The sequence below is a fragment of the Gobius niger genome (assembly GCF_951799975.1).
Source record: "Gobius niger genome assembly, chromosome: 24".
Taxonomy (NCBI): domain Eukaryota; kingdom Metazoa; phylum Chordata; class Actinopteri; order Gobiiformes; family Gobiidae; genus Gobius; species Gobius niger.
In genome coordinates this window covers 15329319-15400688 of record NC_136875.1, presented here as the reverse complement: position 1 = coordinate 15400688, position 71370 = coordinate 15329319, and the positions used below count along the sequence as shown (strand labels likewise).

The 71370-nt window shown below is 41.4% G+C and overlaps 1 protein-coding gene across 1 annotated transcript; it reads right to left on the bottom strand.

Moving 5' to 3' along the window:
* Positions 1 to 40786: 40786 nt before the first annotated feature.
* maml1 (mastermind-like transcriptional coactivator 1) lies at positions 40787 to 64517 on the bottom strand. Its single transcript, XM_079582300.1, has 8 exons — positions 64240 to 64517; positions 52195 to 52507; positions 50116 to 50679; positions 48076 to 48504; positions 45437 to 45841; positions 44146 to 44397; positions 42587 to 42713; positions 40787 to 41592 (listed from the first exon to the last, which is right to left on the bottom strand). Exons 2-8 carry the CDS (start codon positions 52495 to 52497, stop codon positions 40790 to 40792), a joined length of 2883 nt encoding a protein of 960 aa, XP_079438426.1. The 5' UTR covers positions 52498 to 52507; positions 64240 to 64517; the 3' UTR covers positions 40787 to 40789.
* Positions 64518 to 71370: the final 6853 nt, after the last annotated feature.

Below are 71370 nucleotides of genomic sequence, written 5' to 3'. Positions count from 1 at the left end.
AATCTTCTTTTAGACAAAGAATATTTTTCTCATTTTAAGAAAAACTCAGATCAACAACTCTTAATGTAAGAACTGCTTCTCACAGAGATAAAACATTCCATTCTTTAAAGTGGGCGGCTCGGTGGCACAGCGGTTAGAGCCTCAGCTTCACAGCTCGAAGGTCCCGGGTTCGATTCCCACCAGGACGGGGCCTTTCTGTGTGGAGCATGTTCTCCCCGTGTCTACCACTAAAAACATGTACAATAGGTGAATCCTCCAGCAGGTGATTCTGACCATCAGCCTGGCTCCACATCATGGAGACGGGTCTCCGGGCAATACTTTCCTTAAATATTAGTATTTATTAAGAACATTTTACTTAAATCAAGCAACATTTAAGTCAAATATCCACAATTTTTCACTAAATAAGAATGTTTTCCTTAAATTATTCCATTTTGCTTAATTCTAGTTATTTTTTTGCTTAAGTTTAGTGTTTCTTTCTTGTTTTATGATCAGAAAAATATTCTAGAAATAACAATTCTTAGCAAGAAAAAAACACTGACCCCGTTGGCAGAATTTTTTCCTTAAAACAAAATGTCTTATTTTAAGATTTTTGTCCTTGTTTTTAGTCGGGCACTTTTTGTAGTGTGTTATTATTTATCCAGGAGAGACAGAGATTAAGGCGAGACGCTGCAGGTGAACAGGGAAAAAAAACTAAATGTAGAGACGTCAATTTGAAGCTTTTGCTGAACATCACAGATATAAACATGAGAAAAAAATGTATTGCACTTTTTCTGTCATTTGATGTTTTAAAAATAAGGCATTTTGAGCATTAAAATGACCAAAATTGCCTATATTTTGGGCAACGAAATCAAAATAATGAATTGATCCAGATTAAATGGTTTTATTTTATTGACATATTAGTGACTAAGATTTTTTCAGAGGGATTTTGGATATTTTGTTTAGTTTTTCAATAAACTAATCATCAGTGAAAAACTCTGTAAAAATTCCGCCTGTTTTGTTTTGGTTTAAAGCTGAATAAATCAGGCTAGGAATTAGATATTAAAAAATCCCTCTGAAAATGAAGTCCAAGCTACTTCCGGGTCGCCCCCACCTCGCAGACAAAACATCATCAAATAAACATCATCATTTTTATATCTGACATGAAAACTAAGATGTAAAGGGAGGAAAACAGATACAAATCTCCACTTCCACCACTGCGGGAAACATCAATACTTTCACCTAAAGTGTCTCGCCTTAAGAACCTCTTTCTCAAAATGACCCTGATAAAAAAATATATATATCGAAAAATGAGAATATGGTTGAGAAGATTGAGCTGCTTTACCTTCAGATGATGAACAGAACCTTCTCCACAGACGCAGAGCTTCACTCAGGCTAAAGGGAAACAGTGTGAACGTTTGCAGTTTTCATTAGGATTTCAAAAGAGCAAACTCAAAAATCTCTCATATTCTTAGTTCTTATTAATAGTCAAAGATTCTGCCAGAGTGTGTGAACTTTTGAACTGTTTCACAGGTTCTTCAGGTGGAGGAAAGATCCACTTGTCCTTAAACTGTAGATGAGAAAGACCAGGTTTAGTCCAGGTTTAGTCCCTCAGCTCTGACCCTGAGACGAGCCCGGGCTTTGAGTCGATGCATCTGAGCTTGTCCACAGTTTCCTGGTGTTCACGTTCTTCTCTCTGGTCTCCACAGAGAACATGCGTCTCCTGTGTTAACGTTCTTCTCTCTGGTCTCCACAGAGAACATGCGTCTCCTGTGTTAACGTTCTTCTCTCTGGTCTCCACAGAGAACATGCGTCTCCTGGTGTTCACGTTCTTCTCTCTGGTCTCCACAGAGAACATGCGTCTCCTGGTGTTAACGTTCTTCTCTCTGGTCTCCACAGTGAACATGCGTCTCCTGGTGTTAACGTTCTTCTCTCTGGTCTCCACAGTGAACATGCGTCTCCTGGTGTTCACGTTCTTCTCTCTGGTCTCCACAGAGAACATGCCTCTCCTGTGTTCACGTTCTTCTCTCTGGTCTCCACAGAGAACATGCGTCTCCTGTGTTCACGTTCTTCTCTCTGGTCTCCACACAGAACATGCGTCTCCTGGTGTTAACGTTCTTCTCTCTGGTCTCCTCAGAGAACATGCGTCTCCTGTGTTCACGTTCTTCTCTCTGGTCTCCACAGAGAACATGCGTCTCCTGTGTTCACGTTCTTCTCTCTGGTCTCCACAGAGAACATGCGTCTCCTGGTGTTCACGTTCTTCTCTCTGGTCTCCACAGTGAACATGCGTCTGTGTTCACGTTCTTCTCTCTGGTCTCCACAGAGAACATGCGTCTGTGTTCACGTTCTTCTCTCTGGTCTCCACAGAGAACATGCGTCTCCTGTGTTAACGTTCTTCTCTCTGGTCTCCACAGAGAACATGCGTCTCCTGTGTTAACGTTCTTCTCTCTGGTCTCCACAGAGAACATGCGTCTGTGTTCACGTTCTTCTCTCTGGTCTCCACAGAGAACATGCGTCTCCTGTGTTCACGTTCTTCTCTCTGGTCTCCACAGAGAACATGAGTCTCCTGTGTTAACGTTCTTCTCTCTGGTCTCCACAGAGAACATGCGTCTCCTGTGTTCACGTTCTTCTCTCTGGTCTCCACAGAGAACATGCGTCTCCTGGTGTTAACGTTCTTCTCTCTGGTCTCCACAGAGAACATGCGTCTCCTGTGTTCACGTTCTTCTCTCTGGTCTCCTCAGAGAACATGCGTCTCCTGTGTTCACGTTCTTCTCTCTGGTCTCCACAGAGAACATGCGTCTCCTGTGTTCACGTTCTTCTCTCTGGTCTCCACAGTGAACATGCGTCTCCTGTGTTAACGTTCTTCTCTCTGGTCTCCACAGAGAACATGCGTCTCCTGTGTAACGTTCTTCTCTCTGGTCTCCACAGTGAACATGCGTCTCCTGTGTAACGTTCTTCTCTCTGGTCTCCACAGAGAACATGCGTCTCCTGGTCTTAACGTTCTTCTCTCTGGTCTCCACAGAGAACATGCGTCTCCTGTGTAACGTTCTTCTCTCTGGTCTCCACAGAGAACATGCGTCTCCTGGTCTTAACGTTCTTCTCTCTGGTCTCCACAGTGAACATGCGTCTGTGTTCACGTTCTTCTCTCTGGTCTCCACAGAGAACATGCGTCTGTGTTCACGTTCTTCTCTCTGGTCTCCACAGAGAACATGCGTCTCCTGTGTTAACGTTCTTCTCTCTGGTCTCCACAGAGAACATGCGTCTCCTGTGTTAACGTTCTTCTCTCTGGTCTCCACAGAGAACATGCGTCTGTGTTCACGTTCTTCTCTCTGGTCTCCACAGAGAACATGAGTCTCCTGTGTTAACGTTCTTCTCTCTGGTCTCCACAGAGAACATGCGTCTCCTGTGTTCACGTTCTTCTCTCTGGTCTCCACAGTGAACATGCGTCTGTGTTAACGTTCTTCTCTCTGGTCTCCTCAGAGAACATGCGTCTCCTGTGTTCACGTTCTTCTCTCTGGTCTCCACAGAGAACATGCGTCTCCTGTGTTAACGTTCTTCTCTCTGGTCTCCACAGAGAACATGCGTCTCCTGCTGCTCCTCCTGCTGGTGGCGTCTCTGGCCGTTCCTCCAGTGTTCTCCCAGACCTACCAGAAGTTTGTGAAGCAGCACACCTACAGCGGGAACACCTTAGTGGACTGCACCCGCGAGCTGAATCCCATCCTAAAGTCTCTCAAGAAGCCGTGCAAGCCCTGCAACAGCTTCATCCTGGGAGACAAGAGCTTTAAGACCAACATGAACGACGTGGTGAAGGTACAGTCACCAAACACTCCCAAAGTCATGCTCTGAATCATCTGGCATGTTCAGTTTACCAGAAAACAGCTTTGTTCACCTTGTGGAAGTTCTAAAAATGACACCATGGAGACGAGCGCTGTCACATTTTTGTCATTTTTTTTGTCTTTTTTGTCATATTTTATGTCATTTGTCTTTTTTTGTCATTTTTTTATCATGTTTTTGTCATATTTTTGTCAAATTTGTGTCATTTTTTGTCATTTTTTTGTCATTTTTTTGTCATATTTTTGTCATATGTCATATTTTTGTCATATTTTTGTCATATTTTTGTCATATTTTTGTCATATTTTTGTCATATTTTTGTCATTTTTTTGTCATTTTTTTGTCATTTTTTTGTCATTTTTTTGTCATATTTTTGTCATTTTTTTGTCATGTTTTTATCATATTTTTGTCATTTTTTTGTCAAATTTGTATCATTTTTTTGTCCTTTTTTTTGTCAAATTTTGGTCACATTTTTGTCATTTTTTGTCACACTTTTGCCACTTTTTTGTCACATTTCCATCATTGTTTTCGTCTCAGTTCTGTCGCTATTTTCACACCTTTTTTCCAGAAGCTTTTGGATTGGGGTAAAGCCAAACTGGAGAAAATGTGCTCGGTTCAGGCGGGAGTTAAGGGGTTAAATGATTCTATGGACACAGACATTTATATGGTTAGTCTGGTGTTATAAGTTCAGTTTATCAGAAAACAGCTTTGTTCACCTTGTGGAAGTTCTAAAAATGACACCATGGAGACGAGCGCTGTCACATTTTTATCATATTTTTGTCAAATTTTTATCATATTTTTTGTCATTTTTGTCTTTTTTTGTCATTTTTTTATCATGTTTTTGTCATATTTTTGTCATATTTTTGTCAAATTTGTGTCATTTTTTGTCATTTTTTTGTCATATTTTTGTCATATTTTTTGTCATTTTTGTCTTTTTTTGTCATTTTTTTTATCATATTTTTGTCATATTTTTGTCAAATTTGTGTCATTTTTTTGTCATATTTTTGTCATGTTTTTATCATGTTTTTGTCATTTTTTTGTCATATTTTTGTCATTTTTTTGGTCATTTTTGTCTTTTTGTCATTTTTTTCATGTTTGTCATATTTTTGTCATATTTTTGTCAAATTTGTGTTATTTTTTGTCATATTTTTGTCATATTTTTGTCATATTTTTATCATGTTTTTGTCATATTTTTGTCATATTTTTGTCATATTTTTGTCATATTTGTGTCATTTTTTGTCATTTTTTGGTCATATTTTTGTCATTTTTTTGTCATGTTTTTATCATATTTTTGTCATTTTTTGTCAAATTTTTGTCAAATTTTTGTCATTTTTTGTCACACTTTTGCCACTTTTTTGTCACATTTCCATCATTGTTTTCGTCTCAGTTCTGTCGCCATTTTCACACCTTTTTTCCAGAAGCTTTTGGATTGGGGTAAAGCCAAACTGGATAAAATGTGCTCGGTTCAGGCGGGAGTTAAGGGGTTAAATGATTCTATGGACACAGACATTTATATGGTTAGTCTGGTGTTATAAGTTCAGTTTATCAGAAAACAGCTTTGTTCACCTTGTCAGAGTCAGTGACGCCGAGCAGAAGCTCCAGGTTCAGAGAGGCCACGTTCTTCTGTCCCGAGCTCAGAGCTTACAGAGCCTCATACAGGTGGCATAGTCGTGTAGATCAACAAAAACACATACTAAGTCCTTCACTCAGAACGGGACAAAGTCTGGGTCACTGTAACGTGTGACTGAGAGAATGACTCTGTTTTTTGTCATATTTTTGTCATATTTTTTGTCATTTTTGTCTTTTTTTTGTCATATTTTTTTTGTCATTTTTGTCTTTTTTTTGTCATTTTTTATCATATTTTTGTCATATTTTTGTCATATTTTTGTCATATTTTTGTCATATTTTTGTCATATTTTTGTCAAATTTGTGTCATTTTTTGTCATTTTTGTCTTTGTCATATTTTTGTCATATTTTTGTCATATTTTTGTCAAATTTGTGTCATTTTTAGTCATTTTTTTGTCATATTTTTGTCATATTTTTGGTCATTTTTGTCTTTTTTTATCATGTTTGTCATTTTTTTGTCATTTTTTTATCATATTTTTGTCATATTTGTCATATTTTTGTCATATTTTTGTCATATTTTTGTCATATTTTTGTCATATTTTTGTCATATTTTTGTCATATTTTTGTCATATTTTTGTCATTTTTTTGTCATATTTTTATCATTTTTTTGTCATGTTTTTGTCATTTTTTTGTCATATTTTTATCATTTTTTTGTCATGTTTTTGTCATGTTTTTGTCATATTTTTATCATGTTTTTGTCATATTTTTGTCATATTTTTGTCATATTTTTGTCATATTTGTGTCATTTTTTGTCATTTTTTGGTCATATTTTTGTCATTTTTTTGTCATGTTTTTATCATGTTTTTGTCATTTTTTGTCAAATTTTTGTCAAATTTTTGTCATTTTTTGTCACACTTTTGCCACTTTTTTGTCACATTTCCATCATTGTTTTCGTCTCAGTTCTGTCGCCATTTTCACACCTTTTTTCCAGAAGCTTTTGGATTGGGGTAAAGCCAAACTGGATAAAATGTGCTCGGTTCAGGCGGGAGTTAAGGGGTTAAATGATTCTATGGACACAGACATTTATATGGTTAGTCTGGTGTTATAAGTTCAGTTTATCAGAAAACAGCTTTGTTCACCTTGTCAGAGTCAGTGACGCCGAGCAGAAGCTCCAGGTTCTTCTGTCCCGAGCTCAGAGCTTACAGAGCCTCATACAGGTGGCATAGTCGTGTAGATCAACAAAAACACATACTAAGTCCTTCACTCAGAACGGGACAAAGTCTGGGTCACTGTAACGTGTGACTGAGAGAATGACTCTGTTTTTTGTCATATTTTTGTCATATTTTTTGTCATTTTTGTCTTTTTTTTGTCATATTTTTTTTGTCATTTTTGTCTTTTTTTTGTCATTTTTTATCATATTTTTGTCATATTTTTGTCATATTTTTGTCATATTTTTGTCATATTTTTGTCAAATTTGTGTCATTTTTAGTCATTTTTTTGTCATATTTTTGTCATATTTTTGGTCATTTTTGTCTTTTTTTATCATGTTTGTCATTTTTTTGTCATTTTTTTATCATATTTTTGTCATATTTGTCATATTTTTGTCATATTTTTGTCATATTTTTGTCATATTTTTGTCATATTTTTGTCATATTTTTGTCATATTTTTGTCATATTTTTGTCATATTTTTTGTCAAATTTGTGTCATTTTTTGTCATTTTTTCGTCATTTTTTTGTCATATTTTTGTCATATTTTTTGTCATTTTTGTCATTTTTTTGTCATATTTTTTGTCATTTTTGTCTTTTTTTGTCATTTTTTTATCATGTTTTTGTCATTTTTTTGTCATTTTTTTGTCATATTTTTGTCATATTTTTGTCATATTTTTGTCATATTTTTATCATTTTTTTGTCATGTTTTTGTCATTTTTTTGTCATATTTTTATCATTTTTTTGTCATGTTTTTGTCATATTTTTGTCATATTTTTGTCAAATTTGTGTCATTTTTTGTCATTTTTTTGTCATTTTTTTGTCATTTTTGTCTTGTCATTTTTTTATCATGTTTTTGTCATATTTTTGTCAAATTTGTGTCATTTTTTTGTCATATTTTTTGTCATTTTTGTCTTTTTTTGTCATATTTTTTGTCATTTTAGTCTTTTTTTTGTCATTTTTTTGTGTCCAGATCTGCGACGGCGGCGGCACCAGGAAGCCCAACACCAACCTGTACGTGAGCAACAAGCGCTTTCGTGTGGTGAAATGCAAACGTGACAACAACAAGTCTGGAGCTCGGCCGCCGAAGTGCGTCTACTGGAAGGTGGGGAAGAGAGACGTCCAGACCATGAAGATCACTGTGGGCTGCAAAAACAAGCTCCCCGTGCACTTTCAAGGCTGCTAAAGCAAACCCTCTACAAAGATCTGAACGACCGTGTTTGGAGCAGCACTCAGTAACTGTAGTTGCATTTTCTGCTATCAGAGCGCCCCCTGTAGGTCAAAGTGTAGCCCGAAACTGGACGGGCCACTCAAGAGGGTTTCTGAAAGTCTCCAGTTACAAAGTTTGGTTTGGTTTTAACCCCTTAACTCCCGCCTGAACCGAGCACATTTTCTCCAGTTTGGCTTTACCCCAATCCAAAAGCTTCTGGGAAAAAGCTGTGAAAATAGCGACAAAACTGAGACGGAAATGTGACCAAAAAAGTGACAAAAAATTGACAAAAAAATGACAAATTTGATAAAAATGTGACAAAAAAATGACAAAAATGTGATAAATTGACAAAAAAGACAAAAATTTGATAAAAAGTTGACAAAAATTTGATAAAAAAATTCACAAAAAAGACAAACATTTAATAAAAAATTGACAAAATAATGACAAACAATTGATTAAAAATTGACAAAAAAAGGACAAAAAGTTGACAAAAAAAAGGACAAAAATTTGATAAAAAGTTGACGAAAAAATGACAAAAATTTGACAAAATTTGACAAAAAAAATGACACAAATTTGATACAAATCTGACCAAAAAATGACAAAAATGTGACAAAATGTGATAAAAAATTGACGAAAAAATGACAAAAATGTGAATGCGTTAAATACCCAACAAAAAAATGATGGAAAAAAAAATCAGATGACGTGAGGACAAAGCTCCTCTTGGTTCAGGCGGGGGTTAAGAGGTTAAGGGAAACACTTCAATTCCAGGTTTGGGGCCAAATTGCTTTAACATAACATAAATTTGGAAGTAAAAAAAAAATCAATGAAAAGTATTGGATTCCATTTGGATGAAGAAACTCCTGAAGGTTTAGTGAAGATCTGATGACCTGATCTTAAACCCGCCCCTAATCTCTTCCATTAGTTACCGACTCCTGCTTTAAACTCACAGCTCTGGTCTGGAGGATTTCTCTCCTTTTTCACGTCTTTCTTCTTCTGCCTGATCTGAATCCTGATGAATAAAGCAAACAGCATGAAAACGTGTCCGACTCGTTCTGAAACCAACAGGAAGTCCGGTTCTGTTTATGACTCACTGACCCACATGAAGAAGAAGTCACAAAGAAGCCCTTTAAAACCTGCAGTAAATGTTTCACATGTTCATTGTTCATTCACAAATATAAGATGAAAACGTTTAAGAAGCTGTGTTATATTTTACAGATCTTTTGACATTTACATATGAGGCTCTTTAAAAACGCTCTGAGTTTAAGTCGACTTATTTAACTTTAAGATCAACATTTGAAGCGACTTTGACGGTGATTTTAAAACACCAGTTGTGGAAAAGCTGGCCAATGTCGTTAAGTAGGAGGCAGAATCAAAACGTCCGTAGTAGCCCAATTTATTGCACCGTGGGGAAAAAATCAAACTGCACATATTTACAAAAAAGAACTGTAAAAAAAAACTCAACAAAATCAAACAGAACTTCACTGACCTCTTGCCTGATTGCACGACCCTTTTATAGCAGGAAGCCCCTCCCCTGGTAGGTACATTCTACCTGGAGGTAAGTTTACATGGTTCACAGGTTCGGTTTCTTTTACAGACACTTTCTCACTCGTGGCGTTCATCCCCTAACGTGTCTCGGCTTTGCCCCCCAACACACAATACTGAGCAGAAGCAAACAAATGTTAAAGAAACACAAAACTCAAAACCAATCCCCCCCCTGCACATGGACTGGTCTATGGGATGACCCAAGATTTTAAAATGGCTGCCCAACGAGGCCACACCTCCTCTTTGTGACCAGGTGGTAAGTGTTACCCATTTGATGTGTTGCTTTACAAACTAAACATTTTGCACAAAATAAAGATTTTAAACTAGATAGAGTGTGTGATGCTTAGGGCTGGGCACCGTTAAACCGACCGAAAAGCTCCAGTAGGGGGCGGTATCGAAAAATTTTTTTTTTTCGGTGCTAATTTTCGGTACTTTTTCTCTCCAAACGTCAGTAAATGATCCGCAGTGAGTCTAAAAAAGCCTGAAATCATGAGCAGCTTCAGCACAAATGCAGGAGCAAAGCTGTGACTTACTCACACTTCAGTCATTATCAGAGATGGCAGAGCCGCGGACTGAGCCAGGACTAAACCAGGACTAAACCAGGACTAAACCAGGACTAAACCAGGACTAAACCAGGACTAAACCAGGACTAAACCAGGACTAAACCAGGACTAAACCAGGACTAAACCAGGACTAAAGCAGGACTAAACCAGGACTAAACCAGGACTAAACCAGGACTAAACCAGGACTGAATAAGAATCGAGAGCTCTTAGACCAGGGGTCCTCAGACTTTTTTCTCTGGGGGCCACATTATTGTTCCTGACTGTGATGGAGGGCCGGACCGGGTTGGCTATAATATAGAATTGTATGACTCAGACCAAAATGCCTCTTTGTGAAGTAGAGATGACTCGCCTGCACAGTCGTCCCCACGACTATATCCACAAGATCAACACTTGAGGCAGGCACATATTTGTTTCAATGTGGTTTGCAAAAATAGTAATCAAGTCTTCACACTTTGTTTTAATTTCCATTTATTTTTATTTTCAAATAAAACATCAGTATGTAATGTGACCAAAGTAATAACTTCTTACACTTGTATTGTGCTTTACAAGCCTGTTCACAAGTTTCTCAAAGTACTGTCGTCATTATTCTCTCCACACTCTGTGGTGGTTAAGCTTCATTTACCATGTGGCTTTAATGTGTTATTCTGATCTCTTATGCAAGTGCCCTCTGCTGGACACCTGTGGAATTATTTTTTATTTATTCAAATTGCCCCCTAGTGGCTTGAATGAGTAAACTGGTTATTTAGTTAAAACATCCTAACTCCGCACAGGAATGGGCTAGAAACTTACTTTTTTTTTTGACATACTCAGGGATTTGTGCTCTTCAAGTCGGGGGCCGGATTAAATCATCTCGCGGGCCGGATTTGGCCCGCGGGCCGTAGTTTGAGGACCCCTGTCTTAGACAAATAGAAAAGCAGTGACAACATGGTATGACAACAAGAAACACATCGGCTTTAGCTTTAGCCCCGCAGAATCTGAAGTTACTGCTGTTGTTTAAACTCCAGCTGCACAAAGATTGTCTCTGTAAAAGGTGAGGCTCACTCTGCATTAGCCATGTTTGGAACAGTTATGGTGCTTTGTCAGTGACAGAGTGAGCGCTCTCACTATGTAACAGATCTGTGACGTGTGAGGAGCTTTCACTGTGGAACAGCTCAGTGAGTTTAGAAACGTTTATCTTCAGTAAACGGTCCTGATGTGGATCTGGTCTGTTCCTGCAGCTCAGGAGGGAATAATGTCCCAACTCTCTTTTTATCACGGCTTTAGTGGGAATTCTGAGAAAAACATGAAGTTCCAGGCGACGCTGCTGCTCCTGTTTTCTGATGTTTGGACTTCCTCCTGAACCAGACTTTTCCTGCACATGATTTTAACTCAATTAAAATAACACAGGTATCGAAAAAAGTACCGTTAAGGCACCGGTACCGAAAAGCAGGAATCGTTAAAGTAGTGGTATCGAAAAAAAACGAACGGTGCCCAGTGATGCTTAAATGAAAATGTCAACCAAACAAATAAACAAAACAAACCCGGGATAGTTTAGCTAAACTGTTTAGTGTGTTATTGCAAACAAAGGACAAATGTGAAACAATGAAAACCTGAACATAAGTAAATAACGCGACAAAATAAACTAAGGGAACAAAGCGACCTCCTACTTTGTCACACCGGTTCTCGTTTTCAAACATTAAAACACAAGTTCACATAATTCAAACAATTCTGTGACATAAATGTAGTGCTGGAGAAGGCTTAGCACAGTGCTCACACTCTCCCCTCATCAGTGTAATATAAACTCTGAAACAGCGTGACAGAATGAGCTGGAATCAAAACTAAAAGACTTTTATTCATCACCAAAAACATTCTGAAAACATATTGTACTTTATAAAAAAACAAAGCAAACTTAATCTGTTCACATTCAGTTTAAAATATACACTTTTATTCATGCAGGTTAGATTAGAAATAAAGGTTTCCTCTACCACAAAAAACATGTACAATAGCTGAGTCAGATGCAAAGGACACATGCGCTTGTACAGTGTTGTATAATGACAAAGCAGACAGATATAAAATACATACATTTAGTCTGGATTATAAAAGAAAACAGAGAAAGAGAGAAAACCAGAGAAAAACAAATCTTTTTAAAGACGTCAGTGATGAGCCTTTTGCAACTTCAGCCTCTGTCTCAGAACAAACTGCTCTGGATGGACCGACTTTGGCAAATACTTTGACGTTTGTAATGATGGACCTGAGGCTTTAAAGTCAAACCTAAAGTGCTCTTTAAAACGCTCTGACTTAAAGGGAGGTTTTTGACATTGGATAACGAGGAAATGAGGCTCAGAGTGTTGCTGATTTCTGGAGATATTGTTTTTGTAATTCAAGCAGTTCTTATGTTTGAAGAGTTTCGTGGTGCTAGGCTAGTGCATGTCTATGGTATCAGCTAGCCTGCATTAAAAACGGTCTGATTTATAACACCAGACTAACCATATAAATGTCTGTGTCCATAGAGTCATGTCTGGAATATAACTGACCTGCATCACATGAATGAGGGACTATTTTCTAGCAGATCACTCCGCCGCCGCGTAGCTTATACAACCATGAAGCTGATGCTGCTCAGATATAAGTTGTTATAACCTCTTAACTCCCACCTGAACCGAGAGGATTTTTTTCCTCACGTCAGATTTTTTTCCATCATTTTTATGTTGGGCGTTCAACTCATTTTTGTAACTGTCATTTTTTTTGGTCATTTTTTGTCACATTTTTCTCATTTTTTTTGTAATTTTTTCATCAATTTTTGCCATTTTTTTGGGTCAAATTTTTATCACATTTTTGTATCAATTTTGTCCTTTTGTCATTTTTTCCCCCAATTTTTTTTGTCACATTTGTCATTTTGTTGTCATTTTTATCATATTTTTGCATTTTTTGTAACATTGTCACATTTTTGTATCAATTTTTTGTCATTTTTTGGTCAATTTTCTTGTGACATTTTTGCCACTTTTTCATAAATTTTTCATCACTTTTTTGTCACATTTCCATCCTTGTTTTCGTCAGTTTTGTTGCTATTTTCACACCTTGTTTTCCAGAAGCTTTTGGACTGGGGTAAAGCTGGAGAAAAAGTGCTCGGTTCAGGTGGGAGTTAGGGGGTTAATCTTGTTCCTCTGCTCCACATGATGAAGCTCAGAGCGGCTCCTATAGCAGAGAATTTTCATGATCTGAGGCTCTTTCAGACGCTCATTTGTAGTTTAGTAGATGATTTTAGTCTCTCCTTTTCATTTGTATTTAGTCTTATTTTAGTCACAGTTTTAGTCTCATGAGAAACTTTTTATTTAGTTTTAGTCCAATTTTAGTCGTCAAAAATATCACTAACTAAAATTAAGACCAGCGGCTACAGACAGGAGAAATATCCACAGGGACTAAACTTAAACAGCATCTGCACTTCAGTGGCTCCATCAGACTCCACTCTACATGAGGAAGTTTCTTACTGATCTGATTCCTTACAGATTTGTTTCCCCAGTAAAGAGTTTCTTCACAAACTAAACACATTTAAACCTGGCTCTGTCCGTTATTTCGATTATGTGGCAGAAAACACAGAGTTAAAGTCACTTCCCAACCTCTAAAAAACAAGGACTTTTAATAAGTGACGGTGTTATAGAGGGACGCCTGCTGCCCTCTGGTGGTCGCTCTGTGTTGATGCAGCCGTGGCCGGAGCTGGTTGGATGTGACTTATTGATCGTCGAGGTGTTTTTGTTGGCTCTTAAACTGTACAAACGTTATTTATGAAAGTTTGGAGCCGTGATATTCCTGATTCTGTCCACGTGAAGCAAAAACAGGCCCAGAGTTCAGAATCAGAAACATTTTATTGCTTTTGTCAGTGAGAGGTTTTACTGACCAGACATTTGCTTCAGTGCAATAACGTGAAACATAAAACAACCACAGGGGCAGATTTTCAAAGTAAAACTCAATCCAAAACGGTAAATCTCAGACCTGGATTTCTATGTAGGTTAAAGACCAGGTTTTAGCCCCTCCCTCCCTCCCCAAAAAATGAATTTACAAAAAAAGAAAATCAACTTTATCTTGCCCACTTTGACCCTCGTGCCCCCGTGGCCCCTCCCCTTAGATACTACAATCTAATGGATTCATATAAGACACTTCGGAGCTGGAAATGTCTGGTGAAAACATTAACGCTCATTTGGTGCACGGAAAACTGTTTACTTTTACAAAAACAAGCAGCAGAAACATGTTTATAATCTTGTTTATCACGGGGGTTATGTTCGAAAAACAACCCGCAATAAACGAAACCCGTGAAGTCGTCAACTTTACGTTTTACAACTATTATACATGTTTTAGGGCAGTAAAACCCCCCAGCACACACTTTATACACTCGTTCACTGGGGTTCTCATGCCTGGAGTCACTGTGGGATTTGTAGTTTATATGTAGTTAAATATGTCCTCGTAAATGGGAGGTAAGAGGTTATTTAGTGTTCATGAGTCTGAGAGCAGAGGGGGCAAAGCTGTTCATGAGGCGGGAGGTTCTTCTGGACCATAGGGGGGAGGGTCAAACAGTGTCCAGGGGTGAGAGAGGGTCTAACAGTGTCCAGGGTGGGAGAGGGTCTAACAGTGTCCGGGGTGAGAGAGGGTCTAACAGTGTCCGGGGCGGGAGAGGGTCTAACAGTGTCCGGGGCGGGAGAGGGTCTAACAGTGTCCGGGGTGGGAGAGGGTCTAACAGTGTCCAGGGTGGGAGAGGGTCTAACAGTGTCCGGGGTGAGAGAGGGTCTAACAGTGTCCGGGGAGGGAGAGGGTCTAACAGTGTCCGGGGTGAGAGAGGGTCTAACAGTGTCCGGGGTGAGAGAGGGTCTAACAGTGTCCGGGGAGGGAGAGGGTCTAACAGTGTCCGGGGAGGGAGAGGGTCAAACAGTGTCCAGGGAGGGAGAGGGTCTAACAGTGTCCGGGGCGAGAGAGGGTCTAACAGTGTCCAGGGTGAGAGAGGGTCTAACAGTGTCCGGGGAGGGAGAGGGTCTAACAGTGTCTGGGGTGAGAGAGGGTCTAACAGTGTCCAGGGTGAGAGAGGGTCTAACAGTGTCCGGGGTGGGAGAGGGTCTAACAGTGTCCGGGGTGAGAGAGGGTCTAACAGTGTCCGGGGAGGGAGAGGGTCTAACAGTGTCCGGGGTGGGAGAGGGTCTAACAGTGTCCGGGGAGGGAGAGGGTCTAACAGTGTCCGGGGAGGGAGAGGGTCTAACAGTGTCCGGGGAGGGAGAGGGTCTAACAGTGTCCGGGGTGGGAGAGGGTCTAACAGTGTCCGGGGAGGGAGAGGGTCTAACAGTGTCCGGGGTGGGAGAGGGTCTAACAGTGTCCGGGGTGAGAGAGGGTCTAACAGTGTCCGGGGTGAGAGAGGGTCTAACAGTGTCCGGGGTGAGAGAGGGTCTAACAGTGTCCGGGGTGGGAGAGGGTCTAACAGTGTCCGGGGCGAGAGAGGGTCTAACAGTGTCCGGGGTGAGAGAGGGTCTAACAGTGTCCGGGGTGGGAGAGGGTCTAACAGTGTCCGGGGAGGGAGAGGGTCTAACAGTGTCCGGGGTGAGAGAGGGTCTAACAGTGTCCAGGGTGAGAGAGGGTCTAACAGTGTCCAGGGAGGGAGAGGGTCTAACAGTGTCCGGGGTGAGAGAGGGTCTAACAGTGTCCGGGGCGGGAGAGGGTCTAACAGTGTCCAGGGTGAGAGAGGGTCTAACAGTGTCCGGGGCGGGAGAGGGTCTAACAGTGTCCGGGGTGGGAGAGGGTCTAACAGTGTCCGGGGTGGGAGAGGGTCTAACAGTGTCCGGGGTGGGAGAGGGTCTAACAGTGTCCGGGGTGGGAGAGGGTCTAACAGTGTCCGGGGTGGGAGAGGGTCTAACAGTGTCCGGGGTGGGAGAGGGTCTAACAGTGTCCAGGGAGGGAGAGGGTCTAACAGTGTCCAGGGAGGGAGAGGGTCTAACAGTGTCCAGGGTGAGAGAGGGTCTAACAGTGTCCAGGGTGAGAGAGGGTCTAACAGTGTCCAGGGAGGGAGAGGGTCTAACAGTGTCCAGGGTGGGAGAGGGTCTAACAGTGTCCAGGGTGAGAGAGGGTCTAACAGTGTCCGGGGTGGGAGAGGGTCTAACAGTGTCCGGGGTGAGAGAGGGTCTAACAGTGTCCAGGGAGGGAGAGGGTCTAACAGTGTCCAGGGTGAGAGAGGGTCTAACAGTGTCCGGGGTGGGAGAGGGTCTAACAGTGTCCGGGGAGGGAGAGGGTCTAACAGTGTCCAGGGTGGGAGAGGGTCTAACAGTGTCCGGGGTGGGAGAGGGTCTAACAGTGTCCGGGGTGAGAGAGGGTCTAACAGTGTCCAGGGTGAGAGAGGGTCTAACAGTGTCCGGGGTGGGAGAGGGTCTAACAGTGTCCGGGGTGAGAGAGGGTCTAACAGTGTCCGGGGTGAGAGAGGGTCTAACAGTGTCCGGGGTGAGAGAGGGTCTAACAGTGTCCGGGGTGAGAGAGGGTCTAACAGTGTCCGGGGTGAGAGAGGGTCTAACAGTGTCCGGGGTGAGAGAGGGTCTAACAGTGTCCGGGGTGAGAGAGGGTCTAACAGTGTCCGGGGTGAGAGAGGGTCTAACAGTGTCCGGGGTGAGAGAGGGTCTAACAGTGTCCGGGGTGGGAGAGGGTCTAACAGTGTCCGGGGTGAGAGAGGGTCTAACAGTGTCCGGGGTGAGAGAGGGTCTAACAGTGTCCGGGGTGAGAGAGGGTCTAACAGTGTCCGGGGTGAGAGAGGGTCTAACAGTGTCCGGGGTGAGAGAGGGTCTAACAGTGTCCGGGGTGAGAGAGGGTCTAACAGTGTCCGGGGTGGGAGAGGGTCTAACAGTGTCCGGGGTGAGAGAGGGTCTAACAGTGTCCGGGGTGAGAGAGGGTCTAACAGTGTCCGGGGTGAGAGACGGTCTAACAGTGTCCGGGGTGAGAGAGGGTCTAACAGTGTCCGGGGTGGGAGAGGGTCTAACAGTGTCCGGGGTGAGAGAGGGTCTAACAGTGTCCGGGGTGAGAGAGGGTCTAACAGTGTCCGGGGTGAGAGAGGGTCTAACAGTGTCCGGGGTGAGAGAGGGTCTAACAGTGTCCAGGGTGAGAGAGGGTCTAACAGTGTCCGGGGTGGGAGAGGGTCTAACAGTGTCCAGGGAGGGAGAGGGTCTAACAGTGTCCGGGGTGAGAGAGGGTCTAACAGTGTCCGGGGAGGGAGAGGGTCTAACAGTGTCCGGGGCGGGAGAGGGTCTAACAGTGTCCGGGGTGAGAGAGGGTCTAACAGTGTCCAGGGCGGGAGAGGGTCTAACAGTGTCCAGGGCGGGAGAGGGTCTAACAGTGTCCGGGGTGGGAGAGGGTCTAACAGTGTCCGGGGTGGGAGAGGGTCTAACAGTGTCCGGGGAGGGAGAGGGTCTAACAGTGTCCAGGGAGGGAGAGGGTCTAACAGTGTCCGGGGTGGGAGAGGGTCTAACAGTGTCCAGGGAGGGAGAGGGTCTAACAGTGTCCAGGGAGGGAGAGGGTCTAACAGTGTCCGGGGTGGGAGAGGGTCTAACAGTGTCCGGGGAGGGAGAGGGTCTAACAGTGTCCGGGGTGAGAGAGGGTCTAACAGTGTCCGGGGTGGGAGAGGGTCTAACAGTGTCCAGGGTGGGAGAGGGTCTAACAGTGTCCGGGGTGGGAGAGGGTCTAACAGTGTCCAGGGAGGGAGAGGGTCTAACAGTGTCCGGGGTGGGAGAGGGTCTAACAGTGTCCGGGGTGAGAGAGGGTCTAACAGTGTCCAGGGAGGGAGAGGGTCTAACAGTGTCCGGGGTGAGAGAGGGTCTAACAGTGTCCAGGGTGAGAGAGGGTCTAACAGTGTCCGGGGTGGGAGAGGGTCTAACAGTGTCCGGGGTGGGAGAGGGTCTAACAGTGTCCGGGGGGGGAGAGGGTCTAACAGTGTCCGGGGTGAGAGAGGGTCTAACAGTGTCCGGGGTGGGAGAGGGTCTAACAGTGTCCGGGGGGGGAGAGGGTCTAACAGTGTCCGGGGGGGGAGAGGGTCTAACAGTGTCCGGGGCGGGAGGGGCCAGCGGCTGTACAGAGAGATGCTGCAGTCGGGGTCCAGGGTTATGGTGGCGCTCGGGGCACAAAGGACGTCCACGATGAAGATGGGGCAGGGGTGAGGCCGAAGATGATGGGGCTGTGACCTTCCTGAAGTTCACAATCATCAGCTCCGGGTTATTTCCGACCCACCAGCCGACCCACCGCTCTCCTGTCAACAGAACCATCACGTCTCCATATGAGCCTGATGATTACGGTCCATCATGCCCCGCCCCACCTCATTTTGAATACCTTTGAAGCAAACGGGGGCGACGGTGGTGCAGAGAGTGGAGCGGGTCGTCCCTGAGCAAGACACTTCACCCTCCTGGCCTCCAGTGTCTGCCTACAGGTGTATGAAGGAGTGAGAGAATGGGTGACTCAACACAAATGAAGGATGAATCTTAACTTCACTCATTCTAACTTTTTGGCAGTGTACATACATGCCTTTCAGTCATGTGACCTTTGTTATGGCAGCCATTTTGAATACCGAAGTAGCATTATGTAGCACTACCACATTTAACAACATCTCTACTCAGTCTGAAGACGACTGATGAGGCATTTTTATGAACTCAATCATTGCTCAGGAAGAGAAGAGTAAAAACACGGCCCCAGAGACGCACGTTTATGTGAAGAACCCGGTGAGTCAGTGTTTAAGATGCTAGCACGCTATCGGCTAGCATTTATAGCTCACACCTCTCCAAGAGAAAGCCCTGAACCACACTCCAAACCTTTGCTACACCATGTGACAGAGGTCAGAGCTGTTACTGTAGTATTTCCTCAGTGTTCATAGATGTGAGCCACACGTGTTTGTCATGTTGAAGCCATTGGCAGTTGATTGATGATGATTGACAGTTGCTAACCACTACCATGCTAATGCCTTGAACAGCTAAAACACTGACTCAGACTGTTGACATGACAAACTGTACAAATCACTGAGAAAGGTAGTCCGCTTCCTCTTCCATGAGTTCAGCCTGCATAGTGATACTTCAGTATTCAAAATGGCTGCCAGAACTATGCGTGTGCACAGTGGAGAGTTAGCAATAATTTGTTTTTGCTATTTTATTGTGACAACGCTAGAACCAGGGTTAACTGACCTGCGACTCGCATTCGGTTTAGTGGAGAAGTTACGGAGGAACGTCACATGCAGGTGAGAGGCGGGACTCCGGGCGGGACCCCGGCACCAGCAGGACCCTGGGGAACACAAACAGCACATTAAGCAAGAAAATCTGGGCACCTCGCTCAGAACTGGCATGTCTCACCTTTAAGAGGTTCAATAGGTGATCCAGAAGACTCGAACAGGTTCAACTTCGTCAGTCCAGTAAGTGTTGGGCTCGATCAGACTCACCTTTAGTCGTGCAGTAGATGTTGGGCTTGATCAGACTCACCTTTAGTCGTACAGTAGGTGTTGGGCTTAGACTCACCTTTAGTCGTGCAGTAGATGTTGGGCTCGATAAGACTCACCTTTAGTCGTGCAGTAGATGTTGGGCTCAGACTCACCTTTAGTCGTGCAGTAGATGTTGGGCTCGATAAGACTCACCTTTAGTCGTGCAGTAGGTGATGGGCTTGATCAGACTCACCTTTAGTCGTGCAGTAGGTGTTGGGCTTAGACTCACCTTTAGTCGTGCAGTAGGTGTTGGGCTTGAACAGACTCACCTTTAGTCGTGCAGTAGGTGTTGGGCTTGAAGAGACTCACCTTTAGTCGTGCAGTAGGTGTTGGGCTTGATCAGACTCACCTTTAGTACATGTTGGGCTTGAACAGACTCACCTTTAGTCGTGCAGTAGATGTTGGGCTTGATCAGACTCACCTTTAGTCGTGCAGTAGGTGTTGGGCTCGATCAGACTCACCTTTAGTCGTGCAGTAGATGTTGGGCTTGAACAGACTCACCTTTAGTCGTACAGTAGATGTTGCTCGATCAGACTCACCTTTAGTCGTGCAGTAGGTGTTGGGCTTGAACAGACTCACCTTTAATCGTGCAGTAGATGTTGGGCTCGATCAGACTCACCTTTAGTCGTGCAGTAGATGTTGGGCTTGATCAGACTCACCTTTAGTCGTGCAGTAGATGTTGGGCTTGAACAGACTCACCTTTAATCGTGCAGTAGATGTTGGGCTTGATCAGACTCACCTTTAATCGTGCAGTAGGTGTTGGGCTTGATCAGACTCAGTGTCGGACGGGTCTGAAAAGGTGCCAACTGTCAGACTCACATAGCTTACAGACCGAGTGTAGAAATCACAGAGACCGAGTGTAGCAATCGCGGAGACCGAGTGTAGCAATAGCGGAAACCGAGTGTAGCAATAGCGGAGACCGAGTGTAGCAATAGCGGAAACCGAGTGTAGCAATAGCGGAGACCGAGTGTAGCCAATAGCGGAGACCGAGTGTAGCAATCACGCAGACCGAGTGTAGCAATCGCGGAGACCGAGTGTAGCAATCGCGGAGACCGAGTGTAGCAATAGCGGAGACCGAGTGTAGCAATCGCGGAGACCGAGTGTGGAAATCACGCAGACCAAGTGCCCCTCAGCAACTCCACAACAAACACTAACATTAGCAACTCCACAACATTAAACATTAGCAACTCCACAGCAAACATGAACATTAGCAACTCCACAGCAAACATGAACATTAGCAACTCCACAGCAAACACTAACATTAGCAACTCCACAGCAAACACTAACATTAGCAACTCCACAGCAAACACTAACATTAGCAACTCCACAGCAAACATTAACATTAGCAACTCCACAACATTAAACATTAGCAACTCCACAACATTAAACATTAGCAACTCCACAACATTAAACATTAGCAACTCGGCAACATTAAACATTAGCAACTCCGCAACATTAAACATTAGCAACTCCACAACATTAAACATTAGCAACTCCGCAACATTAAACATTAGCAACTCGGCAACATTAAACATTAGCAACTCGGCAACATTAAACATTAGCAACTCCGCAGCAAACATTAAACATTAGCAACTCCGCAGCAAACATTAACATTTGCAACTCCACAACATTAAACATTAGCAACTCCGCAACATTAAACATTAGCAACTCCGCAACATTAAACATTAGCAACTCCGCAGCAAAAATTACATTAGCAACTCCGCAGGAAAAATTACATTAGCAACTCCGCAGCAAACATTAAACATTAGCAACTCCACAACATTAAACATTAGCAACTCCACAACATTAAACATTAGCAACTCCACAACATTAAACATTAGCAACTCCACAACATTAAACATTAGCAACTCCACAACATTAAACATTAGCAACTCCACAACATTAAACATTAGCAACTCCACAACATTAAACATTAGCAACTCCACAACATTAAACATTAGCAACTCCACAACATTAAACATTAGCAACTCCACAACACTAAACATTAGCAACTCCACAACACTAAACATTAGCAACTCCACAACATTAAACATTAGCAACTCCACAACATTAAACATTAGCAACTCCACAACATTAAACATTAGCAACTCCACAACATTAAACATTAGCAACTCCACAACATTAAACATTAGCAACTCCGCAACATTAAACATTAGCAACTCCGCAACATTAAACATTAGCAACTCCGCAACATTAAACATTAGCAACTCCGCAACATTAAACATTAGCAACTCCGCAACATTAAACATTAGCAACTCCGCAGCAAACATTAAACATTAGCAACTCCACAGCAAACATTAACATTTGCAACTCCACAACATTAAACATTAGCAACTCCGCAACATTAAACATTAGCAACTCCGCAACATTAAACATTAGCAACTCCGCAGCAAAAATTACATTAGCAACTCCGCAGCAAAAATTACATTAGCAACTCCGCAGCAAACATTAACATTAGCAACTCCACAACATTAAACATTAGCAACTCCACAACATTAAACATTAGCAACTCCACAACATTAAACATTAGCAACTCCACAACATTAAACATTAGCAACTCCACAACATTAAACATTAGCAACTCCACAACATTAAACATTAGCAACTCCACAACATTAAACATTAGCAACTCCACAACATTAAACATTAGCAACTCCACAACATTAAACATTAGCAACTCCACAACATTAAACATTAGCAACTCCACAACATTAAACATTAGCAACTCCACAACATTAAACATTAGCAACTCCACAACATTAAACATTAGCAACTCCACAACATTAAACATTAGCAACTCCACAACATTAAACATTAGCAACTCCACAACATTAAACATTAGCAACTCCACAACATTAAACATTAGCAACTCCACAACATTAAACATTAGCAACTCCACAACATTAAACATTAGCAACTCCACAACATTAAACATTAGCAACTCCGCAACATTAAACATTAGCAACTCCGCAGCAAACATTAACATTAGCAACTCCGCAGCAAACATTAACATTAGCAACTCCGCAGCAAACATTAGCAACTCCGCAGCAAACATTAGCAACTCCGCAGCAAACATTAGCAACTCCGCAGCAAACATTAACATTAGCAACTCCACAGCAAACATTAACATTAGCAACTCCACAGCAAACATTAACATTAGCAACTCCACAACATTAAACATTAGCAACTCCGCAACATTAAACATTAGCAACTCCGCAACATTAAACATTAGCAACTCCGCAGCAAACATTAACATTAGCAACTCCACAGCAAACATTAACATTAGCAACTCCACAGCAAACATTAACATTAGCAACTCCACAGCAAACATTAACATTAGCAACTCCACAGCAAACATTAACATTAGCAACTCCACAACATTAAACATTAGCAACTCCACAACATTAAACATTAGCAACTCCACAACATTAAACATTAGCAACTCCGCAGCAAACATTAACATTAGCAACTCCACAGCAAACATTAACATTAGCAACTCCGCAGCAAACATTAACATTAGCAACTCCGCAGCAAACACTAACATTAGCAACTCCGCAGCAAACACTAACATTAGCAACTCCGCAGCAAACACTAACATTAGCAACTCCGCAGCAAACATTAACATTAGCAACTCCGCAGCAAACATTAACATTAGCAACTCCACAGCAAACACTAACATTAGCAACTCCGCAGCAAACACTAACATTAGCAACTCCGCAGCAAACATTAACATTAGCAACTCCGCAGCAAACATTAACATTAGCAACTCCGCAGCAAACATTAACATTAGCAACTCCGCAACAAACAATATTTGCAACTCAACAGCAAACATTAACATTAGCAACTCCACAGCAAACATTAACATTAGCAACTCCGCAGTAAACATTAACATTAGCAACTCCGCAGTAAACATTAACATTAGCAACTCCGCAGCAAACATTAACATTAGCAACTCCGCAGCAAACAACATTAGCAACTCCGTAAACATTAGCAACTCCGCAGCAAACATTAACATTAGCAACTCAACAGTAAACATTAACATTAGCAACTCCACAACAAACAATATTTGCAACTCAACAGTAAACACTAACATTAGCAACACAGTAAACATAGCGGCTCACACAGACCGAGGTGAGTCAGTGCTATGTCATTGTACACGTGTGTCATGCTGTGTCAACCTCACCCGCATGACCCTGGAGATCAGGGAAACTGTAGCTCTGGTAGAAACCGGCTGCTCCGTCTCCTCTGATCCTCAAACAGTGCAGCTCCTCCTGGTCCCGTCCCCGTCTCAGAGCATGGCGTCCTGCACTGGTCAGCTTCCCCACCTCCTCCTTCCTCCATTAGCATCAGCGGCTAACACAGTAAGAGTTTAGCATTAGCGGCTAACACAGAGTTTAGCATTAGCGGCTAACACAGAGTTTAGCATTAGCGGCTAACACAGAGTTTAGCATTAGCGGCTAACAGTTTAGCATTAGCGGCTAACAGTTTAGCATTAGCGGCTAACAGTTTAGCATTAGCGGCTAACAGTTTAGCATTAGCGGCTAACAGTTTAGCATTAGCGGCTAACAGTTTAGCATTAGCGGCTAACAGTTTAGCATTAGCGGCTAACAGTTTAGCATTAGCGGCTAACAGAGTCAGAGTTTAGCATTAGCTGCTAACACAGAGTTTAGCATTAGCGGCTAACAGAGTCAGAGTTTAGCATTAGCAGCTAACAGAGTTTAGCATTAGCAGCTACAACAGAGTTTAGCATTACTACAGAGTTTTACAACAGAACCATGTGACACACCTGCTGTGATGAAGCTGAAATCCTCAGGTCGTTTGTTTAATAATCCAGTATCTTCAGGAGCCGTGAGGGGGGGGGGGTTTGGGGGGGGCGTCGCTGTGGCAGCTTTAATATTTAGTTTAAACTAGCGCTTTAAGGTCTCAGTATCTTCATTACAGTTCAGACGTGGCCGCTCAGACTCGGTTTGGGATTTTCCGCTCGGGTTCAGCCGGTTTTCTCGTTGTCAGACATTGTTTTGTGGGCGGAGCCAGAGTTACAAACGATGCGGAAACTGAGCCGCGCGGAGGCGTCGAGTATAATCCTGCCTTTGCCCCGCCCACATTCAGAATGAGACAAATGCGCCTCAGGAGGCGTTTCCCAGAGGCGCTGGGGCCATGTGGGGGCGGGGCCACGTGGGGGCGGAGCCGTTTACCTGTGCCGCCGCCTGGGGGGTTCTGGATTTATCCAGTGCAGATAGAACATTTTAATGGATAAATACTATGTTTTTAATAAAGTAAAATGTGTGAAACATCAGACTGAGCTACGATTTATTCTCGACATAAATCAAACTATGACACTGACCCTAAAGCTCAGAGACGACAGCCCAACCTGGCAACACAGTTTTGTAACACTGCAGCTCTACATGGAGTAAATGTGTTCATGTAGGTGGAGGTTAAAGAGAGAAGGATCAGAGTCTGAGGTAAAGGTTTAATATGAACGTATCACTCACCAGAGACGTCTTCATCAGACCCTCGTCTTCATCAGACGCTCGTCTTCATCAGACGCTCGTCCAGCAGAGGTGACACAGCATAAACATCCATAATGGGGGAGGACAGAGGTGAGAGGAGGAAAGTGAGTGTGTTAGGGAGACAGTGTGGATGTGCCTAAGTCTGCAGAGCGAGAGCCTGAACCCTAACCTGACCCTCAGCATCAGCAGAACCAGCAGAACCAGCAGAACCAGCAGCAGAACCAGCAGAACCAGCAGAACCAGCAGCAGAACCAGCAGCAGAACCATGAGTAAACCAGCAGCACTCACCGGTGACGTCTTCATCAGATGTTTCCAGCAGAGTTCACTCACCCTGAGCTCCTCTGGTCAGAAGGTCCTCAGTCCTGATCCAGCGCTGGATTCACTGAAACAGAAGCGGAGGTGAGTCAGTGCTACGTCATTGTACACGTGTGTCACGCGGTGTCAACCTCACCCGCATGACCCTAGAGATCAGGGAAACTGTAGCTCTGGTAGAAACCTGGCTGCTCCGTCTCCTCTGATTCTCTAAAACCGTGCAGCTCCTCCTGGTCCCGTCCCTGTCTCAGAGCGTGGCGTCCTGCACTGGTCAGCTTCCCCACCTCCTCCTTCCTCCTCCTGCTCCTCCATTAACATCAGCGGCTAACAGTCAGAGTTTAGCATCAGCGGCTAACACAGAGTTTAGCATCAGCGGCTAACAGTCAGATTTTAGCATTAGCGGCTAACAGAGTTTAGCATTAGCGGCTAACAGAGCTTAGCATTAGCGGCTAACATAGTTTAGCATTAGCGGCTAACAGTCAGATTTTAGCATTAGCGGCTAACATAGTTTAGCACCAGCGGCTAACAGTCAGATTTTAGCATTAGCGGCTAACATAGTTTAGCACCAGCGGCTAACACAGTCAGAGTTTAGCATCAGCGGCTAACATAGTTTAGCATTAGCAGCTAACACAGTCAGAGTTTAACATTATGACAGTTCTACAACAGAACCATGTGACACACCTGCTGTGATGAAGCTCGTTTGTTTAATAATCCAGTATCTTCAGGAGCCGTGAGGGGGGGGGGGGTTTGGGGGGGGCGTCGCTGTGGCAGCTTTAATATTTAGTTGAAACTAGCGCTTTAAGGTCTCAGTATCTTCATTATAGTTCAGACGTGGCCGCTCAGACTCGGTTTGGGATTTCCCGCTCGGGTTCAGCCGGTTTTCTCGTTGTCAGACATTGTTTTGTGGGCGGAGCCAGAGTTACAAACGATGCGGAAACTGAGCCGCGCGGAGGCGTCGAGTATAATCCTGCCTTTGCCCCGCCCACATTCAGAATGAGACAAATGCGCCTCAGGAGGCGTTTCCCAGAGGCGCTGGGGCCATGTGGGGGCGGGGCCACGTGGGGGCGGGGCCTTGTGGGCAGAGCCGTTTACCTGTGCTGCCGCCTGGGGGGTTCTGGATTTATCCAGCGCAGAAAGAACATTTTAATGGACAAATACTATGTTTTTAATAAACTAGAGCTGAAACGATTAATCGATTATTGAAATAGTCGACAATTATTTTAGTAATCGAATCGTTTTCTGGTTCACACAGACTAAAATGGAGCAAAAATGATTAAAAAATGTAGTATTTTTGATGAAAACCTACTTTGATTTTATATTTAGGGTCTGTAGTGTTTTGTACATTGTAAATTTCATTAGTAGAGCCTCAAAAAACATTTCCCTTTAGTTTTCTCCATCAACAAATCCTCAAACGGCGCCACTAAAGCAATAATGTGATAAAAAAATTGAAAAAATAAAATGTTCCTGCACCATTCAGAGCCAAGCGATTAGTCGATTAATCGCAAAAATAATAATCGTTAGTTGCAGCCCTATAATAAACAAGTAAAATGTGTGAAACATCAGATGCTACGGTTTATTCTCTACATAAATCAAACTATGACACTGACCCTAAAGCTCAGAGACGACAGCCCAACCTGGCAACACACTTTCCCTCAACACCGCAGCAAAAACATGTACATTAGCAACTCAACACCGGCCTCAGTGATCCTGGATCAACGTCGGGCTGAACAAAGTATTACAGAAAATATATGTCAGGATTATTTCTCAATCACAAACGACTTAAACTCTTGTCACACTGCAGCTCTACATGGAGTAAATGTGTTCATGAAGGTGGAGGTTAGAGAGAGAAGGATCAGAGTCTGAGGTAAAGGTTTAATATGAACGTATCACTCACCAGAGACGTCTTCATCAGACCCTCGTCTTCATCAGACGCTCGTCCAGCAAAGGTGACACAGCATAAACATCCATAATGGGGGAGGACAGAGGTGAGAGGGGGAGGAGGAGGAAAGTGAGTGTGTTAGAAAGACAGTGTGGATGTGCCTATGTTTGCAGAGCGAGAGCCTGAACCCTAACCTGACCCTCAGCACCAGCAGAACCAGCAGCAGAACCAGCAGAACCAGCAGAACCAGCAGAACCAGCAGAACCAGCAGAACCAGCAGCAGAACCAGCAGCAGAACCATGAGTAAACCAGCAGCACTCACCGGGGACGTCTTCATCAGATGTTTCCAGCAGAGTTTACTCACCCTGAGCTCCTCTGGTCAGAAGGTCCTCAGTCCTGATCCAGCGCTGGATTCTCTGAAACAAAAAGACTTAATAAATCTGGACCAGGAAGTGTTTTTCTATAGGTCAGACTTAACCTCTTAACCTCCACCTGAACCCAGCACATTTCCTCCAGTTTGGCTTTACCCGAATCTAAAAACTTCGGGGAAAAAGCATCAAAATCTCGACAAAAACAAGAATGAAAACGCACCAAAAATGTGACAAAAACACAGCGGAAAAGTGAGAGCGGTTTAGTGGGTCTTAGCTTTCAAATAAGGTGATGCTCTGGCCTGTAGACTGTGAGATCCAGTCAAGAAGATCTAGTTTTGGGTAAAGCCGTGAGGGCAGTGAGGGCAGTGTGGGCAGTGTGGGCAGTGTGGGCAGTGTGGGCAGTGTGGGCAGTGTGGGCAGTGTGGGCAGTGTGGGGCAGGGGGTTTATGCAGAGCCGTGGGAGGATGTTTTAGTGAGGGGGCGCTGAGGGACAAAATTTACCCCCAAAATACTTTTTCTGTGAATAAATCCTGTTTATTAACCTCTTAACTCCCGCCTGAACCGAGAGCATTTTCTCCAGTTCAGCTTTACCCAAATCCTGTAGGCCAGTGTAACGCCTCATTTGAAAGACCTACAAAACTAAATTGATCTTTTTCCTCACGTCAGATTTTTATTCATCACTTTTTTTGTCGGGCAGTCGTCTCATTTATGTCAAATTTACGTGACTTTTTGTCACTTTTTTGTCAAATTATTTGCATTTTTCTGTCAAATTCTTATCACTTTTTTGTCAATTTTTCGTCACTTTTTGGTCCAATTTTTGTCAGTTTTTCTTCCATTTTTTCGCAATTTTGTCAATTTTTTCTCTTTTTTTTGTCAAATTTTTATCACTTTTTCGTCCATTTTATCCTCAAATTTTTATCACATTTTGTCAAATTTTTGGTCCATTTTTGTCACTTTTTCCGTCCATTTTTTCACAATTTTTCGTCAAAATTTTCTTTTTTTTTGTCAAATTTTTCTCACTTTTTTGTCAATTTTTGTCATTTTTCCTCAATGTTTTCTCACTTTTTTCACATTTTCGTCTCAGTTTTGTCGCTATTTTCACACCTTTTTCCCAGAAGCTTTTGGATTGGGGTAAAGCTGGAGAAAATGTGCTCGGTTCAGGTGGGAGTTAAGGGGTTAATATTGCCTGCAGTTCACAAACTGTCCACCACGGGGTGCTGCAGCGCCCTCAGCACCCTGGGTTCCCACGGCCTTGTGTTTATGGGTGGTTCCAGCTGCAGGTTTAGTTTGGTTTAATGTTTTCAGTCGTGTCAGTGAAGTAAACAACACTGATGTGACAGAAAACAAACAAACAAAAACAAACAAACAAACATGTGGAGCTGAGCAGCTGAATGGTTCTTTGAGAGGTCACTAAACTTTGAGCAGAAGTTTTTGATCCGGGAGTAAATGATCCTAACCACGTGACTTCCCTTCTCTGATCAGGGGAACCCGTCACAGACACTCACACATATAGTTTAATCTCATAATAATCTCATGAAGCTCCTGATAAAAGTGTTTGTTTGCCTGAAGTGTGAATGTTTGGCTCTTACCTTCAGTCCCGCGTGCGGCTCGTGCGCGGCTCGTGCGCAGGTGTCCCGCATCTGCACTAATGAGCCTCACCTGGTTCCTTCCTTCCCGCCTTCAGAATAAGAGTGCACTTCCGGTCTGACTTTCACAACAAAAGGCCAGTGTTGGGAGTTACTCGGAGAGTTGGAAGATCAACCAGTCACAAGTCACGAGAGGGAAACGTCATACGTGGATCAACCAATCAGCTGAAGCCTGACCCCGCCCCCACTAACCTCTTAACCTCCTTACATTCTCTGTCACATTTTTGTCGCTCTTCTGATTCATTTTCATCCTCGTTTTCGTCGCTTTTCAGAAGCTTTTTTTCCCTGAAGCTTTGTCAATTTTTAGTCAAATTTTTATCAATTTTTTGTCACTTTTTTGTCATTTTTTTGTCAATTTTTTGTCAATTTTTTATCAATTTTTTGTCATTTTTTTGTCAATTTTTTTATCAATTTTTTGTCATTTTTTTGTCATTTTTTTGTCAATTTTTTATAAATTTTTTGTAAATTTTTAATCAATTTTTTATCAATTTTTTGTCAATTTTTTGTCAAATTTTTATCAATTTTTTATCAATTTTTTATCAATTTTTTAATCAATTTTGTGTCACTTTTTTGTCCGATTTTTATCCATTTTTTGAAAAATGTTTGTTAATTTTTTTGTCAATTTTTTGTCAATTTTTTGTCACTTTTTTGTCAATTTTTTGTCATTTTTTTGTCAATTTTTTATCCATTTTTTGAAAAAATTTTGTCACTTTTTTGTCAAATGTTTGTCAATTTTTTGTCGTTTTTTTCTTCATTTCTTGTCATTTTTTTGTCAATTTTTTGTCGTTTTTTTGTCACTTTTTTGCCATTTTTTTGTCATTTTTTGTCAATTTTTTGTCAATTTTTTGTCAATTTTTTGTCAAATTTTTATCAATTTTTTGTCACTTTTTTGGTCAAATTTTTGTCAGATTTTTATCAATTTATTGTCATTTTTTGTCATTTTTTTTGTCATTTTTTGTCATTTTTTTGTCATTTTTTTGTCACATTTTTGTCAATTTTTGTCAATTTTTTGCCTTGAGGAAAAAGATCGTCTCGCTTCAGGCGGGAGTTAAGAGGTTAATCTGTAACTATGGAGGGCCGAGGCTGCCAAAACAATAAATATATCTATGAATAAATCAAATAAAGATCACATTTGCAAAGAAACGCGTGCATTTATTATAAACGCATTCATTTATTTATATATTTATTTATTTATGGATTTATTTCTGTATTTCTCGTAACGTTTGCAAACCAGTGGCGCGCCGTCCAAACGAGCAGAGCGAGCAGTGGTGCCCAATCAAAAAGAAAAAGTAACTTCGAGTCAAAACCGTATAAACAGGCATTAACTTTACTATCGACTGGTCTCAAACGCCTCCGTGACCGAGGCGGCTGGAGCGCCTTGGGTCGGCGAGCGAAGTTGCTTTTCTCCGCCTCGCTCGGCTGCCTGAACTACAAAGGCCAAAGGGATTGTGGGAAATGAAGTGCCGTAAACACGTTTGCTGACAGAGGACTGACAGATGATGGATCTGAGTTGTGTTTAGATCAGAAACGTGTTGCCCTGACGCTCCTACTTAAACAGATCTACTTAAATCTGCAGAAATGCTTCATATTTGACAGAAAGTGCCGTGTGTTCAACATATGGCCTACATTTAAATAAGCATAAGTTTATTATTCTAATCCTAAACTGTAAGAGGAGAGTCTGTTATTGTAGCTGTAGTGATGGGTCTGTCTGGTGTGTGGGAGAAGCACAAATGTGTCACAAACTTTAACAATAGTTTTATTCCCAAACTCTTTCTAACAAGAGACCAGGCTTAAACACACCTAATATGACCATTATCATCACATTCTAAATCATGAGCGCCACCTACTGACTTTCGTATGAACTCACCGTGTCCTGGTTTTCTGACACTTTGGTCTTTGGTCCATCGTCTTTACCCAAATCTAACAGCGTCTCCCTTCAAAGGTTCGTAATAAAGACTCAGACTCGGTTTGTTTCTACATTTCTATATTTACACAAGTTGTCACATTTTTTGTATAATTTTTGTAATTTTTTTGTTGAATTTTTGTCACTTTTTTCTTGAATTTTTGTCACTTTTTTCTTGAATTTTTGTATTTTTTTTTGTTGAATTTTTGTCATTTTTTCTTGAATTTTTGTATTTTTTTTTTTGTTGAATTTTTGTCACATTTTTGGTTGAATTTTGGTTGAATTTTTGTCACATTTTTGTCATTTTTTGGTTGAGTTGTCACTTTTTTGTCAAATTTTTATCCAATTTTTGTAATTTTTTTGTGATTTTTTTGTCAATTTTTGTCAATTTTTGTCATTTTTTGGTCAAATTTTTGTCAATTTTTGTCATTTTTTGGTCAAATTTGTCAATTTTTTGTCAAAGTTTTGTCAATTTTTGTAATTTTTTGGGCAATTTTTTGTCAATTTTTTGTCACTTTTTTGTCTTGAATGAAACTTTTTCTTGAATTTTTGTCTTTTTTTTGTTGAATTTTTGTTGAATTTTTGTCACTTTTTTGTCAAATTTTTATCCAATTTTTGTAATTTTTTTGTGATTTTTTTGTGATTTTTTTTGTCAATTTTTGTCAAATTTTTTGTCAATTTTTGTCATTTTTTTGTCCATTTTTTGTCAATTTTTGTCAAATTTTTGTAAAAATGTTTTGTCAATTTTTGGGCAATTTTTGTCAAGACGCTGCGTGACCTGAGGCTCCTCCCTGTTCTCGGGGCTGAGACGCTGCGTGACCTGAGGCTCCTCCTCTGTTCTCGGGGCTGAGACGCTGCGTGACCTGAGGCTCCTCCCTGTTCTCGGGGCTGAGACGCTGCGTGACCTGAGGCTCCTCCCTGTTCTCGGCCTGAGACGCTGCGTGACCTGAGGCTCCTCCCTGTTCTCGGGGCTGAGATGTGTCTGACTTGACCATTATCATCACATTCTAAATCATGAGCGCCACCTACTGACTTTCGTATGAACTGACCTACAAATGAACTCACCGTGTCCTGGTTTTCTGACACTTTGGTCTTTGGTCCATCGTCTTTACCCAAATCTAACAGCGTCTCCCTTCAAAGGTTCGTAATAAAGACTCAGACTCGGTTTGTTTCTACATTTCTATATTTACACAAGTTGTCACCATTTTTTGTATAATTTTTGTAATTTTTTTGTTGAATTTTTGTCACAATTTCTTGAATTTTTGTCACTTTTTTCTTGAATTTTTGTATTTTTTTTGTTGAATTTTTGTCACATTTTTGGTTGAATTTTTGTCACATTTTTGTTGAATTTTTGTCACATTTTTGTCATTTTTTGGTTGAGTTTTTGTCACTTTTTTGTCAAATTTTTATCCAATTTTTGTAATTTTTTTGTGATTTTTTTGTCAATTTTTTTTGTCAAATTTTTGTCAATTTTTGGTCAATTTTTGTCAATTTTTTGTCACATTTTTGTCACATTTTTGTTGAATTTTTGTCAAATTTTGTTGAATTTTTGTCACTTTTTTGTTGAATTTTTTTTTTTTTTTTGTTGAATTTTTTTCACTTTTTTCTTGAATTTTTGTATTTTTTTTTGTTGAATTTTTGTCACATTTTTGTCATTTTTTGGTTGAGTTTTTGTCAATTTTTTGTCAAATTTTTATCCAATTTTTGTAATTTTTTTTCCCATTTTTTGTCAAATTTTTGTAAAAATCTTTTGTCAATTTTTGTCATTTTTTGGGCAATTTTTGTCAAGACGCTGCGTGACCTGAGGCTCCTCCCTGTTCTCGGGGCTGAGATGTGTCTGACTTGATTAGAGGCGCCTTTCTCCGCCCTCGGCGCCACCGCCTGGTCTCGTCTGGAATCGAGGCGAGGCCACTTCATCTTAAACATAATATGACCATTATCATCACATTCTAAATCATGAGCGCCACCTACTGACTTTCGTATGAACTGACCTACAAATGAACTCACCGTGTCCTGGTTTTCTGACACTTTGGTCTTTGGTCCTTCGTCTTTACCCAAATCTAACAGCGTCTCCCTTCAAAGGTTTGTAATAAAGACTCAGACTCGGTTTGTTTCTACATTTCTATATTTACACAAGTTGTCACATTTTTTGTAAAAAATTTTTGTTGAATTTTTGTCACATTTTGTTGAATTTTTGTCACTTTTTTCTTGAATTTTTGTATTTTTTTTTGTTGAATTTTTGTCATTTTTTTGTTGAATTTTTGTCACATTTTTGGTTGAATTTTGGTTGAATTTTTGTCACATTTTTGTGATTTTTTTGTCACTTTTTTGTCAATTTTTTGTCAAATTTTTGTCAAATTTTTGTCATTTTTTGGGCGATTTTTGTCAATTTTTTGTCAATTTTTTGTCACATTTTTGTCACATTTTTGTTGAATTTTTGTCACTTTTTTCTTGAATTTTTGGCAAATTTTGTCGAATTTTTATCACTTTTTTCTTGAATTTTTGTCACTTTTTTCTTGAATTTTTGTATTTTTTTTTGTTGAATTTTTGTCACTTTTTTTGTGATTTTTTTGTCACTTTTTTGTCAATTTTTTGTCAAATTTTTGTCAAATTTTTGTCACTTTTTTGGGCGATTTTTGTCAATTTTTTGTCACATTTTTGTCACATTTTTGTTGAATTTTTGTCACTTTTTTCTTGAATTTTTGTCAAATTTTGTCGAATTTTTATCACTTTTTTCTTGAATTTTTGTCACTTTTTTCTTGAATTTTTGTATTTTTTTTTGTTGAATTTTTGTCACATTTTTGGTTGAATTTTGGTTGAATTTTTGTCACATTTTTGTGATTTTTTTGTCACTTTTTTGTCAATTTTTTGTCAAATTTGTCAAATTTTTGTCAAATTTTTGTCATTTTTTGGGCGATTTTTGTCAATTTTTTGTCACATTTTTGTTGAATTTTTGTCAAATTTTGTTGAATTTTTGTCACTTTTTTCTAGAATTTTTTTCACTTTTTTCTAGAATTTTTGTTTTTTTTTTGTTGAATTTTTGTCAAATTTTTATCCAATTTTTGTCATTTTTTTGTCATTTTTTTGTCAATTTTTTGTCAATTTCTTTTGTCCATTTTTTTTCAAATTTTTGTCAAATTTTTGTAAAAATCTTTTGTCAATTTTTGTCATTTTTTTGGGCAATTTTTGTCAAGACGCTGCGTGACCTGAGGCTCCTCCCTGTTCTCGGGGCTGAGACGCTGCGTGACCTGAGGCTCCTCCCTGTTCTCGGGGCTGAGACGCTGCGTGACCTGAGGCTCCTCCCTGTTCTCGGGGCTGAGACGCTGCGTGACCTGAGGCTCCTCCCTGTTCTCGGGGCTGAGATGTGTCTGACTTGACCATTATCATCACATTCTAAATCATGAGCGCCACCTACTGACTTTCGTATGAACTGACCTACAAATGAACTCACCGTGTCCTGGTTTTACCGCCTTAAAGGTTAAAGGTTAAAGGTTTACCCAAATCTAACAGCGTCTCCCTTCAAAGGTTCGTAATAAAGACTCAGACTCGGTTTGTTTCTACATTTCTATATTTACACAAGTTTCTTTTACAGCGAACAGTTTTTAGAAAAGTACAAATTTTTTTTTACAAAAAAAAACGATATAAAAATACATCTATGATCTGCAAATTTTTAGGAAAAGTTCTGCAAAGAAAAGATTCCACATTTACAGAGAAACGGCAGTAGTACGACACTCTCCGGGAACAGGAACCGCCCCACGCTGAGACCTTCACAATAAAACCCCAGGGAACACAAAACAAAAGCCCCGCCACGGAGGACACGGGTTTGGATTTCACAATAAAGCCAAACCTGTGGACATTTTTAAAGCATCATTGATGAAGATTTCCAAAATAAAAGCCCGGTGAGGAAGATGAAGGCGGGACAAAACAACAGCTACAGAAATCAAACTTTAACTGAGCTTTACTGAGGGTGATGGACTGTTTAAAGGGTTAAATGTGTGCTTTTATTTTGTGATAAATGATTAGATTTACTCAGAGGGAAAAGAATAAATTGATCATAAGTGAAAAATCCAGAGCCGTGGGAAGATGTTTTAGTTAGGGGGCGCTGAGGGACAAAATCTACCCCCAAAATACTTTTTCTGTGCATAAATCCTATTTATTAACCTCTTAACTCCCGCCTGAACCGAGAGCATTTTCTCCAGTTCAGCTTTACCCAAATCCTGTAGGCCAGTGTGACGCCTCATTTGAAAGACCTACAAAAGTGAATTGATCTTTTTCCTCACGTCAGTTTTTTTTTCCATCGCTTTTGTTGTTGGGCAGTCGTCTCATTTTTGTCAAATTTTCGCGACTTTTTTGTCACTTTTTTGTCAAATTATTCACATTTTTTGGTCAAATTCTTATCACTTTTTAGTCCATTTTTTGTCACTTTTCCGTCCATTTTATCTCAATTTTTTCGTAAAATTTTTCAATTTTTTTTTCAAATTCTTATCACTTTTTTGTCCATTTTTTCTCACTTTTTGGTCAAATTTTTCTCATTTTTTTGTCAAATTTTGGTCAATTTTTTGTCAGTTTTTCTTTTTTTCGTCAGATTTTTTTTCATCACTTTTGTTGTCGGGCAGTCGGCTCATTTTTGTCAAATTTTCGCGACTTTTTTGTTACTTTTTCGTCAAATTATTCGCATTTTTTGGTCAAATTCTTATCACTTTTTTGTCCATTTTTCCCTCACTTTTTTGTCACTTTTTTGTCACTTTTTGTAAATTTTTTGTCAATTTTTCGTCAATGTTTTCTCACTTTTTCCACATTTTCATCATTGTTTTCGTCTCAGTTTTGTCGCTATTTTCACACCTTTGTTCCAGAAGCTTTTGGATTGGGGTAAAGCTGGGGAAAATGTGCTCGGTTCAGGTGGGAGTTAAGGGGTTAATATTGCCTGCTGTTCACAAACTATCCACCAGAGGGTGCTGCGGCGCCCTCAGCACCCTGGGTTCCCGCGGCCTTGGAAAAATCGGTGAAAATGTTTCTTATTGGTTTGATTTGGTTGGGACGGTGAACTGGATTGTAGCCTAAAGGTCAGCACAGACGACACCACTTTATATAGACTGGGGGGGGTCCACACCACATGACTGTCTGAGGGGGGGGGGGTCACACCACACGACGGTCTGGGGGGGGGGGTCACACAGGAAACAGCTGATGTTTTATAACACTGTCCTCTTCTTCTCCTGCGGCTTCAAACTGACCCCAGATCAGCAAAGACAGGCCTGTGTTTGTGCGTCAATGATGTCACAACACCGCAGCGCTATAGGCTAATGCTAATGCTAATGCTAATAATGCTACTGCCAGGCTTCAGCTTTTCTCCAGTTCAGCTTTACCCAAATCCTGTAGGCCAGTGTAACACCTCATTTGAAAGCTAAGACCTACAGAACTCATGTAAATGGATCTTTTTCCTCACATTTTTTCCCATCATTTTTTGGGGGGGTTTCAACTCATTTTTGGAACTTTTTTGTCATTTTTTAATTTATTTTTTGTCACATTTTTGTCGGTTTTTTTGGTCATTTTAGCAGCAGTTTTTTGTCACTTTTTGTCACACTTTTGTCGTCATTTTTTGTCAAATTTTTATCAAATTTTCGTGACATTTTTTGTCACTTTTTCATCATTTTTTGGTCAAACTTTTATACATTTTTTGTCACTTTTTCATCATTTTTTGGTCAATTTTTTATACATTTTTTGTCAATTCTTGTCAATTTTTGTGTGACATTTTTTGTCAATTTTTTGCCACTTTTTCATCAATTTTTTTTCATTTTTGGTCAAATTTTTGCACATGTTTTCGTCACTTTTTTGTCACATTTCCATCATTGTTTTCGTCTCAGTTTTGTTGCTATTTTCTCAGCTTTTTCCCAGAAGCTTTTGGATTGGGGTAAAGCCAAACTGGAGAAAATGCTCTCGGTTCAGGCGGGAGTTATTTTAGTCTCAGATCTTGGATCTTGGCGTTTGGTCACATTTGAGCCCCGCCCACTCTGAGTCACTGTGATCTGATTGGCTGCAGAGTTACACTGTAGGTCACACACCGTGAGTGACAGTAACATGACGCTAAACACAGTGAGCTCTTTGTTTTCAGTAAAAAGGCTGAGGCCTCATTGCTCTTCAGTCACAGACTGAGAAGAGAAGAAGAAAGTCATGGAGCTTCTGCTTTAGAACATTTCTCTTCTGCTGGACGTAACATTAAAAGATTGACATTCAAGTATTCCTTAGTGATGGGTGTGAAAATCCTGAATTTATGTGTTTAAAAAGTCAGTTAATTATTTATGACTCTCACTCTAAACATATATATATCATATCTGCTGTAGAGTCAGCAGATGGACAGATGTTACAGAAGAAGCTTGTGAGGTTCATTTCTTCAACAGTTTCTATAGTAACTTTTCTCCAAAGTAAAAGTAGATCTACCACAGTGCTGTCCACATCTGTCATGGTCCACATCTGTCATGACCCACCACGACTCAGAGGAACTGGGACAAACATGACTCTCCAGCAGATACAAAAGACAAGTTTTTTTTTTTAAAGAGTGATAGGACATACAACTATTTTTTTAATTAGATACAGGATTTTCACACTTTTGTATAATTGGAATGATAATTTTCATAACATTATGTTTTTACTCCATATTTGAGTTTCAGAATATGATATGACTCTTATATGCTGCAGAAGTCTGAAGTTCTGTCTAAAGCAGAAGCTCCATGACTTCCTTCTTCACTTCTCAGTTTGTGACTGAAGAGCAATGAGGCCTCAGCCTTTTTACTGCAAACAAAGAGCTCACTGTGTTTAGCCTCATGTTACTGTCACTCATGTCTGACCTAAAGTCTCACTCTGAAGAAAGTCAACTCACATTTACACTGAGAAGGTTGAAAGGGCGCCCCCTGGTGTCCAGTGGCGTCCAACTGCCCGGAGCAAAACTGGCCGAGCCCTAAGAGGTTATGGGGTTAAACTACTAACAGGACGATTCTTTTTTTGCACAGGCTCGTTCAAAACTTTGCGCTAGATTTAACCTGCTCCATCACATCCGAACTTTTACTCTCTGTCCTTTACCAGATCATGAGCTATCGCTTCATTTCTGTGGGACCTGCTCATTTTTAATGGGAAGAGATAACGGACAGGAAGGACAGCGTCTGGTTTACTGTCCAGGCGGAAACCACGTGGGGTCACTGTGCCCAGAGCCCAGAGTTCTGTCACATGGAGAGAAAAGAAGAAGCAGGACGTATTTTAGTGGATTCAATAAGAAAAGGAGACGAGACAGAGGAGACGCGAGCCGCCATTAGCAGCGAGGAGAAGCTGAACAGTTCGTCTCCAAACTCAGTGAGAGCCCTGAACTGTGTCGAACTTTCGTGAGTGTCTGCCTTCGACGAGACGGGCATAAGTCGTGTGCGCCGACCTTAAGGCTGTCGTCTCACTCATTCATCCTGGCCTATTGTACATGTTTTGAGTGGTAGGGGAAACCGGAGAACAGGCCCGGTCCTGGTGGGGTTAAATCAGGAAACACCGTTTTCATGGGGAAATTCATCTTCACGTGGGAATAAAAAACACTTCTGAATCATCTCGTGTAACTGAACCTTTTTCTTTAAGTTTTTATGGTGAAAATTCCCCAAAACAACAGGATTTTTCAAACACTTTAAAGGATTTCTTACACTAGTGTTGCCAGGGCCGTCCACAGACTCAGTGGGGCCCGGGGTAAGAAGGTTTCACATACCCCCCCCCCTCCTCTTTGTTCTATTATTTCAGTTTTTAATACTCGGATGTGATTGTGTCCCAGGGCGGTGGAACAAAACGTCGGATTATGTTCAGGTTTTGGTCGTTTTCCTGTTTGACGGTCGAGGCGAGACGCTGCAGGTGGAGAAAAGTGAGATCGATGTGGAATAAGGAGCCAGTGTTTCCGAATGATAAAGGAGTCGGGCTTGACTGGACTCTCAGAGAGGCCGACACGATACAAGGCTGAGAATTCCCCTTCAGGAAATACAACATTACTTTAAGACTGGAGGTCGACCCACGTGTTTCTCCGATATTTGTCAAGAGTTCATTTTCCAAACTCTTCTAAATTGACTCCTTCAAAAGAAACTTTGGACTGGAGTCAAACTTGTCCAAACTGTTCCATGAATTTGATTTGTTTAAAAAAAAAAAAAAAAATATCTAAAAAAAAAAAAATCTTCAATGAACGGTTCATATATTTCCACCCCAAAAAAACAAACCAAAAAAAAATTCCAAAAAATTTCACCCAATTTTTTTTTCCAAAAAATTCAACCAGAATTTGACTCTGGATCACAGCGTCAAACACATTTTCACAACTGTTCCAAAAAAATGATTTGAAAAAAAAAAAAAAAAATCTTCCCAAAATTGTTCATATAGTTTCCATTAAAAAAAAAAATCTGCCCTGAATTATTCATGTATTTAAAAAAAAAAAAAAATTCCCCCAATTTTTTTTCTTCCCAAAAATGTGTCACATTTTTCCCCAAAATATTCAACCTTTGTAAAAAAAATAAAAAAAAAAAAAGAAAAAAAATAAACATTCTTCCCCAAATTCTTTAGATCGTTTCCATGAAAAACTAAAATCTTCCCTGAATTATTCATATATTTAAAAAAAAATTTCCCCCAATTTTTTTTCCAACCTGTTCTAAATGGACTCTGGATCACAGCGTCAAACACACTTTTTCAAAATTGTCCAAACTGTTCCAAAAAATTGATTTGAAAGAAATAAAAATAAAATTCTTCCCAAAATTGTTCATATAGTTTCCATTAAAAAAAAAAATCTGCCCTGAATTATTCATGTATTTAAAAAAAAAAAAAAATTCCCCCAATTTTTTTTCTTCCCAAAAATGTGTCACATTTTTTCCAATTTTTTTTTCAACCTGCTCTAAATTGACTCTGGATCACAGCGTCAAACACACTTTTTCAAAATTCTCCAAACTGTTCCAAAAAATTGATTTGAAAAAAATTAAAATAAAATTCTTCCCAAAATTGTTCATATAGAGTTTCCATAGAAAAAAAAAAAATCTGCCCTGAATTATTCATGTATTTAAAAAAAAAAAAAAAAAAAAAAAATTCCCTCAATTTTTTTTTTCTTCCAAAAATGTGTCACATTTCCCCCCCAAAATATTCAACCTTTGCAAAAAAAAAAACAAAAAAAGTAAAAATGAAAAAAAGATCAAATTCTTCCCAAAATTGTTCATAATAGTTTCAATAAAAAAATAAAATCTTCCCTGAATTATTCATATATTTAAAAAAAAAAAACTAAAACATTTCCCCAATTTTTTTTTTTTTTTCAGAAAATGTGTCACATTTTGTCCCAAAAAAAATTTCAACCTGCTCTAAATTGACTCTGGACAATTTTGAAAAAGTGTGAAAATGTGTAATCCAAATAATCCAAACTGCTAAAAAAATTGATTTGTAAAAAAAAATAAAATAAAAAATCTAATTATTCCCAAAATGGTTCATATAGTTTTCATTTAAAAAAAAATCAATAAAAAAAATTAAAAAAAATCAAATTCTTCCCAAAATAGTTCAGTTTCCATTAAAAAAAAATCTATAAAAAAAAAAAAAAAAAAAGAACAGATTCTTCCCAAAATTGTTCATATAGTTTCCATTAAAAGAAAAATGATCAAATTCTTCCCCCCCAGTTTGATTTCTTCTGTTCTAAACCACCTCAAAGGAAACATCAGCCTCTCGTGCTACACGTGGACACCAAACCTGCCGCGTCTCGCCTTAAACCAAAGAGCTTCCTCTGATTGGCTCAGCGTGGCCTCACTTCCTGTTCCCCGGCCCCGCCCCCTCGTCAGTGATGCCCGGCGAGCAGCTCGTCCAGGTCGTCCATCCACTCCTGAGTGCTCTGTCCCTTTAAGAGCGAGTCCACCAGCTCGCTCTCCTCCGCGAAGCTGCCCGCCGCCACGTTGTACCCGCACGAGAGCTGCTGCTGCTGCTGCGCCTGAGCGCTCGCCGCCGCCCGCCCCACGCCGTAGTTACACTGCAGCCCCGCCCCCGCCACCGCGCCCCTGGCCGCGCCCGCCGCCTGCCCGAAGCCGCTCAGATCCGGCTGCGCCTGGGCTAGGCTGGCGGGCGCGCGCTGCATCATCGTCTGCCCCGGGGTCATGGCGCTCATGGGCGGGCGGCTGGCGCTGCTGGTGAACTGTTGCATCTTGGGTAGTCGCTGCTGCTGCTGGAGGTGGAAGGCGTTCTGGGCGGCGCTGAAGCTCCCGTGGATCTGCTGCTGGTGGCTGGCGAGCTGCTGCGAGGTGGCCATCTGCTGGCTCCACGTGACGTTCTGCGGCGGCGGCGCCCCCTGGTGGCCCATCTGTCCCGGCAGCCGCACGCCGAGCTGCTGCTGCTGCTGTTTCAAGATGGCGGCGGCGGCGTTGCTCTGCGTCTTCATCATCATGCTCTGGCGGTAGAGCTGCTGCTGCCTCTGCTGCTGCTGGCTGTACAGGCCGTTCATGTCGGGCGGAGGCGCCTGAGGCGGAGGCGCCCCCTGGGGGTTAGAGGAGGGCGGCGCCACGGAGCTCCCGGTCATTCCCATCATGCCCTGGGGCGGGGGGAACATCCGGGAGGCGGGGTTAACGCCTGCCATCGCCGCAGACGAGCCTGAGGGCGGAGAGAGGAGTCAGTGTGTGGTTTCAGTGACTTCTTAACCTCTTACCACCCGCATGCTGTCCTCTTATTATATAGTCACCTTTTTTATGTTTTTTATTTTATTTTATTTTGGTAACTTTTTTGTTGAATTTTTGTCACTTTTTTGTTGAATTTTTGTCACTTTTTTCTTGAATTTTTGTCATTTTTTAGTTGAATTTTTGTCATTTTTTTGTTGAATTTTTGTCTTTTTTTTGTTGAATTTTTGTCATTTTTTGTTGAATTTTTATCACATTTTTGTCACATTTTTGTCACATTTTGTCACTTTTTTGTTGAATTTTTGTCTTTTTTGTTGATTTTTTGTTATTTTTTTGTTGAATTTTTGTTGAATTTTTGTCACTTTTTTGTTGAATTTGTCACTTTTTTCTTGAATTTTTGTCACTTTTTTCTTGAATTTTTGTCATTTTTTTGTTGAATTTTTGTTGAATTTTTGTTGAATTTTTGTCACTTTTTTGTTACTTTTTTGTTACATTTTTGTTGAATTTTTGTCACATTTTTGTCACATTTTGTCACTTTTTTGTTGAATTTTTGTTGAATTTTTGTCAATTTTTTGTTGAATTTTTGTCACATTTTTGTCACATTTTTGTTGAATTTTTGTCACATTTTTGTCTAATTTTTGTTTAATTTTTGTCGAATTTTTGTCGAATTTTTGTCACATTTTGGTCTAATTTTTGTTTAATTTTTGTCACATTTTTATCTAATTTTTGTTGAATTTTTGTCACATTTATGTTGAATTTTTGTCACATTTATGTTTAATTTTTGTCACTTTTATGTTGATTTTTTGACATTTTTTTGTTGATTTTTTGTCACATTTTTGTCTAATTTTTGTCACATTTTTGTCTAATTTTTGTCACATTTTTGTCACATTTATGTTGAATTTTTGTCACATTTTTATCTAATTTTTTTCACTTTTTGGCTGAGTTTTTGTCACATTTTTGTTGAATTTTACCAGTGAACTGCTGCTGGCTGAAGGCCGTCTGGTTGGGGGGGGGGCCGCTCTGGTCCTGATACTGAGGGGGGGGTCTGGACAGATGCCTCTTCAGTTGTTGGTCCTGCTGCTGCCGCTGCTTCTCCTGCTGCAAACACAGACACGAGGAGAGTGAAAAACAGCCCCCTCTGGTGGTCATGGGAACAAACCACAGCCCATTGATCAATAACAACTAAACACACCAGATCATCTAAAAAACAGTATTTTTCAAAAGATTCATTTGTGTTGTAGAAAAGGCCGATGTAAAATAAACATTTCAGCTTTTTGGGAAATCACAGACACTTGTGTTAACCTCTTAACTCCCACCTGAACATGTTTTTTTGTTTTCTCCAAATTCTCCAAATCTAAAAGCTTCTGCAAACCAGCGACAAAGAATGAGAAGAAAATGAGGATGTAAACGCAACAAAAAAACGCTTAAAAGTGAAAAAAATAATAAAAAGACTAAAATCCAGCAAAAAAAGACAAAAATCCAGCAAAAAAAGACAAAAATCTGGCAAAAAAAAGACAAAAATCTGGCAAAAAAAAAAAGACAAAAATCTGGCAAAAAAAGACAAAAATTCAGCAAAAAAAGACAAAAATCCAGCAAAAAAAGACAAAAATCTGGCAAAAAAAAAGGCAAAAATCTGGCCAAAAAAAAGACAAAAATCTGGCAAAAAAAGACAAAAATTCAGCAAAAAATAACAAAAATCGAGCAAAAAAATGTCAAAAATTCCACAAAAAAAGACAAAAATCCAGCAAAAAAAAGAAAAAATCTGGCAAAAAAAGACAAAAATCCAACAAAAAAATAACAAAAATCCAACAAAAACATGACAAAAATTCAGCAAAAAAAGACAAAAATCCAGCAAAAAAACAACAAAAAAAGACAATATATTCAGGAAAAAAACAAACATAAAAATCCAGCAAAAAAGTAATAAAAGAGCAGCAAAAAATGTGACAAAACAGCAACAAAAAAGGGACAAAAATGCATCAAAAAAGTAATAAAAAAGTGACAAAAACACATAAGGGAAATTAAAAGAGAGAGAGAATGCATTTGGTTTTGGCGGGTGGTAAGAGGTTAAACTCTGATCATTTTGAATGAACTGAATGAAACTTTATTGTAACTCTTGGGGAGGTTTGTTCTGGCCACAGAGACAGAGAGTCTGGAGTCCTGGCCTCTCCCTGAGCAGCTGAAATCCCACATGGGTGATTGTGTAACATGTGCTGCTCTGTACGAGGAGAGAACACGGGGTTCCACACGGGGTTCCACACAGGGTTCCACACAGCGTCCCGGGCCTCACTCAGAGCTCTGACTGTCTCACCTTTCCTCCTGAGAGCTCCTGCAGTATCGGGTGAGTTAATATCGGCACTGATGGATCGGTGATATTCCTTATATACAGTATAGTTTATCATTATACCATAGTCTCCTCCTCTAAACCCCTAAAGGAGACAGGAACAGTCTGTGTGCTCTCCACTGCCCCCTGCTGCTGTGACGTCTGCCATTACAACACGAGCAGCACGTGCACTGTGTAAAGAAGCTTCACCTGCTCCATCATCTGCTGCCTCTGTAAATACTGCTGCTGCTGCTGCCTCTGCTGCTGCTGTTTGAGCACCGCTGCCACCTGCTGGCTGTTCATGTAAGCTGCCTGGTTAGCGTGGGGCGTGTGGTTGGCCATGGCAGGACTGGCCCCCATCCCAGGAGCTCCGGGGCCCGCCTGCTGCTGCTGCTGCTGCTGCTGCTGCTGCTGCTGCTGTTGCTGCTGCTGGAGAGCGGAGGCTCCGAAACTGCTCTGGTCCTGAAAACAAAACACAATTACAGCTAAACTGTGCAGACACTTCATCCAAATGTGGAGTATCAGGAAATAAAAGCATCGACAGCAGGAGGCGGAGTCTGTAGATCCACGTGTTGATGCTGTCGGTCCAGGGACAGAATTAACCTCTTAACTCCCGCCTGAACCCAGAGCATTTTCTCTAGTTCAGCTTTACCCAAATCCTGTAGGCCAGTGTAACGCCTCATTTGAAAGCTAAGATCTACAAAACTCATCTAAATGGATCTTTTTCCTCACGTCAGCAGATTTTCTTCCATCTTTTTTGGGGGGTTTCAACTCATTTTGTAGCTTTTTTGGCATTTTTTAATTAATTTTTTGTCTTTTTTAAAAATCATTTTTTGGTCATTTTTTTAGTCAATTTTTGTCAAATTTTTTGTCATTTTCTTGGTCAATTTTGTGTCTTTTTTTGTCATTTTAAGTCAAAGTTTCTGTCATTTTTTTGTCACATTTTTTTGTAATTTTTTTGTCTTTTTTTTGTCATTTTTTGTCATTTTTTGTCAAAGTTTTTTGTAATTTTTTTTGTCATTTTTGTCATTTTTTGTCAAAGTTTTGTCGCATTTTTTTGGTCATTTTTTGTCTTTTTTTGTCTTTTTTGTCATTTTTTGTCAAAGTTTTTTGCAATTTTTTTGTAATTTTTGTCACATTTTTGTCAATTTTGTGTCTTTTTTTGTCCTTTTTTTTGTCTTTTTTGTGTCTTTTTTTTGTCATTTTAAGTCAAAGTTTCTGTCATTTTTTTGTCACATTTTTTGTAATTTTTTTGGTCAATTTTTGTCACATTTTTGTCTTTTTTGTGTCACTTTTTTGTTACATCATCATTGTTTTCGTTGTTATTTTCACAACTTTTTTCCAGAAGCTTTTGGATTGGGGTAAAGCCTGAGCTCGGTTCAGGTGGGAGTTAAGGGGTTAAAGGAAGTGGCTCAAACCCCCGACCCCCCCATTTTCCACACCATTGTTCCTCATTGTTGCCACACGTCTTGACACTGAAGATGAGCCTGAGTGCAGGTACCTGTGGGTGCTGCAGGTGTGGCCTGTAGCCCATGGTTTTCTGTTGGAGATGTTTCTGTTGCTGCTGTTGCTGCTGTTGTTGTTGTTGTTGTTGTTGTTGCTGCTGTTGTTGCTGTTGTTGTTGTTGCTGCTGTTGCCGGAGCAGAGTCATGAGCTGGTTCTTGGTCTGGTCGCTGCTCGCACCCCGGGCCTCGTAGTGGGACAGCGGTTTGGTGTTGTTGAAGCTCAGCTGAGCCCCGGGCGGCGGCTGTGGCTGCTGCTGCTGCTGCTGCTGCTGAGGAGGAGGGGGAGGAGCAGAGGAGTGACCCAGAGAGTGGCCCATCACCGAGGGGCCGCCCTGGAGGAACGCGCCCGCCTTCGGGGAGCCTTTCCCGGCCTGAGAGGGGTGCAGCAGCTGGTTCTGGCTCTGGGGACACAAATATAAATGAACTTGATTAGTGATTAAGGGTCAATGACGTATAAGGGGCTAAAAACTGATGGCATGCATATTTTTGGGTCGATAGGTGTTTATTAAATAACATTTTAAAGTATTTAAGTGTATTTTTTTGATGTATTTATAGTTTCTCTGTATAAAAAAGTGTCAGGCGGCGCAACCGACATTTTTCTCAAATTTAAATAGGTTCCAAAAATGTGTACAAAGCAAAATCTTTCAGCCCAAAACACTTATTGGTTCATTATCGGATATTTTAAACCGACATCTGATCTTTTTTTTCTTGTATTGACTCTGATGCTTATACCAGTATTGGATCAGTGCATCCCTATCATCTTTAGATTGTAATTTTACATGTTTTGCAGTTGCACCACCTGACATTAGCAACTAATTTCAAATTAAATGGTCTTTCATGTGGACTCTTACATTAGCTTTAGCATTTGCTAGTATGGGCATACATTGACTTTTCAGATATTTTCATCGGTTGGACCACTTGACACCAAATGTGAGACAGTTTCCCCAACAAAAAAACGCTTAAAAGTGACCAAAAAAAGCGACAAAAATTACAAAAACTCAATAAAAAACGCAAAAAAATCCAACAAAAAAACGAAAAAAATCCAGCAAAAAAAATGTCAAAAATCCAGCAAAAAAAGACAAAAAAGTGACAAAATCCAGCAAAAAAAGACAAAAAAATGACAAAAATCCAGCAAAAAATGACAAAAAAATGACAAAAATTCAGCAATTTTTTAATGGATTTTTGTCACTTTTTTGTTGGATTTTTGTCACTTTTTTGATGGATTTTTGTCATTTTTTTGATGGATTTTTGTCACTTTTTGATGGATTTTTGTCATTTTTTTGATGGATTTTTGTCACTTTTTGATGGATTTTTGTCATTTTTTTGTTGGATTTTTGTCACTTTTTTGATGGATTTTTGTCATTTTTTTGATGGATTTTTGTCACTTTTTGATGGATTTTTGTCATTTTTTTGTTGGATTTTTGTCACTTTTTTGTTGGATTTTTGTCACTTTTTTGATGGATTTTTGTCACTTTTTTGATGGATTTTTGTCATTTTTTTGTTGGATTTTTGTCACTTTTTTGTTGGATTTTTGTCACTTTTTTGATGGATTTTTGTCACTTTTTTTGATGGATTTTTGTCATTTTTTTGTTGGATTTTTGTCACTTTTTTGTTGGATTTTTGTCACTTTTTTGATGGATTTTTGTCACTTTTTTGATGGATTTTTGTCATTTTTTTGTTGGATTTTTGTCACTTTTTTGTTGGATTTTTGTCACTTTTTTTATGGATTTTTGTCACTTTTTTTGATGGATTTTTGTCATTTTTTTGTTGGATTTTTGTCATTTTTTTGTTGGATTTTTGTCACTTTTTTGCTGGATTTTTGTCACTTTTTTGTTGGATTTTTGTCACTTTTTTGATGGATTTTTGTCACTTTTTTGATGGATTTTTGTCAATTTTTTAATGGATTTTTGTCAATTTTTTAATGGATTTTTGTCACTTTTTTGATGGATTTTTGTCACTTTTTTGATGGATTTTTGTCACTTTTTTGATGGATTTTTGTCACTTTTTAGCTGGATTTTTGTCACTTTTTTGATGATTTTTGTCATTTTTTTGTTGGATTTTTGTCACTTTTTTGATGGATTTTTGTCTTTTTTCTGCTGGATTTTTGTCCTTTTTTTGATGGATTTTTGACATTTTTTGATGGATTTTTGTCACTTTTTTTAATGGATTTTTGTCACTTTTTTAAATGGATTTTTGTCTTTTTTTTGATGGATTTTTGTCACTTTTTTGATGGATTTTTGTCACTTTTTTGATGGATTTTTGTCACTTTTTTGATGGATTTTTGTCACTTTTTAGCTGGATTTTTGTCACTTTTTTGATGGATTTTTGTCACTTTTTTGTTGGATTTTTGTCATTTTTTTGATGGATTTTTGTCACTTTTTTGATGGATTTTTGTCACTTTTTTGCTGGATTTTTGTCACTTTTTTGCTGGATTTTTGTCACTTTTTTGATGGATTTTTGTCACTTTTTTGCTGGATTTTTGTCACTTTTTTGATGGATTTTTGTCACTTTTTTGATTTTTTTAAAGGCAAAAAAATAATCGTTTGAATAATCGTGATTTCAATTATGACAAAAATAATCGTGATTATTATTTTTTCAATAATCGAGCCGCCCTAAGTGCTGCTTTAAGACTCACCGTGCTGAACATCATGTCCTGCTGGTAGAGCGAGGGGCTGCTGGGTTTGTCCATGTTGAAGGTTCCCGCGATGGGGCTCTGGGCGGTGCCTCCCATCTGCCCCCAGGCCTGCGGGTGCGGCGCCTGCGGGTGCGGCGCCTGCGGGTGGAACTTGGCGCCGGGCGGGGGGTTGGGCTTGTGCAGCTGGGGGGCGCCGTGGAGGTGCCTCTGCTGCGCCGCCAGCTGCTGCAGCTGCTGGGCCGGGGACAGGTCTTTGGAGGGCGGCAGCAGGTGGTTCTGCCTGGAGCTCTGAGCGTGCAGCGCCGGAGACGTGGAGGAGGGAGGGGGCGCGGAGGGCGGGGCGGCGGGCAGCGAGGACGCGGGCAGCGAGGACGAGGAAGACGAGGGATTCACGGAGGAGCGGACGTTCACCAGCGGAGAGTGAGAGTCCTGGAGGGAGAAACAGTGACGTTAGAACGCTGGGGTTTCTGCTTCCACACGCTCGTGTTTCTGGATCAGGCCGGTTTGCTCGACTTCCTGATGGGCGTGACTGACAAGCGGATTAACCAATCAGGGAAAAGCCGGATATGAAGCAAACAGCAAGAGGTGAATTTCGTAAACAAGGAAGTTAGTGATTTTACGAAGCATTGGCTGAAGAGCAGAGACTAATAACAATCTAAAAACGTAAGGGCCAGGAGAGTGGTTGGAGGAGACAGGTCAGATTTCAGAGAGATTTCTCCAAGAGGTCTCCTAGAGGTCATCAATAGGTCCCCAAGAGGTCCCCAAGGTCTCCCCAATAGGTCCCCAAGAAGTCGCCAAGAAGTCCCCAAGAAGTCTCCTAGAGGTCTCCAAGAGGTCCCCAAGAAGTCGCCAAGAAGTCCCCAAGAAGTCTCCTAGAGGTCTCCAAGAAGTCCCCAAGAAGTCCCCGAGAAGTCCCCAAGAAGTCCCCAAGAAGTCCCCAAGACGTCTCCAAGAGGTCCCCAAGACGTCTCCAAGAGGTCATCAAGAGGTCTCCAAGAGGTCCCCAAGAAGTCCCCAAGACGTCTCCAAGAGGTCATCAAGAAGTCCCCAAGAAGTCCCCAAGAAGTCCCCAAGAAGTCTCCTAGAGGTCATCAATAGGTCCCCAAGAAGTCCCCAAGAAGTCTCCTAGAGGTCATCAATAGGTCCCCAAGAAGTCCCCAAGAAGTCCCCAAGAAGTCCCCAAGACGTCTCCAAGAGGTCATCAAGAAGTCCCCAAGAAGTCCCCAAGAAGTCTCCTAGAGGTCATCAAGAAGTCCCCAAGACGTCTCCAACTTGAGGTCCCCAAGAGGTCTCCAAGAGGTCTCTTTTTCAAGCTTCACATCATGTTATTCTGTCACTCCCTCATTAAAAACATGGCTGAAGTGTTGCCTTGGCACATTCACGTATTTCTGAGTAATCTGTACAAACTCTGATGGCGGCCATTTTAGGGATAGGTTTGCCTGAGTCCTCCTAGGAACGCCCCCACCTCCTGGAGACGCCTCCGAGCTTTCGTCACCAGCCGAGTAACCAACCACTGCTCCTCAGCAGAACCCCCTCCCCACTGATGACACAGACAGCGTGTGGAGGGGGCGTGTCTAAAGGCTCAGAGGTTCTTAAAGAGACAGAGGCCTATTTCAAGACATTCACTACAGCCATTTTGAGAGAGACATTTTATACAAGGCAGTTATTCTAATTTACTGCATTTACAGACCAACAGAAGGTTTGTCATCATTGTAGTGAGATATAGACTGGTGCTATGGGACTGGAAAAAGCAGAACACCCCCTCTTTAAGGAACGAGGCGTCTGGACAGAAACAAGAGGAAAGTCCTCCTGTTGAAGATGGAGCAGGAACATTCTTGTCAACATCTTCCTCGCAGTTAATTCTGTTCCCGTCAGTCCTGAAATCCATGTTTTCTAGCGTTTACATCTCCAATGTCAAGAAACAAAAAGTGTAATCTTGAATGATGTTTTCCAGCACAGTTTTGCATAATTCTGACCCGTCCTAAAGAAAGCCTCCTGAGATGTTAGTCGTGGTGGACATGGTGGCGTGTGGACTCTTACCAGAGCGGCCGGCGTGTACTCGGTCTTCACGGTGGACAGGTCTGGAGGCAGCAGACCTGTTGCAGCCTGTCTCCCTGCAGGGGGCGCTCCTCCTCCTCCTGCCCCCGCGGCCCCCGCCTGAGCGCCTCCCGCCTGAGGCTCCGGGGCCGGGGTCAGCTCCAGCGGGTCGTCGTCGTTCAGGATGTCCTGGATGTCCTCGTAGGCCACGGTGCAGTTGAGCTCCTCCATCAGCTCGCTCCACTCCTGCTCGTTCAGGTTGAGGTCGGGGAACAGGCTGCTGGAGTTCCCCCCGCCGCCTGAAGGGGGCATGATGGGGAGGATGTCGTCTGGCTCCTGCTTTAGCTCTTTGGGGTGGAAAGTGGCCGTGTCGTCGCTGCTCTCGTGCTTCCCGTTGGCGTTGATGGCGTCGATGAGCCCCAGTTTGGAGTCCAGCGGGGACCCGTTGGCGCCGTTGTCCAGACACTGCTTCTTGCTGGGGGGGTACCCGTCCCCGAAGCCGTTGACCTGGTCCCGGCTCAGAGGAGAACCCGCTCGCTCGATCTTCCGCTTCACCGTCTCCTGCAGCTGAGACAGAGACAGGCCGTTTAAATCGGGCTAAAAACAACAGCCACAAAACATAACCACAAAGCAGCGATGATCGGCCCTCACCCCCCCCAGAGCTGACATCACTGTGATGAGTGTGGGTGAAAGTTATACTCACTGTGACGAGTGTGGGTTAAAGTTATACTCACTGTGACGAGTGTGGGTTAAAGTTATACTCACTGTGACGAGTGTGGGTTAAAGTTATACTCACTGTGACGAGTGTGGGTTAAAGTTATACTCACTGTGACGAGTGTGGGTTAAAGTTATACTCACTGTGGCGAGTGTGGGTTAAAGATATAATCACTGTGACGAGTGTGGGTTAAAGATATAATCACTGTGACGAGTGTGGATTGACGTTATACTCACTGTGACGAGTGTGGGTTAAAGTTCAACTCACTGTGACGAGTGTGGGTAACATTTATACTCACTGTGACGAGTGTGGATTGACGTTATACTCACTGTGACGAGTGTGGGTTAAAGTTCAACTCACTGTGGCGAGTGTGGGTTAAAGTTATACTCACTGTGGTGAGTGTGGGTTAAAGTCATACTCACTGTGACGAGTGTGGGTTAAAGCTATACTCACTGTGACGAGTGTGGATTGACGTTATACTCACTGTGACGAGTGTGGGTTAAAGTTCAACTCACTGTGGCGAGTGTGGGTTAAAGTTATACTCACTGTGGTGAGTGTGGGTTAAAGCTATACTCACTGTGACGAGTGTGGGTTAAAGTTATAATCACTGTGGTGAGTGTGGGTTAAAGTTTTACTCACTGTGGCGAGTGTGGGTTAAAGATATAATCACTGTGACGAGTGTGGATTGACGTTATACTCACTGTGACGAGTGTGGGTTAAAGTTCAACTCACTGTGGCGAGTGTGGGTTAAAGTTATACTCACTGTGGTGAGTGTGGGTTAAAGCTATACTCACTGTGACGAGTGTGGGTTAAAGTTATACTCACTGAGGTGTTGTGGGTTAAAGTTATACTCACTGTGACGAGTGTGGGTTAAAGTTATAATCACTGTGGTGAGTGTGGGTTAAAGCTATACTCACTGTGGTGAGTGTGGGTTAAAGTCATACTAACTGTGACGAGTGTGGGTTAAAGTTTTACTCACTGTGGTGAGTGTGGGTTAAAGCTATACTCACTGTGGCGAGTGTGGGTTAAAGCTATACTCACTGTGACGAGTGTGGGTTAAAGTTATAATCACTGTGGTGAGTGTGGGTTAAAGTCATACTCACTGTGACGAGTGTGGGTTAAAGTTTTACTCACTGTGACGAGTGTGGGTTAAAGTTATAATCACTGTGGTGAGTGTGGGTTAAAGTCATACTCACTGTGACGAGTGTGGGTTAAAGCTATACTCACTGTGACGAGTGTGGGTTAAAGCTATACTCACTGTGACGAGTGTGGTGTTGTGGGTTAAAGTTATACTCACTGTGGCGAGTGTGGGTTAAAGTTATAATCACTGTGACAAGTGTGGTGTTGTGGGTTACAGTATTACTCACAGCGGCGAGCGTGGTGTTGCGGCTCTGCTCGGCGCCCTCCCCCCCCTCGCTCCCCCTGGCTCCGGGCGCCTCCCCCGTGCTGCTGGGCTGGCTCTGCCTCTGTTTGCTGCTGCGCTTGGCCTTGGCCTGGAGGCAGCGCTGGTGCAGGGCGTAGGTTTGCTGTCGGTCCAGCTCCAGACGCTCCAGCGACGCCCGGTCGTACCGCGACTCGCAGCTGTTATGGTGCTGCCGAAACAACTCGATCCGCCGCCGCAAACGCTCCATCACCGCACTGTGCCTGGGCGTCACGCAGTCGCCCATCATAGGGACGACCCTGAGGAGAGAGGGCGGAGCTAGAGTTACATAGGGACGACCCTGAGGAGAGAGGGCGGAGCTAGAGTTACATAGGGACGACCCTGAGGAGAGAGGGAGGAGTCAGATTTTCATAGGGACGACCCTGAGGAGAGAGGGCGGAGCTAGAGTTACATAAGGACGACCCTGAGGAGAGAGGGCGGAGTCAGACTTTCATAGGGACAACCCTGAGGAGAGAGGGCGGAGCTAGACTAAAGCAAGTCTAAAGCAGGACTAAAGCAGGACTAAAGCAGGACTAAACCAGGACTAAAGCAGGACTAAAGCAGGACTAAAGCAGGACTAAAGCAGGACTAAAGCAGGACTAAAGCAGGACTAAAGCAGGACTAAAGCAGGACTAAAGCAGGACTAAAGCTGGACTAAAGCAGGTCTAAAGCAGGACTAAAGCAGGTCTAAAGCAGGACTAAAGCAGGACTAAAGCAGGACTAAAGCAGGTCTAAAGCAGGACTAAAGCAGGACTAAAGCAGGTCTAAAGCAGGTCTAAAGCAGGACTAAAGCAGGACTAAAGCAGGTCTAAAGCAGGACTAAAGCAGGTCTAAAGCAGGTCTAAAGCAGGACTAAAGCAGGACTAAAGCAGGACTAAAGCAGGACTAAAGCAGGACTAAAGCAGGTCTAAAGCAGGTCTAAAGCAGGACTAAAGCAGGACTAAAGCAGGTCTAAAGCAGGACTAAAGCAGGTCTAAAGCAGGACTAAAGCAGGACTAAAGCAGGACTAAAGCAGGTCTAAAGCAGGACTAAAGCAGGACTAAAGCAGGTCTAAAGCAGGTCTAAAGCAGGACTAAAGCAGGACTAAAGCAGGACTAAAGCAGGACTAAAGCAGGACTAAAGCAGGACTAAAGCTGGACTAAAGCAGGTCTAAAGCAGGACTAAAGCAGGTCTAAAGCAGGACTAAAGCAGGACTAAAGCAGGACTAAAGCAGGTCTAAAGCAGGACTAAAGCAGGACTAAAGCAGGTCTAAAGCAGGTCTAAAGCAGGACTAAAGCAGGACTAAAGCTGGACTAAACCAGGACTAAAGCAGGTCTAAAGCAGGACTAAAGCAGGACTAAAGCAGGACTAAAGCAGGTCTAAAGCAGGACTAAAGCAGGACTAAAGCAGGTCTAAAGCAGGTCTAAAGCAGGACTAAAGCAGGTCTAAAGCAGGACTAAAGCAGGTCTAAAGCAGGTCTAAAGCAGGACTAAAGCAGGACTAAAGCAGGACTAAAGCAGGACTAAAGCAGGACTAAAGCAGGACTAAAGCAGGACTAAAGCTGGACTAAAGCAGGTCTAAAGCAGGACTAAAGCAGGTCTAAAGCAGGACTAAAGCAGGACTAAAGCAGGACTAAAGCAGGTCTAAAGCAGGACTAAAGCAGGACTAAAGCAGGTCTAAAGCAGGTCTAAAGCTGGACTAAAGCAGGTCTAAAGCAGGACTAAAGCAGGTCTAAAGCAGGACTAAAGCAGGACTAAAGCAGGACTAAAGCAGGACTAAAGCAGGTCTAAAGCAGGACTAAAGCAGGACTAAAGCAGGACTAAAGCAGGACTAAAGCAGGACTAAAGCAGGACTAAAGCAGGACTAAAGCAGGACTAAAGCAGGACTAAAGCAGGTCTAAAGCAGGACTAAAGCAGGACTAAAGCAGGTCTAAAACAGGACTAAAGCAGGTCTAAACCAGGACTAAAGCAGGACTAAAGCAGGACTAAAGCAGGTCTAAAGCAGGTCTAAACCAGGACTAAAGCAGGACTAAAGCAGGTCTAAACCAGGACTAAAGCAGGACTAAAGCAGGTCTAAACCAGGACTAAAGCAGGACTAAAGCAGGACTAAAGCAGGTCTAAAGCAGGACTAAAGCAGGTCTAAAGCAGGTCTAAAGCAGGTCTAAACCAGGACTAAAGCAGGACTAAAGCAGGTCTAAACCAGGACTAAAGCAGGTCTAAAGCAGGTCTAAAGCAGGTCTAAACCAGGACTAAAGCAGGACTAAAGCAGGACTAAAGCAGGTCTAAAGCAGGTCTAAAGCAGGACTAAAGCAGGTCTAAAGCAGGTCTAAAGCAGGTCTAAAGCAGGTCTAAACCAGGACTAAAGCAGGACTAAAGCAGGTCTAAACCAGGACTAAAGCAGGTCTAAAGCAGGTCTAAAGCAGGACTAAAGCAGGTCTAAAGCAGGTCTAAAGCAGGACTAAAGCAGGTCTAAAGCAGGTCTAAAGCAGGTCTAAACCAGGACTAAAGCAGGTCTAAAGCAGGTCTAAACCAGGACTAAAGCAGGTCTAAAGCAGGTCTAAAGCAGGTCTAAACCAGGACTAAAGCAGGACTAAAGCAGGTCTAAACCAGGACTAAAGCAGGTCTAAAGCAGGTCTAAAGCAGGTCTAAAGCAGGTCTAAAGCAGGTCTAAAGCAGGTCTAAAGCAGGTCTAAACCAGGACTAAAGCAGGACTAAAGCAGGTCTAAAGCAGGACTAAAGCAGGTCTAAAGCAGGTCTAAAGCAGGTCTAAACCAGGACTAAAGCAGGTCTAAACCAGGACTAAAGCAGGTCTAAAGCAGGACTAAAGCAGGTCTAAAGCAGGTCTAAAGCAGGTCTAAACCAGGACTAAAGCAGGTCTAAAGCAGGTCTAAAGCAGGTCTAAAGCAGGACTAAAGCAGGTCTAAAGCAGGACTAAAGCAGGTCTAAACCAGGACTAAAGCAGGACTAAAGCAGGTCTAAAGCAGGTCTAAAGCAGGACTAAAGCAGGACTAAAGCTGGACTAAAGCAGGACTAAAGCAGGTCTAAAGCAGGACTAAAGCAGGACTAAAGCAGGACTAAAGCAGGTCTAAAGCAGGACTAAAGCAGGTCTAAACCAGGACTAAAGCAGGACTAAAGCAGGTCTAAAGCAGGACTAAAGCAGGACTAAAGCTGGACTAAAGCAGGACTAAAGCAGGTCTAAAGCAGGACTAAAGCAGGACTAAAGCAGGACTAAAGCAGGACTAAAGCAGGACTAAAGCAGGTCTAAAGCTGGACTAAAGCAGGACTAAACCAGGTCTAAACCAGGACTAAAGCAGGTCTAAAGCAGGACTAAAGCAGGACTAAAGCAGGACTAAAGCAGGACTAAAGCAGGACTAAAGCAGGTCTAAAGCAGGACTAAAGCAGGACTAAAGCAGGACTAAAGCAGGACTAAAGCAGGACTAAAGCAGGACTAAACCAGGACTAAAGCAGGTCTAAAGCAGGTCTAAAGCAGGACTAAACGAGGACTAAAGCAGGTCTAAAGCAGGACTAAAGCAGGACTAAAGCAGGACTAAAGCAGGACTAAAGCAGGACTAAAGCAGGACTAAAGCAGGACTAAAGCAGGACTAAAGCTGGACTAAAGCTGGACTAAAGCTGGACTAAAGCAGGACTAAAGCAGGTCTAAAGCAGGACTAAAGCAGGACTAAAGCAGGACTAAAGCAGGACTAAAGCAGGACTAAAGCAGGACTAAAGCAGGACTAAACCAGGACTAAAGCAGGTCTAAAGCAGGACTAAAGCAGGACTAAAGCAGGTCTAAAGCAGGTCTAAAGCAGGACTAAAGCAGGACTAAAGCAGGACTAAAGCAGGTCTAAAGCAGGACTAAAGCAGGTCTAAAGCAGGACTAAAGCAGGACTAAACCAGGACTAAAGCAGGTCTAAAGCAGGACTAAAGCAGGACTAAAGCAGGACTAAAGCAGGTCTAAAGCAGGACTAAAGCAGGACTAAAGCAGGACTAAAGCAGGACTAAAGCAGGACTAAAGCAGGACTAAAGCAGGACTAAAGCAGGACTAAAGCAGGACTAAAGCAGGACTAAAGCAGGTCTAAAGCAGGTCTAAAGCAGGACTAAAGCAGGACTAAAGCAGGTCTAAAGCAGGACTAAAGCAGGACTAAACCAGGACTAAAGCAGGTCTAAAGCAGGACTAAAGCAGGACTAAAGCAGGACTAAAGCAGGTCTAAAGCAGGTCTAAAGCAGGACTAAAGCAGGACTAAAGCAGGACTAAAGCAGGTCTAAACCAGGACTAAAGCAGGTCTAAAGCAGGACTAAAGCAGGACTAAAGCAGGACTAAAGCAGGACTAAAGCAGGACTAAAGCTGGACTAAAGCAGGACTAAAGCTGGACTAAAGCAGGACTAAAGCAGGACTAAAGCAGGTCTAAAGCAGGTCTAAAGCAGGACTAAAGCAGGACTAAAGCAGGACTAAAGCAGGACTAAAGCAGGTCTAAACCAGGACTAAAGCAGGTCTAAAGCAGGACTAAAGCAGGACTAAAGCAGGACTAAAGCAGGACTAAAGCAGGTCTAAAGCAGGACTAAAGCAGGTCTAAAGCAGGACTAAAGCAGGACTAAAGCAGGTCTAAAGCAGGTCTAAACCAGGACTAAAGCAGGACTAAAGCAGGTCTAAAGCAGGTCTAAACCAGGACTAAAGCAGGTCTAAAGCAGGACTAAAGCAGGACTAAAGCAGGTCTAAAGCAGGTCTAAAGCAGGACTAAAGCAGGACTAAAGCAGGACTAAAGCAGGTCTAAAGCAGGACTAAAGCAGGTCTAAAGCAGGACTAAAGCAGGACTAAACCAGGACTAAAGCAGGTCTAAAGCAGGACTAAAGCAGGACTAAAGCAGGACTAAAGCAGGTCTAAAGCAGGACTAAAGCAGGACTAAAGCAGGACTAAAGCAGGACTAAAGCAGGACTAAAGCAGGACTAAAGCAGGACTAAAGCAGGACTAAAGCAGGACTAAAGCAGGACTAAAGCAGGACTAAAGCAGGTCTAAAGCAGGACTAAAGCAGGTCTAAAGCAGGACTAAAGCAGGACTAAAGCAGGTCTAAAGCAGGACTAAAGCAGGACTAAAGCAGGACTAAAGCAGGACTAAAGCAGGTCTAAACCAGGACTAAAGCAGGTCTAAAGCAGGACTAAAGCAGGACTAAAGCAGGACTAAAGCAGGACTAAAGCAGGTCTAAAGCAGGACTAAAGCAGGTCTAAAGCAGGACTAAAGCAGGACTAAAGCAGGTCTAAAGCAGGTCTAAAGCGGGACTAAAGCAGGACTAAAGCAGGTCTAAAGCAGGACTAAAGCAGGTCTAAAGCAGGACTAAAGCAGGACTAAAGCAGGACTAAAGCAGGACTAAAGCAGGACTAAAGCAGGACTAAAGCAGGTCTAAAGCAGGACTAAAGCAGGTCTAAAGCAGGACTAAAGCAGGACTAAAGCAGGTCTAAAGCAGGACTAAAGCAGGACTAAAGCAGGACTAAAGCAGGACTAAAACAGGTCTAAATCAGGACTAAAGCAGGACTAAAGCAGGACTAAAGCAGGTCTAAAGCAGGACTAAAGCAGGACTAAACCAGGACTAAAGCAGGACAAAAGCAGGACTAAAGCAGGACTAAAGCGGGACTAAAGCAGGTCTAAATCAGGACTAAAGCAGGACAAAAGCAGGACTAAAGCAGGACTAAAGCAGGACTAAAGCAGGACTAAAGCAGGACTAAAGCAGGACTAAAGCAGGACTAAAACAGGTCTAAATCAGGACTAAAGCAGGACTAAAGCAGGACTAAAGCAGGTCTAAAGCAGGACTAAAGCAGGACTAAACCAGGACTAAAGCAGGACTAAAGCAGGTCTAAAGCAGGACTAAAGCAGGACTAAACCAGGACTAGAGCAGGACTAAAGCAGGACTAAAGCAGGACTAAAGCAGGACTAAAGCAGGACTAAACCAGGACTAAAGCAGGACTAAAGCAGGACTAAAGCAGGACTAAAGCTGGACTAAAGCAGGTCTAAAGCTGGACTAAAACAGGTCTAAAGCAGGACTAAAACAGGACTAAAGCTGGACTAAAACAGGTCTAAAGCAGGACTAAAGCAGGACTAAAGCAGGACTAAAGCAGGACTAAAGCTGGACTAAAGCAGGACTAAAGCAGGACTAAAGCAGGACTAAAGCAGGACTAAAGCAGGACTAAAGCAGGACTAAAGCAGGACTAAAGCTGGACTAAAGCGGGACTAAAGCAGGACTAAAGCTGGACTAAAGCAGGACTAAAGCAGGTCTAAAGCAGGACTAAAGCAGGACTAAACCAGGACTAGAGCAGGACTAAAGCAGGACTAAAGCTGGACTAAAGCGGGACTAAAGCAGGTCTAAAGCAGGACTAAAGCAGGTCTAAAGCAGGACTAAAGCGGGACTAAAGCAGGATTAAAGCAGGTCTAAAGCAGGACTAAAGCAGGACTAAAGCAGGACTAAAGCAGGACTAAAGCAGGTCTAAAGCAGGACTAAAGGTGGACTAAAGCAGGACTAATGCAGGACTAAAGCGGGACTAAAGCAGGACTAAATCAGGACTAAACCAGGACTAAAGCAGGTCTAAAGCAGGACTAAACCAGGACTAAACCAGGACTAAAGCTGGACTAAAGCAGGACTAATGCAGGACTAAAGCGGGACTAAAGCTGGACTAAATCAGGACTAAACCAGGACTAAAGCAGGTCTAAAGCAGGACTAAACCAGGACTAAACCAGGACTAAAGCTGGACTAAAGCAGGACTAAAGCAGGACTAAACCAGGACTAAACCAGGACTAAAGCTGGACTAAAGCAGGACTAAAGCAGGTCTAAAGCAGGACTAAAGCTGGACTAAAGCAGGACTAAAACAGGTCTAAAGCAGGACTAAAGCAGGACTAAAGCAGGTCTAAAGCAGGTCTAAAGCAGGACTAAACCAGGACTAAAGCAGGACTAAAGCAGGACTAAAGCAGGACTAAAGCAGGACTAAACCAGGACTAAAGCAGGACTAAAGCAGGTCTAAAGCAGGTCTAAAGCAGGTCTAAAGCAGGGCTAAAGCAGGACTAAACCGGGACTAAAGCGGGACTAAACCAGGACTAAAGCAGGACTAAAGCAGGACTAAAGCAGGACTAAAGCAGGACTAAAGCAGGACTAAAGCAGGACTAAACCAGGACTAAAGCAGGACTAAAGCAGGACTAAAGCAGGTCTAAAGCAGGTCTAAAGCAGGACTAAAGCAGGACTGAACCAGGACTAAACCAGGACTAAAGCAGGACTAAAGCAGGACTAAAGCAGGACTAAAGCAGGACTAAAGCAGGACTAAAGCAGGACTAAAGCAGGACTAAAGCAGGACTAAAGCAGGACTAAAGCAGGACTAAAGCAGGACTAAAGCAGGACTAAACCAGGACTAAAGCAGGACTAAAGCGGGACTAAAGCGGGACTAAAGCGGGACTAAAGCAGGACTAAAGCAGGACTAAAGCTGGACTAAAGCAGGACTAAAGCTGGACTAAAGCAGGACTAAAGCTGGACTAAAGCAGGACTAAAGCAGGACTAAAGCAGGACTAAAGCAGGACTAAAGCTGGACTAAAGCAGGACTAAAGCAGGACTAAAGCAGGACTAAAGCAGGACTAAAGCTGGACTAAAGCAGGACTAAAGCTGGACTAAAGCTGGACTAAAGCAGGACTAAAGCAGGACTAAAGCAGGACTAAAGCAGGACTAAAGCTGGACTAAAGCAGGACTAAAGCAGGACTAAAGCTGGACTAAAGCAGGACTAAAGCAGGACTAAAGCAGGACTAAAGCAGGACTAAAGCTGGTCTAAAGAAGGACTAAAGCAGGACTAAAGCAGGACTAAAGCAGGACTAAAGCAGGACTAAACCAGGACTAAAGCAGGACTAAAGCAGGACTAAAGCAGGACTAAAGCTGGACTAAAGCAGGACTAAAGCAGGACTAAAGCAGGACTAAAGCAGGTCTAAAGCAGGTCTAAACCAGGACTAAAGCAGGTCTAAAGCAGGACTAAAGCAGGTCTAAAGCAGGACTAAAACAGGACTAAAGCAGGACTAAAGCAGGACTAAAGCAGGACTAAAGCAGGACTAAAGCAGGACTAAAGCTGGACTAAAGCAGGACTAAAGCAGGACTAAAGCAGGACTAAAGCAGGACTAAAGCAGGACTAGACCAGGACTAAAGCAGGACTAAAGCAGGACTAAAGCTGGACTAAAGCAGGACTAAAGCAGGACTAAAGCAGGACTAAAGCAGGACTAAAGCAGGACTAAAGCGGGTCTAAAGCAGGACTAAAGCAGGACTAAAGCAGGACTAAAGCGGGACTAAAGCAGGACTAAAGCAGGACTAAAGCAGGTCTAAAGCAGGACTAAAGCAGGACTAAAGCTGGACTAAAGCTGGACTAAAGCTGGACTAAAGCAGGACTAAAGCAGGACTAAAGCAGGACTAAAGCAGGACTAAAGCAGGTCTAAAGCTGGACTAAAGCAGGTCTAAAGCAGGTCTAAAGCAGGACTAAAGCAGGACTAAAGCGGGACTAAAGCAGGACTAAAGCAGGACTAAAGCAGGACTAAAGCAGGACTAAAGCGGGACTAAAGCAGGACTAAAGCAGGACTAAAGCAGGACTAAAGCTGGACTAAAGCTGGACTAAAGCAGGACTAAAGCAGGACTAAAGCAGGACTAAAGCAGGACTAAAGCAGGACTAAAGCAGGACTAAAGCAGGTCTAAAGCTGGACTAAAGCAGGTCTAAAGCAGGTCTAAAGCAGGACTAAAGCAGGACTAAAGCAGGTCTAAAGCAGGACTAAAGCAGGACTAAAGCAGGACTAAAGCAGGACTAAAGCAGGACTAAAGCAGGCCTAAAGCAGGACTAAAGCAGGCCTAAAGCAGGACTAAAGCAGGACTAAAGCAGGTCTAAACCAGGCCTAAAGCAGGACTAAAGCAGGACTAAAGCAGGACTAAAGCTGGACTAAAGCAGGACTAAAGCAGGACTAAAGCAGGCCTAAAGCAGGACTAAAGCAGGACTAAAGCAGGACTAAAGCGGGTCTAAAGCAGGACTAAAGCAGGACTAAAGCAGGACTAAAGCGGGACTAAAGCAGGACTAAAGCAGGACTAAAGCAGGACTAAAGCAGGACTAAAGCGGGACTAAAGCAGGACTAAAGCAGGACTAAAGCTGGACTAAAGCTGGACTAAAGCTGGACTAAAGCAGGACTAAAGCAGGACTAAAGCAGGACTAAAGCAGGACTAAAGCAGGTCTAAAGCAGGACTAAAGCAGGACTAAAGCTGGACTAAAGCTGGACTAAAGCAGGACTAAAGCAGGACTAAAGCAGGACTAAAGCAGGACTAAAGCGGGTCTAAAGCAGGACTAAAGCAGGACTAAAGCAGGACTAAAGCGGGACTAAAGCAGGACTAAAGCAGGACTAAAGCAGGACTAAAGCAGGACTAAAGCGGGACTAAAGCAGGACTAAAGCAGGACTAAAGCAGGACTAAAGCAGGACTAAAGCAGGACTAAAGCAGGTCTAAAGCAGGACTAAAGCAGGTCTAAAGCAGGACTAAAGCAGGTCTAAACCAGGACTAAACCAGGACTAAAGCAGGACTAAAGCAGGACTAAAGCTGGACTAAAGCAGGACTAAAACAGGACTAAAGCAGGTCTAAAGCAGGACTAAAGCAGGACTAAAGCAGGTCTAAAGCAGGACTAAAGCAGGACTAAACAAGGACTAAAGCAGGACTAAAGCGGGTCTAAAGCAGGACTAAAGCAGGACTAAAGCAGGACTAAAGCAGGACTAAAGCAGGACTAAAGCAGGACTAAAGCAGGACTAAAGCAGGACTAAAGCAGGACTAAAGCAGGACTAAAGCAGGTCTAAAGCAGGTCTAAAACAGGACTAAAGCAGGACTAAAGCAGGTCTAAAGCAGGACTAAAGCAGGTCTAAAACAGGACTAAAGCAGGACTAAAGCAGGTCTAAAACAGGACTAAAGCAGGTCTAAAACAGGACTAAAGCAGGTCTAAAGCAGGACTAAAGCAGGACTAAAGCAGGACTAAAGCAGGACTAAAGCAGGACTAAAGCAGGTCTAAAGCAGGTCTAAAGCAGGACTAAAGCAGGACTAAAGCAGGTCTAAAGCAGGTCTAAAGCAGGACTAAACCAGGACTAAAGCAGGACTAAAGCAGGACTAAAGCAGGACTAAAGCAGGACTAAAGCAGGTCTAAAGCAGGTCTAAAGCAGGACTAAAACAGGACTAAAGCAGGACTAAAGCAGGACTAAAGCAGGACTAAAGCAGGACTAAAGCAGGACTAAACCAGGACTAAACCAGGACTAAAGCAGGTCTAAAGCAGGACTAAAGCAGGACTAAAGCAGGACTAAAGCAGGACTAAAGCAGGTCTAAAGCAGGTCTAAAGCAGGACTAAAGCTGGTCTAAAGCAGGACTAAAGCAGGACTAAAGCAGGTCTAAAGCAGGACTAAAGCAGGACTAAAGCTGGACTAAAGCAGGTCTAAAGCAGGTCTAAAGCAGGACTAAAGCTGGTCTAAAGCAGGACTAAAGCAGGACTAAAGCTGGACTAAAGCAGGTCTAAAGCAGGTCTAAAGCAGGACTAAAGCTGGTCTAAAGCAGGACTAAAGCAGGACTAAAGCAGGTCTAAAGCAGGACTAAAGCAGGACTAAAGCAGGACTAAAGCAGGTCTAAAGCAGGTCTAAAGCAGGACTAAAGCTGGTCTAAAGCAGGACTAAAGCAGGACTAAAGCAGGTCTAAAGCAGGTCTAAAGCAGGTCTAAAGCAGGACTAAAGCTGGTCTAAAGCAGGACTAAAGCAGGACTAAAGCAGGTCTAAAGCAGGACTAAAGCAGGTCTAAAGCAGGACTAAAGCTGGTCTAAAGCAGGACTAAAGCAGGACTAAAGCAGGTCTAAAGCAGGACTAAAGCAGGTCTAAAGCAGGACTAAAGCAGGACTAAAGCTGGACTAAACCAGGACTAAAGCAGGACTAAAGCAGGTCTAAAGCAGGACTAAAGCAGGACTAAAGCAGGTCTAAAGCAGGACTAAAGCAGGACTAAAGCAGGTCTAAAGCTGGACTAAAGCAGGACTAAAGCAGGACTAAAGCAGGACTAAAGCAGGTCTAAAGCAGGACTAAACCAGGACTAAAGCAGGACTAAAGCAGGTCTAAAGCAGGACTAAAGCAGGTCTAAAGCAGGACTAAAGCAGGACTAAAGCAGGTCTAAAGCAGGACTAAAGCAGGTCTAAAGCAGGACTAAAGCAGGACTAAAGCAGGACTAAAGCAGGACTAAAGCAGGACTAAAGCAGGTCTAAAGCAGGTCTAAAGCAGGACTAAAGCAGGACTAAAGCTGGACTAAAGCAGGACTAAAGCAGGACTAAAGCTGGACTAAAGCAGGTCTAAAGCAGGACTAAAGCAGGACTAAAGCGGGACTAAAGCAGGACTAAACCAGGACTAAAGCAGGACTAAACCAGGTCTAAACCAGGTCTCAGTGTGAGTGTCTGTGCAGTGACTCATTATCCTCGTCGCTGCTACAAACACAGGGATAAACTCCTGTTTTTTCACCACATAAACTCACATAAACACCACCGTGGACGCCGTTAAACCTCACGCACATCCCGTCCTGACTCCACGGAGGGAAACGCTGAGAGTTTCGTCGGTTTTCGATCTGAAAAAGTCTCCTTCTCTCGCCCCCGCTCCGCTAAATGCCTTTGTATTGATGCTGCCTCTTTGGCACATTCCTCCACTCACAAATCAAACTTGCACCGTCACGAAACCCCCTGAAAACGCCTGAAATCCGACTCAAAAACCCCCTTTTCCCGGCCCGATCCCACACAGAGACACTGGGGGTGAAATGTGGTCCGTTACAGGGAGAAATGTGGGAAGAAGGGAGTCCAGAACCGGGCACAAAGTTGTTCCAAACTTTTATTCTGTCCGTTAGCATCCCTGTTAGCCGGCTGATTGTTTCCAAACTCTAAATCTATGTTTTATTAAAGGTGTAGAGGCGGTAAAGCCCCTCGAGGCGGGACGCTGGTGTCGGAAAAGTTTGTGAAATGAATAAACTTACGGCGAGGCTGCGGCGGTTGTTGCTACAGCTGATCCTGGGCAGTTAGCAGTTAGCCGCTAGCTGCTAACTATGTTTTCGCCTCCAGACGCAAACAAAACATGGCAGTCGAGAGTTCCCACCCCCGAAGCGGATGCCTCGGATGCCCTCCCGCGGCTCTGCTCCGTGCTCGGGGCGGGGGGCGGCTCGGCCCGGGCGGAAAAAGCGGTGAAATGCCGTATATTCCGCTGTGTTTGGGATCTTTTGTTTTCAGCGACAGAGCAGTGCTACGCCGCCATCTTGGAAACTTTCAATTTTTTTTTTTTTTCAACGGCGACAGGAGGAGGGGGCGTCGACGGTGACTGACAGCCGCCGCAGCCAATGGGAGGCGAGGAAAGGGGGACAGGGACAGAACGTACTAAAATAAGAAATAAAAGTAATTCACGATCATTACCGCGACTGTTCACCTGCGTAACCCAGCGCAACGTCTACAGTTCAGCTTTACCCAAATCTAAAAACTCCTAAAACAAATATATCTGAACGCAACAAAAAAGAGACAAAAAGAGACAAAAAAGAGACAAAAAAGTGACGAAAAACAGACGAAAAAATAGACGAAAAAGAGACAAAAAAGAGACAAAAAATAGACGAAAAATAGACGAAAAATAGACGAAAATAGACGAAAAAGAGACAAAAAAGAGACAAAAAAGAGACAAAAAATAGACGAAAAAACAGACAAAAAACAGACGAAAAATAGACAAAAAGAGACAAAAAAGAGACAAATAAGTGACGAAAAAAGAGACAAAAAACAGACGAAAAATAGACAAAAAAGAGACGAAAAATAGACGAAAAAGAGACAAAAAAGAGACAAAAAAGAGACAAAAAATAGACGAAAAACAGACAAAAAACAGACGAAAAAGAGACAAAAAAGAGACAAAAAATAGACGAAAAATAGACGAAAAATATACGAAAAAGAGACAAAAAAGAGACAAAAAAGAGACAAAAAATAGACGAAAAACAGACAAAAAACAGACGAAAAAGAGACAAAAAAGAGATAAAAAAAGAGACAAAAAATAGACAAAAAAAGAGACGAAAAAGAGACAAAAAGCGATAAAAAAGAGACAAAAAAGAGACAAAAAAGTGACGAAAAAGAGACAAAAAAGAGACAAAAAAGAGACAAAAAAGTGACTAAAAAGAGACAAAAAAGAGACAAAAAAGAGACGAAAAAGAGACAAAAAATAGATAAAAAACAGACGAAAAAGAGACGAAAAAGAGACGAAAAAGAGACAAAAAAGAGACAAAAAAGAGACGAAAAAGAGACAAAAAAGAGACGAAAAAGAGACGAAAAACAGACAAAAAACAGACAAAAAAGAGACAAAAAATAGACGAAAAATAGACAAAAAATAGACGAAAAATAGACGAAAAATAGACGAAAAAGAGACAAAAAATAGATAAAAAACAGACGAAAAAGAGACGAAAAAGAGACGAAAAAGAGACAAAAAAGAGACAAAAAAGAGACGAAAAAGAGACAAAAAAGTGACGAAAAAGAGACGAAAAACAGACAAAAAACAGACAAAAAAGAGACAAAAAATAGACGAAAAATAGACAAAAAATAGACGAAAAATAGACGAAAAATAGACGAAAAATAGACGAAAAATAGACAAAAAAGAGACGAAAAATAGACGAAAAATAGACGAAAAATAGACGAAAAATAGACGAAAAACAGACAAAAAATAGACAAAAAAGAGACAAAAAAGAGACAAAAAAGAGACAAAAAAGAGACAAAAAAGAGATAAAAAACAGACGAAAAAGAGACGAAAAAGAGACGAAAAAGAGACAAAAAAGAGACAAAAAAGAGACGAAAAAGAGACAAAAAAGAGACGAAAAATAGACAAAAAAGAGATAAAAAAGAGACAAAAAAGAGACGAAAAAGAGACAAAAAAGAGACAAAAAATAGATAAAAAACAGACGAAAAAGAGACGAAAAAGAGACGAAAAAGAGACAAAAAAGAGACAAAAAAGAGACAAAAAAGAGACAAAAAAGAGACGAAAAAGAGACGAAAAAGAGACGAAAAAGAGACAAAAAAGAGACAAAAAAGAGACAAAAAAGAGACGAAAAAGAGACGAAAAAGAGACGAAAAAGAGACGAAAAATAGACAAAAAAGAGACAAAAAAGAGACAAAAAAGAGACAAAAAAGAGACGAAAAAGAGACGAAAAAGAGACAAAAAAGAGACGAAAAATAGACAAAAAATAGATAAAAAACAGACGAAAAAGAGACGAAAAAGAGACAAAAAAGAGACAAAAAAGAGACGAAAAAGAGACGAAAAAGAGACGAAAAAGAGACAAAAAAGAGACAAAAAAGAGACAAAAAATAGATAAAAAACAGACGAAAAAGAGACGAAAAAGTGACGAAAAAGAGACAAAAAAGAGACGAAAAAGAGACGAAAAAGAGACAAAAAAGAGACGAAAAATAGACAAAAAAGAGACAAAAAATAGACAAAAAAGAGACAAAAAAGAGACGAAAAAGAGACAAAAAATAGATAAAAAACAGACGAAAAAGAGACGAAAAAGAGACGAAAAAGAGACGAAAAAGAGACGAAAAATAGACAAAAAAAAGACAAAAAATAGACAAAAAAGAGACAAAAAAGAGACGAAAAATAGACAAAAAAGAGACAAAAAATAGACAAAAAATAGACAAAAAAGAGACAAAAAAGAGACAAAAAAGAGACGAAAAAGAGACAAAAAATAGATAAAAAACAGACGAAAAAGAGACGAAAAAGAGACGAAAAAGAGACAAAAAAGAGACGAAAAATAGACAAAAAAGAGACAAAAAAGAGACAAAAAAGAGACGAAAAAGAGACAAAAAAGAGACAAAAAATAGACGAAAAATAGACAAAAAAGAGACGAAAAATAGACGAAAAATAGACGAAAAATAGACGAAAAATAGACGAAAAACAGACAAAAAATAGACAAAAAAGAGACAAAAAAGAGACAAAAAAGAGACAAAAAAGAGACAAAAAAGAGATAAAAAACAGACGAAAAAGAGACGAAAAAGAGACGAAAAAGAGACAAAAAAGAGACAAAAAAGAGACGAAAAAGAGACAAAAAAGAGACGAAAAATAGACAAAAAAGAGATAAAAAAGAGACAAAAAAGAGACGAAAAAGAGACAAAAAAGAGACAAAAAATAGATAAAAAACAGACGAAAAAGAGACGAAAAAGAGACGAAAAAGAGACAAAAAAGAGACAAAAAAGAGACAAAAAAGAGACAAAAAAGAGACGAAAAAGAGACGAAAAAGAGACGAAAAAGAGACAAAAAAGAGACAAAAAAGAGACAAAAAAGAGACGAAAAAGAGACGAAAAAGAGACGAAAAAGAGACGAAAAATAGACAAAAAAGAGACAAAAAAGAGACGAAAAAGAGACGAAAAAGAGACAAAAAAGAGACGAAAAATAGACAAAAAAGAGACAAAAAAGAGACAAAAAATAGATAAAAAACAGACGAAAAAGAGACGAAAAAGAGACAAAAAAGAGACAAAAAAGAGACGAAAAAGAGACGAAAAAGAGACGAAAAAGAGACAAAAAAGAGACAAAAAAGAGACAAAAAATAGATAAAAAACAGACGAAAAAGAGACGAAAAAGTGACGAAAAAGAGACAAAAAAGAGACGAAAAAGAGACGAAAAAGAGACAAAAAAGAGACGAAAAATAGACAAAAAAGAGACAAAAAATAGACAAAAAAGAGACAAAAAAGAGACGAAAAAGAGACAAAAAATAGATAAAAAACAGACGAAAAAGAGACGAAAAAGAGACGAAAAAGAGACGAAAAAGAGACGAAAAATAGACAAAAAAAAGACAAAAAATAGACAAAAAAGAGACAAAAAAGAGACGAAAAATAGACAAAAAAGAGACAAAAAATAGACAAAAAATAGACAAAAAAGAGACAAAAAAGAGACAAAAAAGAGACGAAAAAGAGACAAAAAATAGATAAAAAACAGACGAAAAAGAGACGAAAAAGAGATGAAAAAGAGACAAAAAAGAGACAAAAAAGAGACGAAAAAGAGACAAAAAAGAGACGAAAAATAGACAAAAAAGAGACAAAAAAGAGACAAAAAAGAGACGAAAAAGAGACAAAAAAGAGACAAAAAATAGATAAAAAACAGACGAAAAAGAGACGAAAAAGAGACGAAAAAGAGACAAAAAAGAGACAAAAAAGTGACGAAAAAGAGACAAAAAAGAGACAAAAAAGAGACAAAAAAGAGACAAAAAATAGATAAAAAACAGACGAAAAAGAGACGAAAAAGAGACGAAAAAGAGACAAAAAATAGACAAAAAAGAGACGAAAAAGAGACAAAAAAGAGACGAAAAAGAGACAAAAAAGAGACAAAAAAGAGACAAAAAAGAGACAAAAAATAGATAAAAAACAGACGAAAAAGAGACGAAAAAGAGACGAAAAAGAGACAAAAAATAGACAAAAAAGAGACGAAAAAGAGACAAAAAAGAGACGAAAAATAGACAAAAAAGAGACAAAAAATAGACAAAAAAGAGACAAAAAAGAGACGAAAAAGAGACGAAAAAGAGACAAAAAAGAGACAAAAAAGTGACGAAAAAGAGACAAAAAAGAGACAAAAAAGAGACGAAAAATAGACAAAAAAGAGACAAAAAATGGACGAAAAAGAGACAAAAAAGAGACGAAAAAGAGACGAAAAAGAGACAGAAAATCTGACAAAAACACGACAGTAAAGCAATAAAAAAAAAGCGCAGATTTTTTTTTTTTTTTAAAGAGCAACAAAACCCAGTGGGCGGAATAAGGTGAATAGAGACTGACCTTACGTGCTCCACACCGGACGCTGCAGACTCCACTCGTGTCCACTGAGCGCCGCTGAAGCCGCTCAGGACGTGGTGAAGGTTCATTTTACAGAGACTTGATCCCGTAGTAAACGCTAAAGAGAAACACAGTAAACTTCACCACTCAACACTTTACAGAAGGAGCTCCTGAGTGGAAACCGAGTGGTCGCGTTGAGTCGTTTTATTTGTCCAGACTTTATTTAAACAGATCCCACATCATCCCAGGCTGAGGAACTTTTGAACAACGTGTGGGGGTTTGAGGCCAGATAAGGTTTGACCTCTCACCACCCGCCTGAACCAAATGCATTCTGTCCTCTTTGGCTGTTATATAGGCCTGTGAAACACATTTGAAAGCAAAGACCAAAAAAACTGATCATTTTCCTCGTGTTGTTGCTGTGTTGTGTCGCCTTATTTTGTGTTTGTTTTTTTGGTCACTTTTGTTGAGTTTTTGCCAAATTTTTGTTGAGTTTTTGTCACATTTTTCGTCACTTTTTTGTCTTTTTTTGTCACATTTTTTTGTCATTTTTTGGTCACATTTTGTCATTTTTTTCTCACTTTTTTGTCATTTTTTTCTCACTTTTTTGTCATTTTTTTCTCACTTTTTTGTCATTTTTTTGTCACTTTTTTCGTCACTTTTTTGTCAATTTTTTCTCACTTTTTTTGTCATTTTTTTGTCACTTTTTTGTCATTTTTTGTCATTTTTTTCTCACTTTTTTGTCATTTTTTGTAAATTTTTTTGTCATTTTTTGTCACTTTTTTGTCACTTTTTTGTCATTTTTTTGTCACATTTTTTCGTCACTTTTTTGTCACTTTTTTGTCAATTTTTTTGTCATTTTTTTGTCACTTTTTTCGTCACTTTTTTGTCAATTTTTTTGTCAATTTTTTTGTCCTTTTTTTGTCACTTTTTTGTCATTTTTTGTCATTTTTTTCTCACGTTTTTGTCATTATTTTGTCAAGTTTTTCGTCACTTTTTTCGTCACTTTTTTGTCATTTTTTGTCAATTTTTTTGTCATTTTTTTGTCATTTTTTTGTCAAAGTTTTCTCACTTTTTTTGTCACATTTCCATCATTGTTTTCATCTCAGTTTTGTCGCTATTTTCTCACCTTTTTCCCAGAAGTTTTTGGATTGGGGTAAAGCCAAACTGGAGAAAATGTGCTCGGTTCAGGCGGGAGTTAAGGGGTTAACTATAATAATATTTCACTTCTTAACTCCCGCCTTTACCAAGTGCATTTTCTCCAGTTTTGCTTTAACCAAATCTAAAACGTTACAGCCTATAGGCCAGAGTAGCGCCTCATTTGAAAGCTAAGACCTACAAAACTCATCAAAAACGGATCTCTCTTTTTGTTGTCGTCATTTTTTGACTTTTTGTTTTATTGCATTTTTGTGGCTTTTCTGCTTCTTTGGGCTGTGGACCATTAAACGGTCCCTGTGGCACCGACTGGAAAGCTCCTGTAGGGGGCGTCCTTTCTCTCTCCAGGCCTCCCGTGAGTCTGAGCGTGAGCAGATCATGAGCCGGTCTGAGCCAGGACTAAACCAGGACTAAACCAGGACTAAACCAGGACTAAACCAGGACTAAACCAGGTCTAAAGCAGGTCTAAAGCAGGACTAAACCAGGACTAAACCAGGACTAAACCAGGTCTAAAGCAGGACTAAACCAGGTCTAAACCAGGTCTAAACCAGGACTAAACCAGGACTAAACCCGGACTAAACCAGGACTAAACCAGGACTAAACCAGGACTAAACCAGGAGTAAAGCAGGTCTAAAGCAGGACTAAACCAGGACTAAACCAGGACTAAACCAGGTCTAAAGCAGGACTAAACCAGGACTAAACCAGGTCTAAAGCAGGTCTAAAGCAGGACTAAACCAGGACTAAACCAGGACTAAACCAGGTCTAAAGCAGGTCTAAAGCAGGACTAAACCAGGACTAAACCAGGACTAAACCAGGACTAAACCAGGAATAAACCAGGACTAAACCAGGTCTAAAGCAGGTCTAAAGCAGGACTAAACCAGGACTAAACCAGGACTAAACCAGGTCTAAAGCAGGACTAAACCAGGTCTAAACCAGGTCTAAACCAGGACTAAACCAGGACTAAACCAGGTCTAAAGCAGGACTAAACCAGGACTAAACCAGGACTAAACCAGGACTAAACCAGGTCTAAAGCAGGACTAAAGCAGGACTAAACCAGGACTAAACCAGGTCTAAAGCAGGTCTAAACCAGGACTAAACCAGGACTAAACCAGGTCTAAACCAGGACTAAAGCAGGACTAAACCAGGACTAAACCAGGACTAAACCAGGATCAAACCAGGACTAAACC

What these genes read in the sequence shown, in the direction of transcription:
- maml1 (XM_079582300.1), bottom strand. Translation starts at nt 52,497, where the DNA reads ATGATGGGCGACTGCGTGACGCCCAGGCACAGTGCGGTGATGGAGCGT. An exon ending in AGGACATGATGTTCAGCACG is followed by an intron (nt 45,842 to 48,075) that starts GTGAGTCTTAAA and finishes TTGTGTCCCCAG; the next exon opens with AGCCAGAACCAGCTGCTGCA. An exon ending in CACACCTGCAGCACCCACAG is followed by an intron (nt 44,398 to 45,436) that starts GTACCTGCACTC and finishes TTTTGTTTTCAG; the next exon opens with GACCAGAGCAGTTTCGGAGC.